The sequence below is a fragment of the Gallinula chloropus genome (genome assembly GCF_964237585.1).
Source record: "Gallinula chloropus genome assembly, chromosome: 5".
NCBI classification, from domain to species: Eukaryota; Metazoa; Chordata; class Aves; order Gruiformes; family Rallidae; genus Gallinula; species Gallinula chloropus.
This window is the reverse complement of record NC_140090.1, coordinates 10,561,438-10,618,108: the sequence shown is the minus strand read 5'-3', so window position 1 is coordinate 10,618,108 and position 56,671 is coordinate 10,561,438. Positions and strand designations below refer to the sequence as shown.

Genomic DNA, 56,671 nt, shown 5'->3' with positions numbered 1-56,671 from the left:
GGAAACTTTTTAATTTCTAAAAATAGAGGCTTAGAAACTGAGGGAAGATGTACATTTATGCAGCTTTGATTGTTTTTTTTTTTCCTTCAAAGACAATTAATTTGGTGACTTTATTCATTTTTACCTGTCAGAAAAAAAAAATCTTTTGAATTTCATTAAGTCTGAGTCAGGAAGCTCAGCACTAAAACCTTATTTTAAAATACACCAAGGAATTAAAGCTTTCTGCAGGGTGAGCACAAGTCTTTCTCCAAGGACACATCAATTGGAACCTGCTTTTCAAAAAAAAATTCAGTTTGGCAATTAACAGTGTAACATGAAGAAGAAAGACTGTCATGTATTTAAAGCAGAGAGGCAAGACTCAGCATATTTGAGTTCTGTTCCTACCATTCTATGACCTTAATCAAGGCATGCTCCAGTTTTCAAATGTCAATTTGGGCTGGGGCGGAGTTTTCTGTTGTTTTAAGAGGAACTAAGCACCTAAACCTTGTCAAGTTCAGTGAGAATCTCCCAGTGCTTTGTTCAACTGGAAGTGACCCACCTCCCACCCCCCACCCCCCACCCCCCAGGCAGAAGTAGGAAAAGGATGTGTCAGACCTTGGACCTTTGCCTCTTTGCCACCCATATTCTCAAATGATGGTGATTCCTCACCAACTCACAGAGCTACAGCACTGTCATCGTTCATATTAGTGTTTAGGCACCCACTTAATACCACAGTATTTATTAATAAATATTATCATGTTTACTCATTAATAAATATTATTAGGTTTATGATCATAAATTCAATATTACTAAATTTATTATTAGTTTTTTGACATAACAAAATATAAAAGGCATGTATAAAACCGGTAGCTTGAGAAGCTTAAAGGAGCACTTGCATTTTGACCTATTTTTTTTTCCTTACACTGCTCTGTAAATAGCAGACAAACTCTGCTTTTCCCTAGGGAAGAATTCAGTAGTCTTTAATATAGTCTTCCCTCTCCCTTCTGAATTCTGGAAGTTGCCCACCCATGAGAAACCCTCTAAAAGGCAACGCGTGTGCAGCGGGGAGCAGAGTACATTTCAGTTGGGGTTTTTTTAGGAGCCCAAAATAAAGGAAAGGAGGCGGCACTTATTTTGTTTCTACCTCCTTTTCTGTATAAATCCAGAAACCAAGAAAAATAGGAAGCACCAGTAGGCTATCTGTTCAAGAAAGAGTGGCTTTTGGGAATTGTTACAGCCTGTTCGTGTGTTCTACAAGGTCTTTAACAGGAAGTGGCTTCAGAAGTAACTGTAGCACAAGCAGAACCACCTCATTTGACAGCTCCTGCATGACAAACCAAAGCAGTTCAGGAATTTCTGCATCAGGCACTGGTTAGGTAGGCTTTTAAGCTGGCCACTTAGCCTAACTCTTAAAGTTAGACCTTGTATTTGGCTGAATTCATCTAGCCTGAGCTTAATAGCCTTGTTCCCTCAAACACAAACAACTGGCTTTTCTAGAGTTAAAAAAAAAAAAAAAAAGCCATAGTACTATTTGTGCCTGTATGTAGTTAAAGGAGCAGGCCAGAGGAAATGTGAAAGGCAAGCTGTGTGTCCAGTGTCAGCATTTCCACTGAGTATTCTATAACCATGCTAAATCTTGCAAGAAACAGATTTTATCAGTGAAGAATTCACGTCCGTAATTTATAGAGACCACTGCTTGAAAAATCTTTTATGTTCTCTGAGGAAGATATTTGCAACCAGGGAGTTCAAAACCCAGGTAAATCCAAGAGAAAGAATGGGGCATTAAGGTGTGGAAACACACAATTCATCTCCCTGAACAATGCCTTTTCCATGCTTGTGCAATCATGGAACAATGGGAGTTGGTAACTTGGAGCAGGCTGAGATTAACTTGACTTTCAGAGATAACTGATGTGTTTGCCCCCACCCGCTTGAGTTACTCCTTTAATGTGGAAGTTTAAGCTTTCATGCCTCCCGTGTCTCACCAGTCTGCACACTGAGCATCACCTGCACTTTGCCTGGAAACCTTTGGATACGAAACGTGTAACAAATCACAACTGCACAAGCAGCAATCATGGTTGGGACTAAAGCTGGGATGGAGAGCAAGAAGTAAATATAAACTGGTTTATTGTAAATGGCTTGTCACCACAGAAGTGGAGATAAATACCACTTAGTCCTCACTGCAGATTTAGGTCTCGCTGCCTGTTTAGGAGCAGAGCCAAACGTGCAGCTTCAAAAGTGCAGATACCCCCTGGAATTGAATGGAGCTATCAGAACTGGATCAGAAAACTAAATGCCTGCTTCAATCTCTGTCCTCCCACCCTTGCTTGGACTACCAAGGTCGCCTTGGTTAATACTGATAGGTGATAAAATGAATGATGCTTCAGAAATGCCTAGATGGATGCTCGATGTTTCAACAGTGAGTGCAATCAGGAAATGATAGCTGTTGACAGCTAGGAAATCTCCTTCCATCTTATTTTTTTTTTCTTTCCCAAATCAAATATTTCACCAGGACTTTAACTCGCTCAGACATTCAATGCAGAAAATTAACTGAGTCCATTGTCTGAGCATCGACTCATATCATCTGTAAATCGCTCCTCTTCATTTCAGCACCCCTGATTGAATTTGTGTTTTAATTATTTTCTTTTTAACAGCAGGCTTTCAATTCATCATCCCACATAATCCCAGCTCAATTGAGTCTGCGCTGCCCTATAGTGCTGGCAGATCAGAAATCAATCATAATGCCATCAGTCACATAGTCGTAGCGTGTGCTTGGCCCAGCGTTAAGTAACGCAGAGAAATGTGAGGACATGGTATCCCTGAAAATACCCGTGCACCTGATGCATGTAAACACAAAGAGATAGTCATGGAAAATATTGGTCAAAAGGAGGGAGTACATCATAGTCACCTGGCTCTTTTTCCAAAATCTTTTCTGCTCCCCAAATCTATTCACAGGAGAACACCGTTCAGCTCCCACCTGAACTCTGAAGAAGTCTTCACATCAGATTCGCCTCCAGTGCTGCAAACACACTTGGCTTGACGCATTCATTTAGTCTACATTTATACAGCAGCTTGAAGTGCTTTAAAACTTCAGCTGAAAACATCCAGAGAAAACCAAAAGTAATGGTTTGGTGAAAGAGATACCTGTCTGGGGCGGGGTGGGGGGGGGGAAGTCGGTGTCAGTCACGGTGGGTTTGTGTAGACACAAGACATTCAGATATCTGTACTGTGTTTGACTCAGCCCCACACGGCATTCCTGTAAAATTAGCATTATAAATCTCTGGATTAAAAGAAAAGAGGATGTTTAATGTCCCATGCTGAGATGCCTAATAGGCAGAAAAAGAAAAAAAAGACAAGACAATAATGTAATACTCTGCCTAACATAAATTATCAAATGACATAATGAGGCAGAATTTAGAGAACAATTCTCTGCCTTAAAACACAAGTTACAAGGAGAGCAGAAAACCATTCCACTCTTAACTTAGATTGGCTGTCTACTGAAGACATTTAAGTTGAATTAACTGCAGATGGGAAAGTAAGAGGGCCTTAAACCCCAGCATGAACATTTTAGAATTAAGCCTTTCAGAATTAAATGTAAAAGAAACTGGGGATATTTTTATCTCTGAGAGAGAGCATCCACGCAGGGATTTGGTGGGCTTTAACTAATGCAAGTTAATGTCACACCTTTACTTAATTCATCTTAACCTTTCCCCAGTGTCTCACCACAGCTGAGTTCTTTAGCTCCAAGTATTATGGTGGATCTAATTTGAAAGCTGGCGTTAGCTGAACCACTGGCTAAGGGCTTCTCTGTGTGGGGAGGTTACTCACAGCAGAGGAACCCGCTACGTCACATCTACTTCATGCCAATACTCTAAGTTTCCATCAAAGTGCTGCCGGCGGCATCACACCACCTAAGATGGGCTGAGAGGTTGTGCAAAGCCACCGCCGCAGTTTAAACCCAGATTCACACCTCTCCGTAAGCTTAACCTTAATTAAAAGCGAGACTCAAACTTAGAAAGAGCAGGTAGGAATAGCAAACTGTGATGCTGCAATAGTAGGGGGAGATAATAATTCATCAAAAGTTCAAACTACATAAAACTAAGCCTTTTGGAGCTGACGTGGATACTGCTGGAAACGACAAAGCCCAGGAGGATGTACATTCCCAGGGTGATGAGGATGGTGCTAAATGGGACGTTTCTGTGCATTATTTGAGCCAATAGGAAAGCCAATGGAGTAGATAAATCTGCATCTGTGGAAAGCAGTAAAAAGGAAAACCTCAAATTTCTGTTGGCAGGGAAGAAAGAGAAAATGAGAAAGGCACAAATGGGCCTTGAGGACTGAGTGGGGAGAGATTCCTGAAGTGAAGAAGGAAAAACAAGCTGTAAAAGCCTGGGGTTGGAATTCTGTAAGGTAATTGATCAGCACAAGAAAAAAAAAAAAGGAAGGGCTTAGGGTTTGGCAGCCTCATAATAAAAAGTATCATAAGGTTGTCCTCCCTTTACTGGTCTCCTCTAGTAGTACTCTCAAAAATTGGATCAGAATGAGAACAAGACAGGCGGTTAACCATTCTCCGTATCACACAGAGCTTATCCATGACTGTCAGAAGCTGCAACAACTGGGCTGCCAGCTAAACTGTGCAGCACGCATCTTGACCTGCAAATTGGCCAGAATGGTCTTTTAAAGCACTTGAAAGATGATGTTTTGGCAAATAAGGTTGTACATTAAAATCTTACTGATCTCAGAGTTATAGATTGTAGTGGTAAGGAATAAAGAATAACGAAATTTCACCTTGTCTTCCCTACTATATTTGACAATTTTTGGTATCGGAGTTTGTCCAGGAGACAGGAAGCAGAGAGGGGCGTTAAGTGGTCACTTTTCATCAGGTTAACAGCACAAACCTCAGTCTTCCATCCTAGATCCTCTTCGTGTTGTTTGCTACAGCACAGATTAGGAAAAGATGAAAGATAAATATACGGTAGATATTAATAATAAATTCATATCTGCGTTTTCGAAGTTAACCGGGTCCCAGAGATGATGAAAGGAAACTTCAGAGAACTCCAAAAATGTTTGATGAATGGACATCATACACAGCCAAGGATGTTCACTGCATCTGCATAAAGTTATGCATTTGGGAGAAAAGGCAAACGGCTCAGATAGAAAGGACAGATGACTAAGGTACAGCCTTGAGTCGGGGCTTCTTAGCAGGAAAAGCCAAGAAGTTAAAGCTGATGGTAAGGAATTTGCTCACATGTCTATTTTTTTCTCAGAAGATGAGAAACTGGATGAAATTTCTCTAAGGCTGATGCAAAGCTAATTTGTAAGCCTTCCCTGAAAGTAGTTATGACTGATTTTTCTTTCCAAGCATACAGAGGCATTGAGTGGAGTTGCTCAGGACTTGTACCAGGCTATTCAGTGCTTCAGCTGGAGGATGAAAACTGAATGGATTTTCAGAGTGCACCAAGCTGGAGATGGCTGCAAGAATGGCTGGGCTCCAGGTCCAGGTTCAACCTCCCCTTGATAATCCAGCAGTAAGCTGGAGGAGGTGGAGTTCACCTCAGTAAGGGCAGAGGAAGGGACCTGCACTGAATCTGTGGCTGAGCTCCAGGACAGCAGTGCTTCAGAAGGTGGTTTCATAGGGCAGTGCAGTTGTTCACAAGCTGGACATGAACTGATACCACATGGTCACAAAAGAAACAAGCATACAGCATGCTGCTGTGTGTGAACTGGTTTATACCTTGTAAAACACAAAGGCATAATTTCTGTTCAGTCTATTTGGCATCATCAAGATTTCAGTTAGAAATACCATGTCTGGTTTGGGAAAGACATGGCCCAGTCAGAGAGGACAGTGAGAATGATAGGAGATGTAGAAAACATGACCAAAAAAGCCTTAATGAACTACACTTGTTCCTGAGGTGAATGCCAAAAGGGAAACACGATGAGAGTCTTCAAATATGTAAGAGGCCATTGCACAGACAAGTGGAAAAAGCTGTTTTCCCTGCCCATGGGAGGTGTGAATTGCAGCAAGGAAGCTTTAGGTAAGGTATTTTTCAGCCTAATAGCAAAGGTTGCCAAACACTGGGATGGGCTGTTGGGCTGTGGGATCACCAGAGCTCTTTAGGAACAGATGGAACAAATACACAAGGAACGGTTTTAGGAGGTAACCTAGATCATTGCCTTTGCTCCCAGGTGCCACCCAGCTCAACAACTCCATTCTTTCAGTGCAGAGATAAAATGGGATGATGAGCTGTAAAAAGGTAGAGTATCTTGTCACAGATCTGTGGTGTAACCTCAGGCAGACTGCTGTGGTCCAGCCAATTCCAGCCATTGAAAAGAGACTGGGAACTTCAGAGGACTGAAAGAAGAGCAACAAGTAGGATCAAGGGCATAGCAATTCACAAAAGATTTAAAAGACTGGGATTATTATCTTCAGAGAAAAAAACAAGGGAGACAGAGTAAAAGTACATGAAGTAATGTCTGGTACAGGCTGATCAGGAACTTCTGTTCTTGTCTCATGCTGTAGAAAAAAAGGGACCTTCCCTGAACTATCAAAACTAAAAAAATAAAATAATCCCACACCAGACAACCAAACAAAAAAACCCCAAATTAACAGAAAATAACCAAAAAAAAGAAACAAAGGAAGTACACAAGAAGATGTTAAAACAGGGAACTTCTCTGCTATGGTATATCCAAAGCATCGATGCTAAAACCAGAACAATTCAGAAAGACTTTCCAACATAGATATGAGACACTTTAAAATCTGGTTGGTTTTTTTTTTAAAAAGTCCACTCCAACTTGCCTGACATCAGCCTGTTTCATCACTCCTTGCTCTCTCCCTTTACAGGGACCCTTTATGGCTGCACTCCAACCTTCCAGAGCTGTTCCTTGGCAAAAAACACACGGGTCACCTTGTGCCACCAGCCACAGTGCTCCCACCAGCACCAGGACTGAGACAAGAGCCACCAAACCCACCCCAGCTGGCAGCCCCTAAGCCACAGGGAAGTCACAGCACAAACCCAGGGAGCTGCTGGCAGCAGCAGAACAGGCATGCAATGAGGGAAAACAGCCAAAAAGCCTAAATTTCAGATATTGCTCCTTTAAAAGACAGGAGGAGGGCCAAAAAGGAGGACTTCTTGTTTTTAAGAGGACCCTGTTCCTCCCAGTAGTCTGTGGACTGGCTGGTTGTACTTGTTCATCACTGAGAGAACAGAGGACAGATCTGATCTGAGATATACAGTGTGGCCCGAGCCAAAACAACTGCTTTGCCCCGAAGCAGTAACCTGAACAGGCTTTGCAAAGTTCTGGCCTAAGTTATCGCCCTAAGAAAGCTGAGGGTATGTGTCAAGGCGGTGTACCTAGCTGTTTCTGTGCAGCCAGTTTACCCAATGATGAGCAAACAGTGACAAATTGATCTCCAACCCGGATGGCAGCGTCGATAGTACCTATAAACAGAAGGGCAAAGGTCTTCATTGCAAAGTCTTGCCCAAAGTTAACAAACCAATTTATTACTGAATAACTCCAACCATTAGGTTTTCAATTATTTATACATTTCAGCTAACACCTGTGAAGAACCGAATTTGAAGGGGGATCAGTTTAAGGACACATCTCAGAGATAACATAACAGAACTCCTTTGAAACACAAAACAAACTTCAAGAGACCGATTTCTGGGAAGGAATGTGGTGGTATGAGGAGGCAATAAGAAAAACGTGACCTTTTTAACGTTGAGAGAGGGAGAGAGGTCCCTCCGCAGCTTCTCTCCATGGGTTCACTTTAGTAAAGAAGAAAAGCTGCAAGTGAAATGGTCTCTCCACAGATGATCTCACTGGCAGTTGTTTTTTAACATTAAAGACAGTGAGTGATATCACAACACCAAACACTTCAGCCAACAGCACTGATGCTGTTTTCAAACTGTCCACAACTTCCAACTACCTTGATGGAAGAGCACCATCTCTCCTGGTCTCCTAGAGCTGAGAGGCTGTGAAGCATCAGGCCTGGCACAGCATTTGTGAAGTCTTGATGTCAGCCTCTAGAAGGCTTCAGCAAGGATTAACCCTGGAGAAGGACGTCACAACCCCACGGTTTGTGCCCAAGAAGACTCAGAAAGCCTCAGAGGTTGGTCAGGAGGCTGGTCAGTATAATGCCAGCTCAGAAAGCCTCCAGAATGCCAATTACTGGCTGCCTGGGAAATCCAGGGAGCCTGACCGAGCGGTCAGGACATCAGAATGGTTTGATTGTGAGCTGGGGATATCCCAGACAATAAAGGCTGTTTGGTAAGTGCTGCTTTCCATCTGCAAAGCAGATGAGGCTTCAATGCTGAGGACAATTTAAAAGTCAAATAAACGATTTAAAGTGGCTTGTAATAAATAAAACCACGTTTCTTTGCAAAGAGAACTGGCCTTATTCCCTGACTGGGTGTGCACACAGCAAACCAAAGAAGAAGATGAAGAAAATCCAGCCCCTGGGTGGCAGGAGGGACTCTGGCCCAGACTGAGAGGAGCTGCCATAAATGGGGGAAGAAAACATCATATCGGTGCTGCAAAGACAGGTGGAAAAGGAGCTGGTGAGGGGATGAAAGCACATAGCTGGAGAGGACAAATACCATCAAGAAACTGCCATGGGGAGCACGGGATTGTTTCCTAACCTGGTCCAAATCTGTGAGGAATGGCCTCGTCCCAAGACGAGAGGCAGCTTTCCTTTCCCCTTTCCCACAGCCTCTCTGGTGGGCTCACGAGCCTTGCAGGGCTGCTGGCAGTTCTGCAGCTGCTCCTACCTCCCACACTTAACTCTTGGGTTTCAGAGGCACAGAGAAAATAGACCCTGGTAGAACATCTAGCCAATGATCTCATCAAAATGGCATCAATCAATCAATCAATCAATCAATCGATAGGGGCAGTAGATTCACTCATTGAATGCAAAAGGGCAAACCCAACAGGGTAGCCCAAAATCCATACATCTCTGAGGGGGGAGAATAGCTTTATTAAGAAAATCTGCATGTTTTCAGAGATTCCTTATGGACACTGGTATGTGCAAGCTGTCAGGCTGAAACCAGTGGCAGCTCTTGGAATATGAAAGCACGATAAAAAGCTACATCTTCCTTTGAAAAATGTATATTTAGATGTAGATCAAGGATACTTTCCTTTTCCCAGCTTGGCCATTTTTCATCTACTCACTTAACATATTTAATTAAAGGTACAGTAGTCAAGACCACTCCTAATGGCATGCAAAGTGGCAGTGTTTTGCAGATAGGGTTCTGCTTGGGAAATGTGTCTGTTTGTAGTACAGCCCACTTAGGTACTAAAATGGCTGCTTTTTCCCCACAGTTTACAAAGAAGTTTACAAAGCTGGAGCTGTCAAAAAATAAAACATCCTGTGCTATAGCTGTGCATACTAATGAGCAGCCTTAACGCTGGTGAATTTTTCATGTAGAAATCAGTAAGTCAATGTCCTTAAAAAGGAAGAAAACCACATCTGTTCTTAGTGCCAAAGCAGAGAAATAAAATCATTTGTGGGGTGAAGAAACACAGAGGAGGTTCAAACTGGCATTTTTCTTTTAAGTAGGATGGGTTATCAAAGTGAATCCTGTCGGTGATACAAAAGTCAGCTGAGTCACGAATGAAAACCAGAGGAGTGGGGTGAGACGACGTTCAAAAACTGAATGTGAAAATAACAAATGGGCTGGGTTAAAACAGAAAGAGGATGCTGCTGTGTCTCCACCCCAGAGGTGCTGATCATAGGCCTATAAAACGGGCCATGCTGCAGCTTCAAGGTTTAGTCTGGTGAATGACAGTTTTCATACTACCTTGAGGCTGTGAGAAGGTGTCCTTTGAATCCAACACAGAAAAAGGCAAAGGCATAATAATTTCAGTTGGCCTTGTGGGAGCAGCATCCTGATGCTGATGACAAATACCAGCTGCTCACAGTTACACCAGACCCAGATTCCTACAGGTAGCAGCTCGGGGTTGTATGACCCTTTAAAAAAACCCACTGTGGACACCGCTCTCTATTGGGGACGGTTAATAGTCTCAACTTAACAAATCTTGTAATACATTGAGTCATTCCTAAGTGATGAGGGTGTCCTGCTGGAACTGAAGACCTGCTTGTGCTGGACATAACTGTCCAAAGAAAGAAGATGTCTGTCTGTCCTCAACTCTGTTACAACACGGAAAGGCACAGACACCACCAGCGGGCTAATGTTCTCCATCTCTTGTTACTGAACTTACACATCTACTTATTAGTCCCTGCAAGATGCCTGGGTTTTGTAGCTACAGCTAAATTAACAAAGGAAGGAACGTTAATCATCCACCGTAGCTGGGGACTCTGGGGTGGAGAGAGGGAGAGAGGGGAGCTCTGGGATCCTTCCCTGCAATGCACCTGACCCCCAACAACAGCTGCTGGTAAAAGCACCATGTCTCACGGGCAGGCTGTCCCTTCATGTCTGCACAGTGAGGGTCATGGCTTCAGTGTCCAAGAAAAAACTTTCTTGCATGGTTGAAGTTTTTTCAGCCCTACAGTAAAACCCATGGCAGCAAAACAGCAGCAGCACAGAGCACACACCTAAGAGAATTACCAGGATTTTCTGATTCATCTCAGATTAATTGTTCCTTTTCTCCTCTTAGTAGACCTTAAGTTTAAAGAAATTTGCATCGGAGCGTGAAAAAAAATCTCAATCACCTTCTAGAAAATGAGACACCGGCCATTAAGCATTGCACTTCATTTAATTGCCATCACGTTGTGAGGGAGAGCAGTCACCCTGGCACAAATTGCACTTTAATTGTTCACAAAATCCTCGAACTACACAACGTGCCCCCATCTGATCCCAGAGCCACCGGCTCAGCAGCTGCGGCTGGAAACGTGCTCACAAGCCCTGCTAGAGGAGTGGTACTGCTGGAGCCCCTACCAGACAATGTGGTGGCCTTTATCCCCTGCACACTGCTGATTGTGCTGTGCCTCGGTCTCCCCTGTCATCTCATCCTCCTGTGTCATCTCATCCCCCCCACTCCACCCAGAGCTCAACAGCAGTCCCACCGGATGGGAACTGGTCCCCCCCAGCACTGCACTTCCCTGGATGCCCCACGCTGAGAGGGAATCCCTTGTACAGATGGCTGCAGGTCCTGCCTGTCCCCAGCCTCACCCCCACCCTGAACACCTTAAAAGTCTTAGATCACTCTTTGAGCTGCTTCCTCTCATGGGGACATTTCAGGCCACATTACAGCCCGCCAGAAGCCACCAGTGACACAGATTTATTCTCTAGGGACTCCTGGGAAAGATGCTGCTCGCTGTCACACCAGTAAGCACACTAACCTGCAGCTGGGTTTTATGCTGGACACTTATAAGATTCTCCAGCCTCACAATTAGCAAAAAGTACAAAATAGTCAGGGTAGGGACAACGTAGAACAGGGACACACGGGCAGCAGCACCCCCTTTGTAGTGTGAAACAAAGGATTTCTGAAGCTGAGTGTGAGGAGGAGGCAGCTGCAGCCAGAAGCGCTACCCAGGGAAGCACAGTGTGGTTTTGTGAGGGACAAGAGGTAGGAAAAAAAGCAGGAGAACCGAGGGAGAGCAATGCAGAGGCCTGCTAGCAGGCACCTTTTTGGAGAAGCCTAACCTCCACCAAGCAGCTTCCCTTCAGCCCCAGCACGGTTCTCCCAGGCAGGGAGGGTGACAGTCCCCACTCCCCAGCAGAGAGACATGGAGTTCTGGTAGGGGGAAGAGAAGCCCCCCAGGGCCATGGCTGCACTGAACCACGTTCAGAGAGTCCTGTAGCAGGTGGGATGTCTTCCCCATCAGTTGCCACTGCTTGAGAGCACTGGTTAAACTATGGGAGGGCTCTGGGAGGAAGAGCTTACCGGTTGTTGGCATCTGCAGCATGGCAGCAGTCTTGGAGCAGGGCAATCCACATGGAGAGGAAATTTTGGGTGGTCTCAGCCCAAAAGAGCCGTACCCGCCATCGCAAGCTAGTTGCATGCCTCATTGCACAGCCTAAAGTAGCATCCCATGGCAGGTTTCTCCTCCAAATTCACAGCATCAGGCAGCAGGCACTAGGCTGGTGTGAAATGCAAGTTTAGGAGATGATGGTATGAAGAGGGAACTCACCTTAAGCTTATTTCCTTAAGCAGGGAGGCTGTGGCAGCCAGGGTGCCGGGCAGTTCATCTTTCCCTTTCCCCTTCCCCTCCTGTGGCTTTGGCAGCTGCCTGGCAGGGCCACACCTCCCCAGCCTCGAGGGATGCTCCGGGGCATCCCCTACTGAAAGATGCCCAGGGAGCAGCCACCACAATCATTGGGTACAGTCCTTACCCTGTGGAGAAAGACTGGCCCCCAGGGGTGGCAAATTTGTCTAAATCAGCTCCACTGGCAGTGCAAAGGGATGCAAACTCAGCCTCTCCTAACACTGTGTTCGAAGACACCACCAAGTCACAGTGCATCTCCTGTCAGCGCCAACCTGCACCCATGAGATACTCAGACACAACCAAAAGACTGTGGTGGCTGCCGGTGTCTGTCCGAGAGATGGGCAGAGGAGACAGACACAGCCCCAGCTGCACATAGGAGCAACATGGCTGCACAGCAACATGGGCAGAGCAGCCAGGATAGGATCACTCGTGCCCATCTGCCTCACCCCTGAGCACAGAGACACCCCGGAAGGCAGGGAGAGCCTTTGCGACAGCCCCTCCAGCAATGGCATTAAGTGAACTGGCAGCGACAGAACCCATCTCTCTCCTTTTCCTTTGGGTGTAGGCACCTAAAGTGGAGGATGGAGGTGGCTGATAAGCATGCCCTTGTCTTTCTGCAAGAATTTCTGATTCATCTGCCTTTAATCTGCATCTTGGCAGCCCAACCCAGCAGCACATCATAAATTATTTGCATGGAGCTACCCCATGAGTATGTACGTGGCTGTCGCTAGACGAGCTCCTTCTGAATCTCAGGATTTATGGCCACATCCCCACCAGCAGTGCCGTGCCCAGGATGACAGGGACTCCCCTAAGGCTCAGCTCCTTTGGTTGCTCTGAAAAATGGCAGAAATGGTAAGGATGAGGCAAAGAGCCTGTCACAAGGAACAAGGAGATATCAAATCTGTGGGAGACAGAGGGAAATAGACAACCTCTTTTCAGTGGTCTGCGGGGACAGGACAAGGGGCAATGGCCTCAAGTTGGAGCACAGGAAGTTCCACACCAATATGCAGAAGAACTTTTCCTTGGTGAGGGTGACAGAGCCCTGGGACAGGCTGCCCAGGGGGGTGTGGTGTCTCCTTCTCTGGAGATATTCAAGACCCATCTGGATGCCTCCCTGTGCTATATGTCCTAGGGGACCTGCTTTGGCAGGGGGGTTGGACTAAATGATCTCTCAAGGTCTCTTCCAACCCCTACAGTTCTGTGATCCTGTGAAATAATTGGAGTTAAAAAATTACAAAACCAAAGAAAATGAGGGGCTGATTGTTGCTGACTTCAAGCAAGACGGGGAAAGGAAGGAACATCGCTAACCAGGCTGGAAGAAGCCAGCCTGGAAGAGGGCTGCAGGAGACAGGAGCACCCTGAGTGCGCGCTCTCTGCCCTGGGGCGTTTTGTTTGTTTTTCTAAACAGAAGGTACAAGTCCAGGCTCCGCTCCTCAAGTTCCTGCTGGAGATGGTCCCCAGCCAAGCAGGAGATCCAAAACACCTCCCAGAGCAGCTGAAACAAAGCTTTGCATCTGGAAAGCAGCAGAAAAAGCTCGTGTCTGTCTGCTCCAAACATTGAGGAGGTTTGGGTGGGGGACTGGAAGCACAATGGCCAAGATCTGCCTCTTCTCTGACAGGTTAGCTGTAAGCAAAGAAGCTGTTTTTTTCCCATTTTAACTCTCTGTGCCCAGAAACAGAAATAGTTTCTCTCACAGACACCGTCCAGCAGGAAAAACCTGAGGGATTTTGTTTTCACAGTTGCAGCAAAGACAACGTACCAGCCTGTGAGGCAAGGCCACCAGCGCCTGTGCTTTGCACGGCTTTTCTTGGGGTTTAGATGACTTTTTCTCTTTTAACCTTACCTTTTTGATGGGTTTTGTTGTTGTTTGACATTTCTTTCACAAGCCAGCAACGTCCCTGTGAGTGCTGGTGTGTAGCAGGGGTGCCTTCACCTGCCCTGCATTCCCCACCACATCGGCCGCAATCCAACAGCTGCCAGGTACAGACTCTTGCCCTTTCCTGGCCTCTGTAGCACAGCAGACAGAGGGCTTCAGGTTTATTTCAGCTCCTGAAATGCAGGACGAGTAGCCTGGTTTCCAGTGAAAAGCTCAGAGCTAGCTGAGAGTTTGAAAGGAGACACCCAGAACCCACCATCCACGGTGCGAAAAGCAGGCCTGACATCTTTCCCCTCTTTTTTTTTTAATGGGGTGGGGGCTTTGTTTAGTCTAGTTTTGGATTTCTCCATCAAAGGCCACCGGATCAAGAGGTGCCTGTTTGGCCAAGGCACGCGGTGTGAGCTTGCTCCGTGCTCCCCCTCTCCATGCTGTGGGCTCACCCGCCGTGGGAGCAGGAGATGGGAGGTCGTGAGGCGGTGCTAAAAGGCTGAGTTTTGAGAGAGTTGTGCTTGCAAACACCTGGGAGGCAGAGGAGTGACATCGTGGCCAGGAATTACACGCTTGCAAGGAACAGCTGGGGAGCAGCAATTACCCAACAGCACTGCGGACACGATGGGGCAGGTGAGACCCGGTGAAGGTGTCAGTGTAGAGAGATCGCACAGCAAAGCCACGGGCGGGCTGTTGCTTTATCCCAGTGACCCTCCCACTCCCACAAGATGCTCGGGCCCAAGGAGCCACGTTGGCTTGGAGCCAGGCAAGAAACACCACCGGCAGTGCCGGGAGTCAACAAGCCAGCTGACGGCAGCGCTGCAGCTTGGCGCCGCTGGGAGCGGACGAGCGCAGGTACAGACAAGATTGATTTTTCCTGTTGGAACACATCTGCCTGCAGATCATCACCTGCTCTATGCACACCGACTCCAGATGCCACCAGTTACCTCCGCTCTGCCGGGCCGCAGCCATCCCGCTGGGAAAAGCACCCCAGACAGCAGGTGGGTCCTCTGAGATTGGGGTCCTGCGCTTCTGGCGCGTAAACCCTGGTGTCAGAGGGGCTTTGGTTTGGGTTTTTCTCTTTTTGAGGGAAAGAGAGAGAAAGAGATGTCAATGAGGCAATCCCTTCCTAGGGAACAGGAAAGCTGGTGCTTCCAGACCAAATCCGGGGTGTCTCTATAAAATTCCCAGTTTCTAATTTTTATAAACAAAAAGAGGCCAAAATGTTCAGTGGCAAATCCACAGCAATCCACTACGGCTTCTGTTCCATATTTAGGGTAGACTACACCTGAAATCTAATTATCTCCCTGCGACTCCCTGTACAGTCAAGGCAGACAGTGAGGGATCTCCAGGGAGCAATCCCTCCAACCTGCCTTTATCACCTACTTTGGGACATGACTGACTCCCTCTCACACCAGGCACCCAGGGATGCTGCACACAAGTAACTCCAGGTCCCATCTTCTGCAACACATGGGTCAGACTGCACCTTTATGCATGGCAGAACCTCTTGTTCTTCAAGCATCAGCCCCTTCAAACACTCGGAGGTGAAGTGACCTCCCTGGTGAATGTCACCCCAAGGGACGATCAGCGGTGGTGAGATCAGCCAGTGGGAAGAGGCAATTTCACGGTTTGTGTTTTATTTTCCTTTCCTCTCCCAGATCGTGGCAATCCAATCACGGCTGTCGAGTTCCCATACAGACACGTGACAGTTTGCTTTTCCATTCGCTGGATCCAGAAACATCCCTTGTTCAGAGACAGCTGCTGAGACATAAAGAGAGAGGCAAGAGAGGATGGGAAGGGGCACCCTCAACAAAGATGATGGGAACCAGAAAATGTGCCTTCTCACCCCACACAGGCCACTCTAACCTGAGCTGCCAAGTCCTGCTCTGTCTCTTAGAGCCAGGACACCTGCATTCTACGCCCTTCAGATGGGAAAAGTAAGCCCAGCTCGGCTCTCAGGCAGAGCCATCTCCTACCTGCAGCTCATTCCCATGAAAGCCAGGCCTGGAAACCCCATTTATAAACAACCTCTTCCACCAGCTGAGCCTGTGTTTGCCAAACCCCACCTTAGCCAAACCTCCAGCTGGGTTTGTAGAGCTCTGTGTTTTCCTTCCCTGTGCTTATCTCCAACCCTGCTCCTATTAACAACTACTTTCCCCTCTACATCCTTATCTGCCTTCCCAAAGTGGGATCTTGCAACACAGAGGTTATCAACCCGAAGCCACCTTCCCACACCTGGGCTCACCGCTCCCTTCATCTGAGACCAGACAAATCCTGCCAGCATCCCTAAACCAGTAATCTGCTGCCGGAAGCGTCTCCACAAAACCCAACTCTGATTCCTCTGTGTTTGCCAAAGACACATCTGCTACCACAGTGCAAGAAACACCCTGCTCCAGTGATGGAGCATAAGGGGGGAAGGAGAAGCTTCACCTGAACCAAGTCAAAATTCTCCAGGACCATCAGCCAAGGTCAACCACTGAAGTGTCTGCCCTGCTGCTCATGTGTTGGTTGGCAGTACAGCCCTGCTCCCTGGGGTTTTTCCAGTGGTTTTGGTTAATTCCAGCACAGGAAGTTCTATAGCAGACGTCAACGTGGGAGAAAGGAAGTGTTCCAAATTTTAAAGCAATGTGAAACTGAGCCACCACTCAATTGCCTTGTGATCACAGTCATTGTATTTGTTGGAAGGAAACAGCAAAAGGCCCAGCTAAGCACTATGTGTTTAGCATTTTAAAGCTAAAAATAGCAGTGACAACATCATCAGGGAGGGGTCTGAACAGTAAGTGAATGATTACCAGTGATTATTTCAGAGTATTTTAAGCAAACGCCCTGGAATTAGAAAAGGCAACACATGTTAAGGTCCCTGTCCTGGCTTAGGGGAGAAATAGAACCTGGAGGAGTATTATGGAGGGGGGAAGAAGGGTAAAGCCAGCCATGAAGAGGCATTAGGAGTTATGAAAGATCAATTAGCGGTAAGGAAGGGAGATGTACCTAGGGAATGTTTACCACTGAGAAGAATTTTAGATTTTGAAGGGAGGATTCCTCATCTCCTCCAGTAATTCAGCTTCGCAGACCAAGGGGTATTTCCTGGTCCACAAATGAAATGCTTTTGCCAGAGAAGATTCCTGGCGCTTTACATGGTTCAAAGGTTAATTCAGCATCTCAGTTCTGAGATGTTGGAGAGTTTGGTCAAACTGCAGCAACAGCGTAGAGCTATAACATAGTAACACATTAAACCACAAGTGGGTATTCTTTTCATCTCATTGAAGAGGATGCTAAAACCAAGTCGCACTCTGTGTGCACTCTTCATCAGTCATAGGTGTGTTGTCTCCATCATGAGGAGTCTCTGACTCTCCTGAGTCCCATCCAGGGTGCAGCATTAGAGACCAGCTTCTTACATTAACATCCATACCTGCAGATCCACACAGCTTCTTCTCAAGCTTATGTAAGTCCAAAATAAAAGATCTATGAGCCGTAGACACTGCTTTTCAACACACCTTGAACTTCAGGAGAAATTCCATGAGGGTGGAAGGATGCTAATATTTTCCCATGTGTAAAAACACATAACTGGGGAGAGAGGATTATTATAGGCTTGTCAGTCTGAAAGTAATCCCTGGGGAAATAATAACCGATAGAGAGTGAAAAGAGATTAACACCCATCAACATGTTCATGCAAAACATCTTGTCAAATTGAACCTTGTTTTAATAGATCCCTGTTGGGGTGATAGAGTGATAGCATTAGCACAGCACCGCGCTGTGCCACAGCCTTCTTCACTCGGGTCCAGCCAGCCCTGCTCTGAGGAGGCAAGCAGAGAGCCAGCCCAGCATTCCTGAAAATAAACTAAAATCTGGCCCAAGGCTTCAGAGCATGAGTGGAAGTGGGAACTCTTTGGGGTGGGGGGCCCCGCTGAGGCCTTCACACTGGCTCTGGGCTGGTTAGTGTCTCTATGAACAGCCAGGGCAGCGAGCACCTTACTGGTCCCATGGGCAATGAAGAGATGAAGGAGCAAGTAGGAAAAGGAGGCTGTGCTGCTGGGAAGTGGTGCTGAGAGTCACCCCATGGAGGCAAACAGGCAGCAGCTGGGTGCCAGACTTGACATGGTTCCATCCATCCAACCCCAGCGCAGTGGATGCTGCTCTGACAGACAGCAGGAGGACCAGACGTGGCTTGAAACCAGCAGTGACAGCCTTAGGGGCTGATAGGATCCACGTCGGAGGGCAGGGATCCTCACACAGGGGTGGGAACACTGCTGTGGGCATTGTAATGCCTGCTCCAGCTCAACAAATGCAGGAGGAGAGGGATGTGGGTCTCTGCTGCATGGCCCAACAAGGACTGTGCCACTGCATGGGGAATGAATTGGTGGCTTTTCCCTGTTGCCCCCTGAGCATCCAGCGGCTGCGGGGCTGTCAGAGCTGAGCAGACAGGGCTCTACCACCACTTGGCTCAGAAGGTAAAGCAGACTGGGAAGAGTCTGTGCTTTTAGCCCCTGGAACAACCACCACGGGATTCGGCCTCTCTGCCACCAGTTTAGAACCTGGGATCAGAGAGCACACGCTGCAGGAAAAGCCAATGCAAAGTGGCACCGGGCGAGGGTGACGTCCCCGTCTCTTACCCAGGAGCGCAGCGTGCTCAGCCACCGCTATTCCTGCCAGCCACGCAGCCAGAGCCGCTTCCAAGCCCTCACTAAAAGAAATCCCTAAGAGGACTGCTAGCTCAGGAACCCATCCTCGAGTCCAACTCAGGGCAGTGTTTGCCAGGCGTGGCAGGCGCCTGAGAAACCCTCACACGACGCACAGTGTTATTAACAGCAACCTGCACACGTGAGCTCACCACCACACCCTGCCCGGGACCCCGTCCCGGTATCCCCAGCCCTTTGCTCCTGAACAGCCGTTAGGCTGCGGTCGGTGCGGTGGTCCATGCGATGGTCATCACCCCTCCGAGCCGCCAGAGGGGAGGGGGTGGCACTTGCCCCCTTCCTGCCGCGGGTTTATTCCAGCCCCGGTGAGCCCAAGCTGGAGACCCACAAGAGGGCGGTCGGGGTTGTGTTTTCCCTTCACCTACGTCATTTTCCACTTTGGCATCCTGGGGAGCCCCGCCACAAAGTCTCTCTGCACCTCCCGCGGCCACTCACAGCTGCTTTCCGAAGAGAATGCAAGCGGTGTTACCCTGTGCCATGATACAGGTAACAGAGAAGGGTCGCTGCATGTGAAGCTGCTAGTTATTAACTGCAGTTCCTGGGATGGTTGTGACACAGGGGACAGACTGGTTTTGGAGCTGCATCTGCCAGCAGCCCCCCAGGCCACATGGCTGATGACGCTGGTGCTTGTAGGAGCAGGGGGGGTCCACAACGTATTTGCTGGGTTTTTAAACACTGAAGCCTCTTTCCCTACTTTTTTTTAGTCAGAAAATTCAAAGATTCAAAAATGGATATAAAATATTAGACAATTTAATCTTAAGAGAAATGTTACGCTATTATCAGTGTTAAATTCATCTTTAAGACCACAGCCACCAGCACAAGTTTCATCATTAAGAATATATAGCTGTGCCTTTGACAGCTCTTGAAATTTCCTATCTCCTCTTTCCACCTCCCTCACTTTTTTCCCTCCATACAAGGGCCACACAGCGCTGCTTCCCCTTCTCCTGCACAGCCCAGCCCGCAGGTACAGAAGCTTTCCATCTGTTCTCCTCTCCAGTTCCTCCACCCGTCCTGTCCCTGCTCTCCCTCCTGCCTGTTCACCTTCTGTTCTCCCTTCTCTCCTCACCCTCTTGTACATCTCTCTTCAAAACCCCATCTTCTCTCTCATCCATGCAGCTTTATCCCTCCCTTGTCTCTCCCAGCATGGTGCCATCTCCAAATACTCTGCACTTTCACTAGCTGGAGTCAGTTTCCTCCAAACCCACCCATGTTCCTTTCCAGTTTGGCTTTGGTTTGTGGCAGGTACCTTCCATAACCACGCAGAGCAAAAAGATTCTTTGGAAAGAAAACACAGCATTGGGAAGGCCAGACTACATGAACTATTCCAAAGCAACTGAAAGGGAGCAAACAGAGTTTCTTCTCTGCATTTGACCCCACTGAAGTGTAAAATCCTTATGGTAACACTGCATCATACCACAAGTCATCAGAAAATGGCAGCCAAAATCACAACCCTATGCTTAGGCAGGATCTCTGACTCTTCCAGACTGCCCGCACAGATGGGCACCCCTCACCTCAGTGGGTACACACACAAACCCTCCCTGTGTCAGCTCAGAGGACACTGAAGCCTCTGCCATTTAGAGGCACATTTTGCCATCGCAGCAAGCATCCTACCCTCCCCAGTGGCCACCCACAAGCTACTCTCCTGCAGGGCCAAGGTCTCTACAGAGGCCGGATCAGGAGCAAGCATCCTTTGCACGACATCCCTGCCCAGAAGGTCCCAAACCACAGAGCTTAGAGCAGACCTTAGCTGTGGCAGCACCAAAAAAAGTGACTGCCTTTGCTGGTGATACACAGGTGTGCCGTATTGGACCTGGCACCAAAGCCTGTGGTCCTGTGCCACTCGCTCTCATTCCACTTGCTTCTTTGGTACGAGGGTTTCCATCACCCAGCTGGCACCTCTCCACTGGGCTCTGGGGGCAGATAAAAAATGGAGGCACCCAGAATCTGCAGAACAGGGGGCAGAAGGAAACATCAGTTAGAGCCCTGCCTTGCCCTTGCATGACAGGAGGTGGGACTGAAGATGACCCCCTTCCCATACACACGAGAAAGTGTTTCTCATTTCTTCAATGAGACACACAAAGCTGCAGCTGCAGGCAGTCATACAGGGAAACAGGGTCTCCCTGAGGATGCACTGCTCACAGCCCAGCCAGCCTCTCTGGGACCTCAGCCATGCTCCCCGCTGGCTCTGCGGCAGGTTTGGCTTCAGCTGCCACTTTCCTCTGACTCACCTGCTCAGGGCGAGTTCCTCAGCAGGGACCTCAGCTCCAGGATTTGCTCTGTGCCTGCCAAGGTAGTCCCTGCACACAGCTGCTGGGTTCGCTCTGCTTTGGCTGACATACTAGGTACTGAAGTAATATGGTATTAAAAATAACAATAAAGAGCTCAGAAAAATCCTTTGCCCTCTCCGTTCAGCTGGCTGCCGTGCCCGAGCTGGGGTTCAGGAGCAGACAGCAACAGCAACTACAACACACCGACAAGCCACAGCCCTGCTGGTAATGGGGAAGGTCAGGGACAGCACGAGCCCAAAGCTGCCTGGCACAGCCACAACAGTTCCATCAGCACAGCAGATGAGCCATGTGGGTAAACTCTTTCATATACATGGGTCGAGATTAAGCCCAAAGAGCCTGCCTGCTATTATTCTCAAGGCTTTCCACCCATTTTTGATGTTTACTGGATAACCAAGGGAAGCTCCTCAAGGCAAAGTGCATCAAGCTACAGAAGTTAAAAGAGAAAAAAACCCACATGCTTCACGACTGTGCCTTTGTCACAGGCACTCTAACCACCACATGGAAACAGCTGTTAACTAGGTGATTTCCCCTAGTTAAAAAGCTAAAAGGGGGGAGAATCCTTTGCTGTTTGCTACAATCCACAAGTACACTGACAGCCCACAATGCTGTTCTGCAAACAGCAGGAGAAATAAAGCTACTGCAAATTAGCCTTACCCCACCTCACACCCAATTTCTGTCAAGTGCCACACCCCCTTTTCAAACTGATCTTCTCTTTCCCAGAGAAAGACACATGTAACATCCAGACAGCTAGTTCTGTCTGGGCAAACCCAAAGCAGGGATCAAAGCTGGCTTGTAACAAGCATCTAATTTTGGCCTTAGCACTGCATTCTTCACCCAGAAGGCAGATGAGCTAGCTGCGACCCATTTCCCACTTACATTACAAACCCAAGTTTGGAGGCCACTTGAGAGCCAAGAACCGATTTCAAGAAGCTGAACAGCAGCTGTCAGAATGGAGAAGACAGTGTCTTTCACAAAAACCAGAGTAACAAAAATATCAAAGAGCAAGTTTATTTAGCTTATTTGGCACAAAACTTACAAGAACTGTTTTGTTCCCTTCTTAAATTTAGTACTACTAGCGAGGAGGAAAAAAAGGCATACTAATACATTTAATAAGCTGTACAGCAAGTGAAATGTGGAAAGAGGCACCAGAAAAAGATCTACCAAAAATCAAAGTGCATGAAAAATACCTACTCTGAGCGCCTCACGGTATTGTATTAAGGCACCACTCCTTTAGAAGGTTTACTGAATACAGCAAGTGTGCAACTTCTAGGTTTGGAATGTAAGAGTCCTTCAGCCTGTATCAGAACTGGATACTGTAGCCTCTGAACGAACAAGGCTTCTCCTTGTAAATGTTAAAGGGAGAGACCTCTTGCTGCCCAACATCATCTCTCAGCCAGGAGCATCACTGACACACGTGCTTTGAGAAAGCCAACAGGTTATCAGAGCGACCGGCGCTTTACTTCAGAGTTTTAAGCTGTAGTGTACACCAGGCCTATGAATTCTTTACAATGGTTCTATAGAAAAGAAATGCTGCAGAGACAAAAGTAACATGGGACATATATGTAACAACGTTATAATTTACCAAAATAACTTTTAAGGACTTCCTGGTCTTTTTTTTAAAAAAAGAAAAAAAGTCTGATTAGTGTTACAACCCAGAATAATTAAATACACTTTTTAACAGAAGCTTCTTTTAGGACTAGCAATCAAGTCTGACAAATTCCACAAGACTTCAGGAACTTTATGCAGAAAAAGCCCAATGTTAGACAGTGCTAAGTGTTTTTCATAACTGGAAACATTTAATACAAGTACCTGTAACCACAACTCATGGTATACTGGTGTGTATATTTATACACACACACAAACACACTGAAACATCATTACAAGAGCCAAACAGACACCTTGGTTCACCGTGGATTCTGCATATCCCTGTTCTTAAGTACTACAGAAGTTGCACCGGCTTTTCAATTTCAGCATCTTCATTAGGAACTATTAAGAACCAAACTGCTTCAGTTACAAGAAGAGGTACCACAGGCCAGATTCACATGTAGTGTAAACAGGTTCCAAACAACCAAACAGAAGTTGCATCTGCTTCTTACCAGCTTTGACTTTGGTTTTGCTGTTCAGCTGGACCACCAGTCGCCGTTACTCGCAGGAAGAAGTTCGGTAAGAAATCAATGCCCGTATCAAAACTGTTAGTGGGAACCAGTCAACGCAGGATATTGTATGAAAACCTCGTACACCACCTCGACTGTAGAGTTCCAGACACCTCAGGAGCTTGAGGCTGCCTAACCTGAACTCTGGCAAAGCACGCTTCTCTATGGACATGCAAAGGCATTTAAATATGAACCGTAGGCGTTACAGTATTTCATTTTCTGTCTCTTATGGTGTGGAGCTCAAGAACACAACTGTGTGTCCCATTATAAAACCAAAGCACCCTTGAGCATTACAAATTCTAAGCAGCGAGGGCTGAAAAGAAGGGCATCTGGAAGTGATCTACACTTTACAGAGCGTGGTGTTTCACAAGTCTCGGAACAGTTCAGTTCATACTTTCTGGGATAACTTGTCCTGTACCTTTGCCCCAATACAGAGCTGTAGTTTTCAGTAACTCTTTTACCCCTGAATTATTTGCTACCACATATAAAACACGCCACAGAAGTGGCAGTCGGGGCTAAACAATTAACAGCATGTCCTTTTTGTCCTTTATTAACAATTACAATCAGCAGAAAGAAAAACTATTCACTCAACTCATTTATTTCATGATTTATATCTAAAGTCATGTAGCAACTTAAGATCGGTGTTATACACTTGTGCTTCCATTCTCTGGCACTTGGAGAAGAAATTCATTTCCAGATAATCACATCTTGCTGAAGCATTCCTTTGCATTTGTCCAAACTTGAATTCCCTTTAAAAAAAATGTTTAAAATAAGTAGGTGGAAATATACTTTGTTTGCAAACCTCATTAACACACTCTCCTCTATAGAAGAATCTACAAAAAGAGTCCCACAAAACTTCACACAAGGCAGAGACCACACTGGAACTGGACCACACTGCCTATTTTATATCTCTGTCTCAACATTAACACGTGACCAGAGTAGGATGGAATACATGGGAGGTTTTACACTAGTGACTTCCAACCTTCTGTGACTGCAATGTTAATAGGTATTGAAAGCTTGCATCTGATCCCCTGCTGACAGGACAGATACACTACCTTGGCCTTTCACAAGCTCCACGTACCTTTTTGCACATGCTGATCTGCATAACAGCATAGCTTATAAGCGCCTCCTTCAAGTCGTGATTCTTTTGTTCTTTAAAGCGTTCAATGTCAGCCCAGGCACTCTTCACAAAGTCTCTGGAATTAAAAGCAGTATTTCTGTTAGTAACCTATTTTACAGGTGCCATCAGCAACTCATCTGCCTTCCTCTGACCCCTCAGCAGAGCAGCTACACACGACAAAGCGCTCCATCTTTCAGTCAGTAAACCAAGCTCTGTAGTTATCGTGCATCCCACACTGTCCTCATTTTCTAACCGGCACTACTACCTAATTCTGCACCATCTTCTTAAGGGTTTTAATCCTGAAAAATTAGTTTGACAGGATTCACTGGGTTATTTGTTTTGGGGCTTTGGTTGGGTTCTCCCCCATCCCACCCTGGTAAGCATCACTGCTACAGAACCAGCATAATCTCAAATATACTTCTCTTCTCAGATTCTACTGGGGTAAGGAAGCATCTTTATGCTAACATTCAGCACATGAAACAGCACATTTCTTTGTCAATTATCAAGTCAGAATCTTGGTCTTTCCAGAGTGAAAACTCACTTGTCAGAAGGATCTGAGACACTTGAATATAACACACATTTACAATGCAAATTTCACTTGGACAATTCACTTCAGGAATTAATTCTGTTGGTTTGGTGATGTGTCTTCAGGTCTCCTTACTAAATTGGAAGTAGATTTCTGTAATTCACAGCTTGCATTTGTGCTGGACTCTACATGCAAGGCAAGCATTCATTTCAAAATTGCTTCCAGAGCTACAAGAGCAGATCTCCAGTACTTCTGTCAAAATGATTAAAAAATTGCATTTACTGAGGCGTCTTGTTGTTTTGAACTATTCATGAACTACTCTTATCTTTCCAGCTCTAGGCCTCACATACTAAGAGATACTACATCAACCCCTCGTGTTATACGATGAACATGTCCTGACACAATCACACTGCTTCAGGAATGTCAGCTCCTATTTCTCATGTTTGCATTCCTGAAGAGAATTTCATTAGGGCCCTGCAAAGCAGTTATTCAAACGCCAGAACTTCCAATCCCTTTCCAACAGGAGTCAGTCTCCCCCACGTAAGAAGAAGTTGCAGAATATGAGCTCAGGGCTCATACGAATAAACTAAACCAAATACCTTATTTGAAGCAAATCAGCTTTTGAATCTTAGGCAATTCAGCTGCAGACCTGCAAGCCCACCTGCTAAACATATTACTTGCTGAACATAAAAGCATGCACGTTAGCCATTACAGTGGGCTCAGTAACTGGGAAAGTCATCAAGTTCTACATAAGCCATACACTCAGACCAGAAGCTAACTGCATGTACTGTACTTTATTTCACAACTTGCAGCTGACAGGAGCTTTTATAGACAGCTCATAAACACCAAGAATATATTAAAAACACTTATAAAATGCAAACACCTTCAAGAGCATCCAGTCCAGGACTTTTGCTAAGACAAATCCTGTGTTTTCTTTGAAAAAGTTAAGCCCACTTACCTGCCCTCCAGATTTTTAGTCTTAAGCTGTTCTTCTCCTTCCTGTATCTGCTCTTCAAGAACTTTTATCTTTGCTTCCCTCTGCTCTGGGGTTTCCTGCCCAAAGAGCTTGCTGGTCATCCCTTTCAAGGAGAACGTTCTCACCGTCTACAATAAAACAAAGATACTCTAGGGTTGAGATTCTTGAGCACAGCCACAAGTCATCTCATGATCTTTACCAGCATTTGGGCTTATTCTTATTATTCAGCTGATAACTATTTTTTTGCTTTAACTTATATTTTGTGAATGAAATTCTCATGAATTATCAGTAGCTATGGTAGATACCGTGGCTCGTATTAGACTGAGCCAAGTGGAAGAAGGAATTTGATGTTTGTTCTCCTTAAGGCTGGTCTGTGGGTTGGACCACAAGCAACTTATTTCACTGATGGCAGGTAACCTTTCAGAGCACATTTCCTACTGCAGAAAGAAAGTCCTGTGTTCTGTATGAGAAAAAAAAGCCATAAAACAGCTCCGTATAGAACATTAACAGAGCCAACAACAACATTAAGAATTCTAAACACTCCAAAGTTACCGCTTTCAGATATTATTTTAACATTATCTTCCATGTAAAGGGGACTAACACCACTCGTCAGTAACATCCACCTTTGAAGGCAGAGGAAACCATTCAGGATTCCCAACGTTTTGATCCTTAGCAGACTTGTTTGTGTTATTCCCCTCAGGTTATATTTCCTCCCACCCTTTCCTCCCCTAGTATTCAATAAAAGAAGTTTGGTACAAACAGCTTCTGCCACCAAGAGCTAAGTTACTTTAAACCTCCGATGCCTAAAGCTCACATGGTACCACTTCTCATAAGCAGCAGCCAGCATGTTAGTGCCATTTAGATGTCATTCTAAGTAACTTGGCTCAAATAAAAAATAAATTAAAAGGAAAAAAAAAAAAGGCATCTTGGAGAAGAAAGTGGAAAAAGGCTCACTCCTGTTGCCAGCTCCTCACACTGCTGTTTCTTAGATGTTAGGTCCTGTGCAGCCATTTCCAAGTCATATTGCATTAGTTCGTGTTTCCGGCAAACTGCCCTGAAAAGTAAGTAATGAAAGATCTGTCATGTAATACTTTGTTTAGGTACACTTCCCTCCATTTAAGCTTTACAAATGGCATCATGCCTTTTTGGGGTTGTTTTTTTTTTGCAGGCAGCACATTCAGTTATCTAGTTTGACTTCAGCTACCTTATCGCAGACTGCATAACTCCGCAAAAGCTGTAGCTAAGCAAGCTTGGATCAAAGTATAGAGAAAGTTCTTAGTACAGCAGCGTTCTGCTCCTCTTTTTAGACTAAATCCAAGACACTCACAGCCATACAAGCCCTATCACCTAGTTAAGAAGCCACTGTAAAACAGTTTCATTCCAAATACATTACAGAAAAAAATCACAACTATGACAAAAGGTACTGGGAGACAGTACTCATCACAGCAGCAATCAAAATCCTCCACATTTTGATTTTTTAAGAAACAAAAAAGGAACTGTACTCCTAGATTCATACAGTGCCTTTCATCTGGAAAAGAGGAGAGTTCCCTCTGACCACCTGCAGCAAGTCCCAGTCCTGTGTGGGCTGACGATGCTACATCCGTACTGCCGGATGCACGTTTGTCTCCCAGGAGAGGCTCCAAGTGCTCTGGGTTCCCACACAGCAGCAGTAACACCAACCTGATTCTCCACAGCACCACTGGACCTCTCCAAGGGGCCCAGGGCCAGGCTGTGGTAAGCACAACAGCTTTAGGCACAATCTTACAGCATAAAAGCAATAATAAATAAAAGTAATAATAAATAATTTGCTTTTGTATCTGCACTTGTAAGGGAGGACTGCCCTATAAAGGCTAGTGTAAAAAACCACACCAAACAAAACAAAAATCAGTGTACAACAGCCTGCAGCTATGAAAGTTACATAGGACACTTTGAAACCTGGTGATGGCTGCACCAAGTTTCTTTGGCCTCTCTCATTTGAAAGGTGAAGCTTTCAGCACACTGGGGCAGAGTTAAGCCAGAAGCCAAGGAAACAGGGGAACCAGAGGAATTAGCAGTATTACCTTCCACAGTACCCAGATTTTAACATTTCTATCACTTCACTACTGATCAGCTCAGCCATAACTTTTATTGCCACCCCCATGGTAATCAAATATGAGTAATCAGAGGTGAAAACATGGAGATTCCACAGCACTGAAATTTCCACTTCTTGCAGAACAGAAGAGGATACCAAACTAAACTCAACACTGACACAATTTTAGAGGAAAAGACTACAGCTTCCTTTTAAGCTGTATATTCTGTACATACCGTAGTGCTTCTGCATAGAAGAGATATTCTTTCAGCTGATCTGCATAATGCTCTTCCTCTTCCAGTATGTCATCAATAGAAGCTGCATATCTGGTGAGAAACAGCCATCATTAAATACAAATTTAATTCATTTAGCCTTTAAGTACTATACACACAGTAACAAGGGAGGACAGCAGTTGACAGAGACACCAGTCACAAAGTAAACCAGTGAAAAGCACTTTATTCCTTTAGCTGTTACTACAGTTCATCTTTTGACAAGTACAAGATCTAACAGAAGTGTCCAGCTGAAGAGGACACAGTTTTTCCTTACAGGAAAGGAAAACAATTTATTCCTTTTCTTCAGCACTGTCAATAGGCAGCACCAAGACAATAGAAGATGTGGTGCAGAAGAAATCTTGCAAGGCTTAAGCATTAAGGCATAGGAACATGAACATCACACCTTCTGAAAAGCAAAGGGGCAGTATTTAAAGGCTGCTGTCATTGTTCAGCCCGAATACAGAGGTGCCCTTAACATCATGATGCTCAAGGAGCTGAAGGACTTAAAGTGTGTTGCTTTGTCTGCTGTATCAATTCAGAGCTTGAGTTCTGTCATTTAGGCTGATGCCTTCTAGAAGTGGCAAAAAGTGCTTTCTTTCCAGTTTATAACGCTTATTGGAGAGTGTTTAATAGGTTCTCACTAACAAAGATGACAGTGCTTGGACACATACAGCGAGGCAGGCCTAAAGCCAAGAGGTAACTGCACGTCTCACTTGGCACAGTGACCGAAATAGGATGCCACTCCAGCCAGCAACACAGGGCATGTGCTACTGGAGATCATCAGAATGAATCAGCTCCCGTCACAAATGCTCTCATCTGTCCTGCCGACTCAGTCTGGATTCTCAAGTATGTGGCAATCCTTTCACAGCTGCAGGCTTCCTGAAGCGAGCCCATGCCTGTCTAGTGATCAGCACAACATGACCCAAGTGTCAATTACCTCTGGGCTTTAAAGCTTTAGCAAAGTCTGAGGGTTTACCCCTTCTTCCTGTGCCTCTCTGGAAGAAGTGGCAAGTGTCTCAAGCAGAAAGAAAACTGGCAATGTGAGCTGAAAGGAAACTGGTAACGTCACTTGGGAGGGAACAAAAAAATGCATCCATGCAGGCTTTAAAAGAAACAGCAATGTCACTTAGACCCCTGGAAGTCTAAGGGAGGTATCCAAGGGAGACACTCCTGAAGGTTAGCATGATCATCATGTCTGCTCAGTAACACATGAGAAGTAAGGCTCCTTGAAGAGGGCACTGCTCCTTGCAGAGTAACTGGAAAAATGAGGTGGCTGAGGAAGAGTTGAGATGTGCCCATCTATTCAAGAATGAATTTTACTGGTATGGGAGCATGATCAGTTGCTCTGATGCCCCATGAAATCACAAATATGGCACATCCAGGAAAGGTCCTACCTTACCCACTACTAGGGATAAGTAAGCATAATATATGAAGCGACCAGCGACAGCAGATCAGTTTAAGTAGAAGAGATAAAAGAACAGGCAGAACAAGAATTCACATCATGCATCAAAGTCAGGAAGAAGTCCAAACTGTTGAAAAACACAGTTGTTTTGAAATAATCCTGCAGCCACACAGGTCATAAGTGGCTTACCCCTCTCTATTTTTAAGTTCTGAAGTGCAACAGTTTTAGTACAGTGGTTAGATTTTTCAGGGCAGCAGATGGACCACACTTTGGTTTCAAGTACATTCTTAGTTTAGAGCGGTGCTAGAGCTCAACTGTGGCAGAACAACCCCCCCCCACCCCTGCCAAACACCCCATCAAACAAAATCCCACCTTACCTACACAGGGTTTTCATAGTGATATTTAAGTTAGGGGGGTATGATGACACTATTCCCCCCAAAAAATAGTATGACAAATTTTCTGACTGCCTAAGCTGAAGTTTACATACTGGTTTTACTAAGCAGGTAGGCAAAATAGGGAAATTCCAAAGAAAAACTGCCATTCAGTTCTCAAGGTACACTAGTATGTTCCTACACTTCATGGGAATCATGAACTAAACTAAACTCGTGGTTTAGTTTAGACTGCTTCCACCTGTAATGACAGTCTAGTTGATACAGAGATAAAGGGTCACGCATTAAGGACATAAAGGACAGAAGTCAAAGGTCTGGCACTTATTTCTTTCATCTTTTAAATGACAGAATTACAGCCATTCACTGTTCTCAGCATACTGGTTGTTTTCCATCACTTCAGAAAGCCTCATCCTGCAACACTACACATGCCCAGAGGTGATCTGGGATGTCTTCTCCAAATATCAAGCAGGTTTTGATCATACTAAACAATAACAACTCAGAAGTTTAAATAAACACCTAGCAAAGACTACAGCATATGGGGTAGATAGAGAGTAATTAAATTAGCCTTGTAGTTTAACATCTATATTAAAAAACCTCCTTAAGTGGCTTTCTGTTGCCATAAACTCCTGTCTAATGTTATGGGAATGGTAACTGGACTGGTAAATTTTACGTTCAAGAGACCACAGACATGAACCTTACTGGTAGGAGACCACATGGGTCAATGAGCGAGTTCCTGAATCTCACAGCTGCTGCTTTGTGCTTGATGGTCACCAAGAGATTGTTGTTGTACAGGAGTGCCAGAGCAGAAGTGATGGCAGACAATCAAAGCTACAGCAGACTTCATGCAGTGATTAAAGTTATCCACAATCTCCCTGCCATTACTCTGGATTTTTAACCCTAACTGTGCTACAGACAGAAACACTAAACATCTCAGAGGTGTGGAGAGGGTTCAGCCTCCTGACTGAGAAGAAGCAAGACCCACTTCATTCTGTTGGTTACGCATTTCTAGGTGCTTGACATGTAGTGTGGTGTATATGAACCACTAAAAACCTACTTGTGCCTCTTCAGCTCCTTATACCATGCTGTCATAATCTCTTCAATTTCTGCATCTCATAGTAGGTGCTTAACATGGCATTTCACCTCTACTTCAATTACTCTCTTCTGAAAGCAGAATGCATTCTCCTTTTCTTTATTCTCATTAGAGCCCTCTGCCTAAAAGATATTATAGGGTTTTTTTGGGCACAAACTACCTTGTTAGCCAAAACAGAGTAAGGGTGAATAAGTTATTCAGAGGGGTTCAAATTCTTGAAGATCAGATAAAACCAGAGTTGTTCTGAAGAAGTTGAAGGCAGAGTTTGGCATGGCTTTTCAAGCCCTTCCACTTGACAAGGCCTAACACCATCTACAACCAGCAGTAGTAAATCTGCACTGTAAAGTAAACCTGATAGCTTCCACACAAGCTACACTTTACCAGTACCATTACTGTATGAATAAATGTCAAACAGATGCCATCCCTTTCTGGAGTTGTTACTTATCTGTACTGTGTGATTACAGATGAGGAATCAGAGCAATGAGAAATTACACTGTTCCACTTACTACATACAACCACCTGAAAAGCAGAAAGCATCACCCCAGGCTACCACTTCTGCCAGCGCTCCGAAGTGCCAGACTCTTATTTTGAAGGCTGTGCTCTGCATCCTCTGCCAACTGCCTCTAAAGATGCAAGGAGGGAGGATTCTCTATTTTATTACATCCAGTCAGTATTTGTTTCAAGAATCCATTAGAGTTTTGGTGCCGATTAATTAGATTTCTTAACTTGCTGTAATTAAGTCCAAATCTGCGTACCACCTCCTGCACGGTACGAAAGGCTGCTATCAAAACCAAATGGATCTCATCAGGTCTGCAGTACATTAGAGCTGTATTCCACCAGTTTCTGGCATAGTAGCTTAAAAGAAAGGCTGGAAGAATTCCAAACACTTCTACAATTTCAAAATAATAATAAAAAAAGAAACCCCTCTGGTTCTCCTGAGACCTTTTGAGCTACTTAATACAGTACATGGATGCTAAAATTGTGCCTGCATCCAGCTCACAGAAACACTGTATAGCCAAAAACAATGCACCCCCAGCTCTCTCAGCACACTAAAGTACGTACTTCGGAGTTGAGGGAAAAGAAAGGAAGGAGGGAGATTTCTACATCTGGCTTACATCAAGCTATCAGATATTCAGTCAGTACTTACACATCCATGTGGTGGCCAGCACTCTGCAACCCATCCCCCATCTCCTTCTCTATCGCACTCCACTCGCTGTAGGAAAAACAAACGAGAAGCAACATCGCACATGAAGGGTACAGGAAGTTAATAAGCTGCATCCTGTGTAGTTTCTTCCCAGGTGACACCTGAATAGAAACTGCCTCAAAGTCTGACTTGGCCACGCTGTTTTCTTCCCCTAAGCAGCAACACTGACAACGTGGCAGGGCCATTTACAACATGCTGTTGAACAATTGTCCCTGACACCTAAGCTCATCCTGACAAATGCGATTAGCTTGAGGTTGGTTTTAGGCAGTTCTGTTTAAATACCTCAAAATAAAATAAAATTAAAAAAACAGAAGATACTTGCACTTAAAGGAGAAAAAATAAAATAAGAAGTTTCTAAAGACACAACTTGGTCTAACACACTCATCAAGAAACCAAGCTTTCCAGGCTTGCAACACACCAGGTAGAAGCCTCTCATTCCAAAAACCAGAAGGTGGGATTTGACATTTGCAAGCATTTTACTGCTCCTGAAGCAGTTTGCTGGATATGTTATTTTCCATTTTCACAGTAGAGTGCTGTTTAGTTCTACTCTTTAAAAAAAAATAATCAGCTCACAGCCGTCTCATTACTGCAGCTACCTATTCACATTAGGGAAGTAATTTAGATCAAGAAGGAAACAGAACTACAATGGAGATAGCAAGAGACTTGTTCTAGACACCCGAGTATGTATGCTGGAACTTTAATTGTGTTCTCAGATTTGTGAAGCCTTGTGAGATTTCTTAGTTACAAGAATTACATCCACAACTCTTTTTACAACAAAAAAAGCAGGGGGTCCCCTTATATTTCACATAATTTATGTCTAATGCATCTATTCTGTCCTTCACTTTTTCATAAACATTCCACTCTGCTGATGTTGACATTTGTTTGTCTTTGTGTTATTACAGAACTACACCTAATTTCACTTTAAAACCCCCAATGAGAAAGACATCTGCAATCCATTAACCCAGAGAATTAAATTTAGCACTTGAACAGTATGTAGAAGCAGGAGGTTTCCCTTAACCAGAAGTTTAGATTCTTTAATTCTCCAGTGAGATGGAAAACTTGAGCACGCAATTCACTCATATAAATCAAAAAACAATTGGCAAATTCACTTTAAAAAGGTACTAAAATTGGATAGATAAAATTGTTGACTTTTAAACCCTTAAAAGGGTCTAGAAGCTTTTCAGAGACAACTCCGTGAAAATAAGTAGCGAGTTACTTTCTGAAGCAACAGAATGCCAACACAACAACAAAAGCCCCAAAGGTCTGGAATACAAAATACAAAAGCTAAAGTCTTCCACTAGAAACTAAGCTCAGCAGATCCAGAGATCACCATATCCAACAAAGAAATCTCACTAACACTGCAATGTGAAGATTTTCATGACAGACACTGAAGTGTTTTAGACATACTTTGCAAAAACATAACAACAAAACCAATAAATACTCTCTCTACATCTCTGTATGTATTTAAAAACAGGATGTACTCTTACCTGAATACTCTTCCATAGTTGCCATGGACTTTATAGACACCATATAGCCGGTCTGCTACCCTCTGAAACATTTGAGAGTTAGGTTTTGGTCATCAAGTGCAATTGATTTGTGTAAACCCAAATACAAACTTCAAGCTAAAACCTTCATGTTTTCACACCAGTAAACAGGTTTAGGCCTAAATCTAATCTCAGACACTACAGAAGGGGGAAAACAATAAAAGAAAACCCAAACCACACATTAAGTCTCTGAAGACTAAAGTCACAATTGAGGCTATATGTAAGAGTAACATCTCAAGTACTTCTTTGGAAGCACTCATGTACAGACTATGCCTAAAGAGGCCACAAACAATCAGGTTACCTTCAGTTTTTGATAACCAGATATAAGGCATAGACTCATTTACCTGAATAATGCCAAACCTATATACACACTGGCTTACTCAACATAAAGATGACAAGACAGAAGTCCACCCTGTCATCAAGACTGTAGGGAATGCTTCATCAAAACAAGCGACTTGATTTTTCCATCCAGCTCAGTGAAACGAAGGAATGGAAGTGAGCTATCCATTGCAGAGCTTCTTGCTAAAGTGAGAGAAGTCATTTCAGCTCTTTGGAGAGTCAGTACCTGCTGTGGTCAGTACTACAATGCTGGCAACAACCTCAGAAAAAAAAGGCTGCATGTACTCTCCGAAGTGACTTGTAATCCAGCTAACACCCTTGTAACTGCCATGTACCAATGAATGAGACTGAAGTTCAGTAAGAGTTACCATTATTGGTCTGTCAAAACAGTTAAAAGGAGACGTAAGGAAATTGCTCAACAGATCCTGCACACACACACAGCCCTGAGAAAAAGGCACAGTCAGTAGAACATCAGTGATTAATCCTCTCAAGAACCTCAGCTCAACAGGGCAATTACCGTCCTCTCTGCTGCACAGTTTCCATCAAAAAATAAAATCCTTGTTGAACATACTAAAAAGCAGTATCATGCTCCTCATTACTGGAATTGTAATTTCCTATTTCCTTTCTGTGCTTTAAAAGAAATGTTAAAAAAATCTTCTATTCTCAACCCACAGAGCCTCTTGCTGCATGACATAATTGTTCTCATCATTAGAAAGAGCATTATTCATTACAGATCGAAGAACAAGCCAAAAAAAAGAAAGAGCGTACTGGGAAGCATACAGGATTCATACTAGAAGCTCTGGAAAACAAAGTATTATATGTCTGACCAGAAAACTGTGTTTTGGGGCCCTTCCCAGCCCAGACACACAGCAAAAGCAACTTGTCTGCTGAGCAGAGAGAAGCAGACATCTCGATCCTCTTTAAAACACCTCCTTCTGATATGCAGCCATCAGGGGAGAGGGCAGATTAACAACATGCATGTGCTCACTCCTCCAAATCCAACCACTGTACTTGGAACTCTTTCCCCCCCAACAGATCTGGACGAAGTCAGCACCCCCCTCACCGTTGTCTGCCCCACAACTCCAGAGCCAGACTCTTTCAGGCCAAAACTGCCCTTATTCCACAACATACCCACCACCCGTTCTCCTGCCTAAACAAGAAATACTGCCTTATAAATAAATTATACTCTTTGTCACGACACACATGGGAAATACTTACAGCTCTGACTCGCAGAAGGTGTGATATGACAGACTGCAGTTCATCGCTGTAGTGTTTTAGCTCAGTAAATCTCCTGGGAGCAGGAAACAGATAGTAGTACATCATTAGCCATCATGAAAGCAACCTTTCACACAACGCAAGATACAGCCACGCCGCTGCAGCCAGCGAGACACAGCCTGGATTATGCTGATGTGGAAGTAGCTGAAGACTCCTAAAGAAGTGACTGCAGAGTTTAGTTTCCCTAAAGCCCAACACTTGCATGACTAGTTTGGGTTTGGTTTTTTTTTTAAAACACGCAAATATTGAAGGTTCTGATCAATTTAATAGAAAATTTTATGACATAAGAATGGTTAACTGAAGTTACTGTATCATTGTTTGGATTTTTTAAAATGGGATTTATAAGAGCAAGCACTGGTGAACAGGAAAGCTTCAAATAACTGCTGAAGCATACTATTTGATAAAAACATGTTCACATTTCTGTCCTGACAAAAGATCCTTTACTTTGAAGCTGCCAGCCAGCCAGTTTTGAGGATAGCCTTTCAGGAGTTCAAGGAAACATTCACAATTATCATAGTTCCTCTGAGGTTTAGCTGCATGGTAACTAACTATTGAGACCTGTACCTGCAGAGGAGTCTCACCTAGATTTTGGTGGCTAGAAGCCACCAAATCACTCCATCAAAAAAGTACCTGCCAGGTAACCCATCACACATGGCCACGTGCACCTTCTTGGCCTGGCACTACTGAAGGGAAGAGGCATTTCATCAGTCACCCCAGTTCAGCCTTGGTGGTACTTTCAGTTGACACACTTAGCTCATGCTCATGCCAAAGCTGAATCCATTGCCACGGCTCTGCTAGCGACAGGGAACCAGTTAAGCCACAGCAACAGCCACTTCTGTATCAGTAAACCCTCCCTGCTACACACAAGTCTAACTCATGACCTACTCTGATACACAAGAATGTATTTCATCCAGATGGCAAGGGAGAAACAGCTTTACCTAAATTACTAAATAATGATCTAAAAATAAACACAGAACAACACAACTAGAATTAAGGAACAGGAGACTATGCTTGAACATCAACCTGGAAGGCTAATCTTAAAAAAACCCCTCATCCCTCCTTCCACCACACACACACAGTCAGGCTTTGTGTTTTAGAATAGTTTGTACCCAAGAGGTCTTACTGAAATGAGTCAGGTCACTTGTTTTGGGTGACCAAGTATGGAATTCCAGGGCTTTTCATTTAACACTTCTTCCCCTGCCAGGAAGTCTTCCCCTAAAATATTCTCCTCCTTACATTCAGGAAGTCGGAGCTTTATTATCATTTCTAATAATTTTGATCTCCTAGGAGCATCTTTTATAAGATTATGATACACAGAGGGTTAAAGTACATAAAGAGATTTAAAAGCCAGCAGAGAAACTGCATGGGAAAAATAAATACAGTCACTGATCTGCACAGGGGGGTTTGGAGAGCAATCTTTTCAGTTTACACTTTATAAAATATGCAGCAGGGCTGCACGTTGGACAGCTGCAGACACGTACAGTGAAGATATTTGAAATAATTGAACTGAAACCAAACGATTAAAAAGCATCCCTTCAGCTCAGGAAAACTCCCCTTTCCACTCCAGAAATTTATAATGAAAAGTTTATTTATCCTATTTTGTGGCAAGAAAGCTTTTAGGAATGCTGTACTCTCTGAAGGCAAAAGTCAGGAGCCTAAGAGGACTTTCAGTATCCTGGACTTCATCAGTAATACATCTTCTCCCACCCCAATTCTTCCTCCATTAAATAAAGTAATACCAAAACAGATTACTACTTCAGAACCAAGCTGTCTTCTTTTCATTGTCCTTGAAAAGCATAAACCAAAGTGACATTATTTTTTTGTCCAGCCTTCTGTAAAGACTGAAAATTTTACAAGTACAATTTTTTCAGGAAAAAACTGTTTAAGAGACTGGCAGGGTTGCAGACTAAAGGTTTGTTTCTCCTGAATTTTATTAAGTCCTACTTATTGCTCATTTAAAAAAAAGTTACATAATTATAAAGTAATTGCCAAACTGAGTTTGGAGAGGCCCACAAAGGGATGTTTACCTTTCAGTGCATCATATGAGTAGAAGTGGAAACAAGGCAAGAGTTTTGGCATTCAATAATGGAGGCTTTTTTAACTAGCACTTTTCACTTGGTTTTACTGGTTCTGCAACATTGCCAGTCTAGATCTTTAATTGAGCTGTTAAGTAGAACTTCAGGCACAAATGAAGAACAGATCAGGTCATATTTCTGTAGGAATACAACAAGGTTTCTTCCCAAAAATCTATTTAATGGTAATGACAAAGAAGAAAATTTAATTTTCAGTAGACAGCATTTCAATGTAAGTTATTCACTTTGTGCATTACATTCCTCCCCAGCTCAGGGAGGGCAGTGCCTTTTTCCTGCTTTGGGAAGAAGTTTATTACAACAGAACCGTTCACTAAAGAACATGACACTTGTCCAACTAACCAGACCAAAAAAAAGAGGTTATTCTTTAAAAACAAGTACGTTTCTGCCTTAGGAAAGGATTTAGTGTTTTCTAAAGAAAACTTTCACTAAGGAGAAAGCTACTGTTTTGATTAAAGCACAGAAAAAGAACAAGAGGACGAACACCACGAGGCCGCAATAGAGAGGTCTGCACTTGTGTATGTGAATACTGTGTTTTTATCAGCCTTATAATTCCACCATTAAAGACATTAATTCCTTCCCACAGGAGAAGGTTGCTTCCACTTTATGCTTGAACTCCTAGAGCTCCATCATTTCAGCTGCTTAAAGCTCCTCACACTGCTCTAAGCTGAAGGGTGCAGCTCCACAGCACCTCAAGGCAACCTGAACTGGGAGCTGCAGCTGTTCTTTACCTGACCCATTCCTGACCCAGGAACCCGAAAGCCTACACTCCACACAGCAGCCAGATCTTTTGTTTCAGCTGAACTCACTTTACCACCCAGTGATACAATCACCAAAGGGGTAAGGTGTCAGATTCCAGGCAGCTCCAGTGTTAGGGTACTAGGCTGGGCAGGGCACTATTCCTCCTTAGAGCCACACAGGCTATATTAAAAAGCTCTCTCTGAATTAAAAACCACACCCAATAATACAAGTTATGCTCATCAGGTTTTTATTAATCAACTTGTATCCAAAAGTTCAATTTGGAAGCTCTGTAGCTGGCAGAATACAGTAGAAAGCATGTGCTCTATCTCTCAAGTGCTGCGAAGGCTCTGTTGAGTTAGATACTCAGCCACTGGTTCTGTTACAAGCCCTTCCTCATGCTCTCCTTGTACTCCTTTCCTGCTTTTCACCAAAGCTTTTCTCACAACAGCTTTGCTTTCCAAACATTAAGTTACCTCAAAAGAAAGCATCTCAGCCTTAACCAGACTTGCCCACCCATGCCTACAGGGAGACTGCTGGCAAAGTTTCCCTGCCAGGAAAGCAGGACAAGCCAACTCCTACTAGACACAAAACACAGGTGATGGAGGGTGACACACTCAAGCAAGGGGCCAATTCCACCTGTAGCTCCTGATAGAATCGCTGGGTTTTGATCTCATTTGTGAATGTTATCTTTTATACCAACTCTAGCTAAAAGCTTCTTTGCTGCCAAAGCAAACAATGGAAGAGGAGGGACTGCACCAATTCACAGTAAGCCATTAGAGAAGTTTTGAAATTTTACATTTTACCGTTTTACATCCTTAATACAACAGACATGGATGTTAAGGAAGTACAAAGGGAACAGACAACAGAAAGCAGGTCTCCCCAGACACCATCTCCCATTGCCACCATGGGACAGCAGGTAAATCCAGAAGGACACTTCATGCCATGGCAAACAGCAACGTCTCTTGACCCTACTACTGCTGCATGCTAACTTTTCTAACTAGTGAGAAGTAAATCTCTCATTTTACCTTTCTCATGTTACCCAGGGTGTGACAAGCCTCCCACTATGTACCCCGACAATTCTGATCAGTTTGCCAAATGCTCTAGTACCTGTCCTAGTTCTTCCTACACTGCAACAGAGCTGAACTGGCCTCTGGACTTCCAAAAGCATCTGTGAACATTGGCAGCTTCAAGAGAACTATGAACTGCAACACCAGTGTGTGTGCATCCAGAATTGTCCACTAGCAGATTTTTGGAAAGATCCACCATCAAAGTGCACTCTGTTCACACTTGGAAAGTTTTCTTTGCAAACAAATACTAAGAGGTTCATTTTCTGGGTCTGGGTTGGTTTGGGGTTTTTTTGGTCCCTTCTTTTTAATCTAGGGAAAAGGAAAAGACTGATTTTGCATAAAGCAATGACGATTTTCTGAATGTTTCCTTTATCAAACCTTTCACACTACCTCCTTCCTGGGCTTCTGTTAAGATCTGAAGTGCAGAAAGATCATTTTTCTTTTCTGAATTTATTCTAAGGAGATAGAATAGTCTGTCATCTGAAGTCACAGCTGCAACTGAAAAAGAGAAAGGGAGAGAAAAAGTATGTGGAATCTTACTTGTCTGGGTTTTTCACTCTGAATGTTGCATTAAGAGCTTTTAATCTGGAATCTGCCTGAAAAAGGAGGGGAAAAAAAGCTTTGTTAATGTAATGCAATTAAATTCCAGTGACAAAACAATCTCAGCCTTCCAGCAGCACCATTAGAAAAAACCCTGCCTTCCTGGCATATTTAAATCTTCACTGAAGAAGTTGACAGTAGCTGCCCTGCATATCACATTTTTAAATTAATAAGTAAAAAAAATAAGCTAACTTTTTGTGAACTAGGATGTAAATAGTATCCACTAAAATTAAGCTGGTATAATCAAAATCCCACAAAAACAGTCCCTTCTTAACATGTTACACAAACCATGGAGTTAAGATACACAACCCTACATTCTTTTTAGATGAAGCAATTAGGTAACACAAGACCATATGGACAAACTATTTTATATTTTTCAAACCAAATAAAACCAGTGGTAGAGTGACCTCTATATGCTCTTTATTACTAGGAACAGTTCCCCAGTGAAATCAAAATCTTATATATAGTGTTCTCTTATTTTATGACTGGCTTCACAGAAAATATGCAATCTGTGTATCAGAAGAGAGCCATTTTTAATGCAATGTTCTTTTCTGTAATAGAACATATATAAATCTCTACAGAAGAAAGTTCAGAACCTAATTAAAAAGGTAACTGGCTACTTTACTGTTTGAGACCTTGGTTTAGCAATGACTGCAACAGCAATATGAAGTCTCTCTAAGGAGATGATTTCTGTTGTTGTTTTTTTTTTGGGGGGGTTCTGTTTAATTGAACAGTAGACTATGCAATGGGTATTTACTCTTACTGAGACAGCAGTACAGATGAGATACCCCAGCCTCATCCAAAGAGGTCTGATGTCACCACAATTTTTCATTTCTATACGACATGTCTCATACAGCTCACCTGGGGCTCATCTATACTGCATGAAGTCTCCAGCCTGAGTGAAATGGCTGGAGTTTACTTTTGATCAAAACATCCCTCTTTTCAGTGAGTAAGCAATAAATAATAGATCTTGTGCTGTGTGTATATATATCCTATAATGTAGTCTTTTAGCTAACGGATTGTACCCCAACTGCTAGCAGTAAGCATACCAGCACTAACAAGTACTGCTGAAGTATGACATGGGAACATGTTGTGCAGTTACAGCCAACTCTGAGCTTGAAGAGCTATTCTGAGTTTGACAGTAAAGGAACACAGTGTTTCCCCAATCCAAGAACAGAGCCCTTCCTTTAGGGCCCTTTCAATAACTCTGATAAATGAAGACAGGTGCAGTTTGACACTGTCCCACCTCCTGCTGCATTGGGGCTGAGCAGAAGATGCCCCTATTTGAGTATCACTGCAGGTTCCTTTCACTTGGAACCACCTCTGTATCTGGAGGACACTTAAGACAGCATCAAAGTTGAGGGGAAGTCAGCTTCTTTCTTCATACTATGGTGACAGGTACTGATGGAAATCTTACTAACCCCACTGTCCTTACAGCCACCAAACAACCAACACAAACCAGAGATAAGTGAATGAAGCCTGTAAGACTATGATGATACTGGAAGAAAACAGGATCATTGTCGTCACCACACACAGTGCTCCTCCTAAGAGGATCTTGCAAATGGGAGACAGCAGCAGCATGGGGAAGCATGTCCCAAGAGAGCACAAGGAACACAATCCAACTCCCAACCCAGGCTTTATATTTATCAGGGTGCTCCATGGGCTTGTATGGTCTTGGACCTCCATTACACATGCCAGTCCGATGCCCACCTGTCCTCCTCCTTGGAAAGGTTCACTTCCTGCATTGTAGTTACAGGCAACCTTCTGCCTTTTATTAGAGACACATGGTGTTCTGAAGGATGAGATCAGTAGGTACACAAGCACTGTCCAGAAGGAACCAAGACCCTGCCAGTGCTCAACTGCATAAGTAGGGTTGTTTCCTTCTCACCATTAAGCCCACGTTAACTCCCACACTCCACTTTGGAGCATTTTCAGCACTCAGAGTTACACTGTTAGAGAAATGTCTGTCCAGTCTTAAAGCTGATTTAAAACTAAACACACATATGCATTTTAGATATTAATTCCCCATCAAATAAGTTATAGTCAAGGAGTTTTCAGACAGTTAATTTCTACCATAATCCTATAATCATTTAAGTAAACTAAAGAGGCAGGGGGTGTGTTTTCTCCTTCCTAAAGGAAGGGTTAAAACCTCAAGTGACAAATCCCTTAAAGAATAAAGTTAAGTGCTGGGGTCGGGAAGAGGAAAGGCATGATTTAATGATACAGCTGGCAGAGTAAACAGGTCTCCAACATCAACTATAACATGCTACACTGCATTAGTGCCTAATTTAAGGTTTAGTTAGCCTGGTTCAAATCATTTGGGACAAGAGACATCTTGCTTTAACGCATCAGCAGCGGAGACAGCAGCAGCACATAAACTTGTGGTCTGATTCTAGTCTAAGACATGTCATGAATAGGTGTTTGTATTCCAGTGCAGTGCTAAATAACTTCCAGTCTTGAGGGGTTTATACTTCAGCTGTTGAATAAAGGAAAAATTCCCCAGGATTTGTGAAAAGTTGTTTTTCTTTCTTACGGAAACAGGAACTATAAAAGTGAAACCACACACACAATCAAATCTGTAAGGAAAACAGGACTTGCTCATCTCATTTAACCTATGATATAGTTTCAGGGAGGCAAATATTCTCAGCATTCTGCTGTGAGATTTCTTTCATACACTCAGCACTGTGCACTCCTGAACATACCCTGCCAGTACAAACTTTCTGCACTCCTACAGTACGCAGAAATAAAGATGTGTTGACTAGGAAGCACAACTTCAGAGCTTTAAATTTTTTGCACTAAAAGTACTAGCAGAATGCAAGCCCTACCAGGATGGAAGGGAGCATCTGTCAATTTAACATAAAGCACCAGTATCAGAGGCCCTTGGACACTGACAGTAAGAGCACCAGTGATTTTCTCTAGCTCACTCTTTTCTTCATAACCCACCTGGTTTTCAGTTGGTCGTGTTACAATGAAACAAAAGCTGGGTATTTGTCCCAATATAGTAATACATGGCTGGGCTGAGCCTGAAACAACCAGTTTCTCACAGGGACTTGTCCTGCACAGACACATGACCTTTGATCACTTATTCTGCCAAGTCTTTTACCAGTTTATCTAGCCAACAATTTGATGTTAATGGCAATAGTAACACTTCAAGACACTGTTAAATGGTTACAAGACACCAAATCTATCTGTCTCAGTCCCTTTCAGCAACTCATCTATGTAGAGAAGTCCTACAATTCAGCCCTACACCTTGCACCTCTTGCCAGGCTAGGTGTGACACCTATCTTTAAAATGATGCTCAACTAAACTGCCAACATCCAAAAGCTCTTCTATGGGGTCAGGTCTGTTAGTTTTAAAGCTTGTAGGGAACACAGTTCTACATCACTAGCAGAACTACAAGGTTACACATCAAACACAAGCACAATGTTAAAAAGCCTGCTACAGAGCTTAACAACTGAAGTCTTTCCTCTTACATGTTAACACCAGCACTGTTCTTTGTGGTGGCATTAACATGCTACATGTACATAAAGCTGTGACTTTCTTCTAAAAATAAGCAGCTTTTCATAGATAGCCCAAAACATGTTTGGAGTATTTCTGTGACACAGCAGTCACGAGACAAACAATTGCAGTAAGTACCTTTAACTGAAATCCAGTCTCATTCACCATTTCTTTCCATCCACCTTCCTAAAGAAATACAGGAAAAGAACATTCAGTTAGAGTGACTTAAGAGTGCCAAAGCTTCTGCTGTCCCTGTAAAAGAAAAGCTTCTCCAGTATGCCCAGGTTTGGCCTCACCTACCCTCCCCAGGTCTTTTCAAGAATCTGGGTTAAAAATTACGTATCAGTGTATTGTGTTTATATATTAACTTCCCCAGAAAAACCCTCTCCTTTTCACTACTCAATTACCTCATTCTATCAACTGGGGGCAGGAGCCCATGAACAGCAGCTCAGCTCTTTAGAAAGGAAGGTAGTTATCTATAGCTTATCAGATTATCAGCAGCTCTGAGAAACTTCAAAGCTTGAGACATGAGAGCACACAGAGAACATAGAGGTGACAACTGTTTACAGTGACCATGCAGTCACCTTGCTCATGTGCAGTAGTTGTATAGGAACTGAAAGCAGTGGACAACCACTGTTTTATTGGCATAACACGCTGCTATGATAAGTGTATCTGCTCAGCCCACTACTCAGGAATGTGTCATCGAAGCACAGAAAAAAAGAAACATCTGACATTTCCTGAAGTTGAAAACTGCAGAGCACCATGTTTCAGCTAACAACTGGATCATGACTTCTGCTGCAACATGTCGTACTGGTTTTGGGCCACAGCACATAAGAACAGATCAGGATTCAAACCACAAAGCTAAAGAAGTCATGGATATCCAAAAAGCAAATTGGAAGCCAGCACTGTCTCTGCAGCCAGCACTGTAGCATGCTAACACTTTCAGATTTAGTCCTAGGGAAGCTTTCCCAACCAGCACATTTTAAGTTCCCAATATGCTGTTCCAAAGAGGTAGAAAGTCTCTCTTAGGAGCCTTAAAACTAGACTGGAAAAAAGGGTTATAAAGGTATATTAAAAGGCCAATTGTACAACTGCAATGGGCTGTTAACAAGCTTTTAGATGGACAAGACTTTTCCACAAGTTTATTCATGTTATCTATCCCTCCCCAAGACACAGAACAAGCCATAGAGGAACAGCAGGGAAAAAGAGCAAAAGGACTTTATCTTAAATAAATAACGGCTTAGAGAATGTATTTAGAAAGCACATCACTTTACCTGTGTTAAAAATGAATAGAAGATTTTGTCTTGGCAAAGAACAGGATGTGAAGCCACACGTAACAAGAAGTTTTCCAAACCGATTCTTCTTCTCTCCACAAAATCTGGATCCATATTATCTGCTGATAGCTTATGCCACACAAAGTCAGCCTATTTAAACAGAAGAGTGTTAACAGCAATAAAAACCAAATGATACAGAATCACAAGGTTGGAAAAGACCTTTGAAGATCATCAAGTCCAACCATTCCCATCCTATGCTAAACCATATCCCTAAGTACCTCATCTACCCCTTTTTTGAACACATCCAGGGAAGGTGACTCAACCCCCTCCCTGGGCAGCCTGTTCCAGGCCACGACAACTCTTTCAATAAAAAAAAAATTTTCTTATGTCCAATCTGTCCCTGCCCTGGCACAGCTTCATGCCATTTCCCCTTGTTCTATCTCCTGTCACCTGGCTGAAGAGACCATCGCCCACCTCTCTACAACCTCCCTTCAGGTAGCTGTAGGCGGTGATAAGGTCTCCCCTCAGCCTCCTCTTCTCCAGGCTAAACAGCCCCAGCTCCCTCAGCTGCTCCTCATAGGATTTGCCCTCCAGCCCCTTACAAAGCAAACTGCAGCCTCAGCTTCCTTACCCTTTTTTCTGGCAAAGGTGGGACAACAATATGTGGGTAGGTAACTGACAGGTAATTCCTCAGCAACTCGAACTCACTGTAACGTCGCCACAGGGAGTCCACTGGGGCACACTGCCCCTCGCTCTGCGACTCCACAGCTCTGAAAGGCAGAACAGCAAATCTGAGCATCACTAAGCTATCACCTTCTCCCTCCTACCACCAGGTGCAATTACAGCAAGGGCCAAAAAAACAGTTACCCAGTTAGGATTACTGAGTAACTTGCCCATGATCTGAGCCAACCTTAATTTCATGTCTTCATTGAAAAATATTTATGCACTTCTGCCTGACAGCACTGAATTGTTCTGCACGTGCCAGGAACATGGGAAAGTCACTGCACTTTCATCACACCACAAACAGATAGGTCATAGCTAAGTAAACAGTAACACAAGTGACTTCACAACACTACAGAATTTGACATATTCCCTTAGAGCAGTGTTAGGCTACAATCCAACAGGACTTCATGAGCAGCTGAAGGTTAAAGTATTACAAGAAGGAATTTACCATTCAATGGGAAAACCTTCCCTTCAGAGGATAAAAATGGTCTTGCCTGCAACACCTAGAATAACTACAAATACTGAGAATTTTTAAGTAATGCTTTTTAGAAAAACACAGTGAGTTTCAAAGCACTTTTTTTTGTTCAAACATCTTTTTAATATTTAAGGACTAAGGATATGTAGTTTAACAAACCAACTAAAGATAGTGTAAGCAGGTACAAAATTGATGCATCTGAAAAATTCACTGAAAACTTCAAGCCAACATCACCTAGCAAGGGCTTAAAGGATTTTATGTTACTATAAAAGGAGAAATCGTGAAATATTATAGGATTGAAAAGTAACATAAAAACTTGGAAAAAAGATATCATCCTTCATGCAAGACATTTAAAGCAACAGAAATACTTTGCAACACCATAAAATAAGCATCAGGTCAGTAACACTTCTTGGCAGTTAGCATATGCCAGAGCAGGGAGAGACTTCAGACAAGGCACTTAACACAAACCAGTGATGTCTGTGTCTACCTTGGTGCTTACATTAAGTGACTAATTAACGTGCAAAGCACTGGCATAAACCCACACGAAACAATATTAACCATGTTATGAGATTATCAAAGAATAGCTGAGGTTGGAACGTACTCCACGTGTCTGTAGTCCAACTCCCTTGCTCAAAGCAGGTTGCTCAGAGCCAGGTCCTGCTGGATTTTGAATATCTCCAAGGATAGAGGCACTGAGTAACCCACTCCAATGTTTGGCCACCCTCACAGTAAAGAGGTTTTCTTACTTTTAAACAGAACTTCCTAAATTTGAATGTGCGGCCGCTGTCTCGTGTCCTCTCCCTGTGCATCACAGAAAGAGTTGACCCCATCTTCTTTATCTCCCCCACCAGCTACTGACACACATTGCTAAGATCCCCTGAGCTGTCTTCCAGGACAACCCCACCTCTCAGCCTCTCCCTGCACATCACACTCTCCAAGCCATGAATGACTGATCTTCATGGACCTTCACTAGACTCACTTCGGTGTGTCCACATCCTTCTTGTGCTGGGAAGCCCAGAACTACATATGGTACTACATCACTTCTTACTGCAGAATTCATAAGTACTTTCTGGACTAAAGTTTTTTTTTTAAAAAATTTAAATAGCCCACAAATTACTGATTTTTTTAAAAGCTATTCTTAAGCTACAAGGTTGGATTTTTAATCACCTTACTGAAAAACAAACAATCCTGATCTGGAGCAGCCCCAAATATTTGATACACTTAAACAAAACACAAGAAGCTTTTGTCATTCATTTCTGAACTCAAATTAGAGAGGAGCAGCCTTGCCATATCCTCTTGTTTAAAAAAAAAAAAAAGCATGAGTACATCTTGAGGTTGAAGTAATGCAATACAGAATTATGCAAAAGGATTTTTTTTAAAGGGGGTAAGGCAGAGCACTTTCTGCATATCTATCCTTGCCTCATATAAAGAACGCTTGTTCCAGGTAACTGAATTTGTAGGAATGCTAAAATAAAGGAAGAGAAAAGGTTGTATTAATAAGCATTTAACACAAAATGCTGCAGATTAAAACTATTTGAGACTGACTTAAAAAGAAAAAATACAAGCAGACTGCTGAGAGCCACTCAACCTCACTGCAAACATCCCACAGAATCTTCCCCATTAGAGTATTTCACGTCAATGAAGTTGCAACTGTAAGCAGATCAGATCTCTGATGAGGGAAGTTCTCCATAATATAATGAATGCTCTATCAGAGAGGAGAGGAAGTGAAAAGAAAGTAAAAAACCAAAACCTGCAGGAGGCATTTTGTGCATTGCTATTCATGTCTGTCACCACTATGTGTAACCATTTCCTGGGCACAGCAAACACCACCCTGGGATTGGCACAGGAGTTGTGTTTGACCAGCTCTTCCTTCCAGTTTTGATTTTCCTATAAACAGGAGCATTTCCTTATTCAGGTTGTTTTTAAATTTCACAGAAGTTTCAGACTAGCTGCATCACCTCATAACTAGATGCAGGCCAGGGGTACACACAGGACTGACAGTTTATGGCAGCCTAACACGTTTCAGACACACAGCAGAGTTACAGAGGCTTAAGGAGTTACCACCAAAGCTAAACCGCAAGAAGAACAGTTTGCTTTATTTTTTTAAAAATATCATTCTTATTTTTCTTGTCAATATGAGCCCCTAAGGGAAACTACTGCTGGCCACAATTATTTTTCATCTCCACTTCAGTGGTTCTGTGGGCTTGTACTGACACGGGCAACTTCGTATTTGAAATTTTCCACCTCCTGAATATGAAATATTTAGAAAAATTCATTTGGCTGTTCCATTTCAACAGTGTGTACTTCTAAGTGTTGCCTTCTGTCTCTAACCCAATCCCCCAACGCAGTGCAAGTCTGATCTGACAGGTTATTCGGAAAGCAATAAATATAAGATCAATAACATCAGCTTAAAGAATGATGAACAGGTGGTTTCTGGTCCAGACATTCCTACCCTAGTTTTTAAGTGCAGTTTTGTAGAATTACAACTTCACATGATGTTAGAAAAGAACTATCCCAAATTTTGGTAGTATGCACTTATAAGTGTCCTCAATAAAGCAAATTCACACCAAATACAATTACAGTAATATAAAATTAGTACAGAGTCAAGTTGCTTGTCATCCACAGTTGATCTGCCTTAACTCATCCCTGCTCTGCTTGTCACTGCCCCACATCCCCATTTTTGCCAAGTCAGCTTTATCAAGTTGATCTATATTTTTCTTTAAACTCCCAATTCTTGCAGACAGGGAAATCACATTACCATGTAATAAGTTTCAACATTTTTAGTTATTTTCTTGCACTTGTGGTATTAAACAGTTCTCTGCTACAAACTAACAGGAGAAAAAAAAAAAAAGACAGCAAATACACCAATAGGGTCATCACACATTTTAGTAGTGTAACAGTCCATTTATCATTTGTAAGGGTTCAGGTCAACACACCATCCGCAGGCTGTCATTCTAAGAGAGCACAGCTTTCTGACAAGAGAACATTCCAGGGTAAATTATACTCTTGATGCTTCACAACTGTTTTGCGGAATTAATTCTAAACTAGAAGCAGCAAAGACCCTGTGGAGCCTTAACTGTGCAAAGAAATTCTCAACACGCCTGCTATATCAGCTTTGCATGTGTAAGGATGAACAAGAACATACATCAGTTATTTACAAAACCTGAAAAAACCCCAATAATCAGAATAACATCTCTGTTTACACACAACTATCAAGCAGAAAATTCAATGGGAACCAAAACTTTCTGAAAGTCATCTAGGAGCACAGCACTTCTGCAGGAGGAACCACAGCTTTAGAGAGCAGCTTAGTCCTACATCGGAACAAACCACTAGCACCCCACAACAGAGATGCAGGCACCCTGTCACTGGAAGTTTCCTGTCCATGAGGCGCCTCAAGGAAGAAGGAACTAGGCTGCCAAACAAGATCACACCACTCACCACATCTTCCTTGCCCGCATGAAAGAAACTAAGGAAGTTTAAACTGACAGTAAGCCTTAGATCTTGTATTCTGACAAAGCAGATCTGTGGAGAACAGGCTAGGCTACCCTGAAGTCTACGTTAATCAAGTTCTACAACCTTTATGAGGGAGATGCAAGCCTCACATTGTGCCCTGAATGAAAAAAAATAATTAAGCTGCTACTACAGAACCTTGAAGGTCAAAACTACCTAAATAGTTTGTTCTTTTCTACACAGACAGCATCTGATACAACCAGCTGAACATAGCCTGTGCTAAGCAGCCTGAAGTTATTTCTCAGACCATACTTCCTTTATTCTAACGTGCATTTGTTCTCACAGTCTTAGAAGTGTGAATGCTTCCTTTTTTGGTTGTAGCTGTTGCTTTTATCTTTATATAACACAGTTCTTGTTTTGGGTGAAAAGCAATAAGGAAACAACAGGTAAAGCAAGGAAGTGTGGCAGCAAAACAGAGAAGACACTTGTCCGGAGAAATGTCTGGACGTTGTTCTTCACCCAAGTTCCCACTGCAAAAAGCTGCACCCTAACAGCTGCACATCAGCAAGCATCTGTCACCACACTGCCCCATCCTGCAGGACAGATGTCCCTGCTGCCTCTCCCACCAGAAGCACCCGCTCTAGTCATATGGGCTTCTCCAACAGGCTGTGAAACTTCAGCACAGTCACTTCTAGGGGAAGTGACCGGGAAGGGAAGACAACAATTCAGGGGGGCAGCACCTAACCAAGCAGCAATGCTTTAAGTTAACCCACCTGAATAAATTTAAGACACATTTTAAAATTATTAATACAAGCTTAAGATTCCCCCTTCCACCCAGGGTTTGATAAAGTAAAAGCAGCCAGAACCTGCGCTCTAGAGAGCGCAAAGCTCTGGTGGGAAAGTGCTGTACAGCCCCCAATTATGAGCCTGCATCCACACCACCGCCTCTTAAATGAGGTCATGTGTGTTTGAAACTGCATGGATGGATTGGGGACAGGCAAGCAAGATGAGAGAAATCTTTTTTTTGTTTGTTTTAAGTCACACCAAAAATGTCTCCACCTGGTTACATATGAGACCATAAAATATCACCAATTACAAGAGCATTTCTCCCCAGGAACCCCGATCCAGAAAGGAAGTAGAAATCCACAAAGGTACTCGTTACACTTAATACCTTCATTACCATCTAATTTTTGAGACCACATTATGAACTCCATCATTAAATGCAGGTACTGCAAACCAGTTTCAATTAAGATTATAATCATTTGTTGACATTCAGTCAAACTTCTCAATTTGTTTTGGTTTTAAAAACACAATATAATACTTGTACAGTCTTCAGGCAGGAAAACCATATGTTTCCCCTCTCAGTACAGTTTTAACAATGCACGTTATTCATTGAATGAACCAACCTGCCTGAAAGAGTTTGAAGACAAAATTGAAACCTTCGGTTTTTAACCTTCATAACTGATGTTATCCTAAGCAATTAGAAGATTACGTTACTCCAAAAGTGAAGTTCATTTGCCTTAATTCAAACTGCCAATGTGAAAACTTTAGTCCAGCTAATTAACCTCTTCCCATTTAAAACTAATTCTCTTCAATGAGCCATTAAACAATTCTGAATGCAGTAAGAATGACTGCAATATATTTAATCAGACAAGAAGGAAATACATGGGTTTATTTTCTTGTAAAAGCAATCACCTCTTCAGTCGCAGAAGCAGTGCCTCTGCTTTCAGCCTTTGACCTTCCAGTGCATGAGAAGTGACATTTCCACGCCCCTACAGCAGGCAAGGTTCACTCTCTGTGTTGAGGAGCACTGGGCAACTTTTGCCATCAGCTATTTAGAAACAGTTTCTGTATTTAGGTCTCTCAAAAGATCTAAAAGCAATAATTACAAATCAACTGTGTACCTTGAAAACCACCAAAAGTTACCTGGCAAGCCATATGACAAAAAGCAGATCTCTTGTCAGAAGAATTTCACAGCTAGTTGTTTATCTGTTTTTTTTTTTTAAATATACAGGCACCTAAACAGTTTACTGTATTTACCCAGTATCTACTAGGCAAATTAATGATCTATAGTATTAATTAAGTAAAAATCAGTAAAGCAGTAAAGTTAAGTTTGATGACCCTGTCTTCTTTCATCTTCTGACTCTTCCTTGTCGGAAGCTCATGAGGAATTCAGACTTTCTTCCTTTTTTCCCCCCTAACACTTCCTTTGGAGGGAGCAGAGAAGTCTTCCTGACTCTCAATAACCAAAATCTGCAATTTACCATTTTATCAGAAGACAACGTACCTCTGGGGCACTCATTCTGCATCTCTCCCTGGGAGACACGCGCCTGGGCTCCTCGCCTTGGCCCAACGTGGGACAGGAGCCTTGGGGAAAGGAACTCAAAAAACAGAACAAAGAAAAAACTCCTGAAATCCCACAGTGCAGCACTGCTGCCTCTGAACTGTGACCTGGCTGGCTACTGCTGATTTCCAAGCGCATTTCTCCCACAGAAACTTTCTTTAGAAGTCCTTGCACTTCATATGGGCACTCCAAGGTCTTAAGGGAGAAGTGGGTATCACTCATGTCATAATTTAAGTACATCAGAAAACTTTCCAAATACTGAAAGCAGAAATAAGATTAGTGGCTTCCTCATCCATACTGGGGGAGTAACAAGGAGCTATAGTGAATCACCCTGTCAAATTACTTCAAAAGGAAATACAGACTGGTAGAGCCAGAACTAGGGTTTCTGCTATTAAGTAGTCAGCTACCAGGCTGCACAAAGTTGTGCCACTTTTTCCTAAAGCCACATTAAAAAACAAACATGCAAAACAAAACCTAAACAAAAAACCCCCCAAAACCAAAAAACCCACACTCTAGTCACTCTTGTAGGTGGGCCAGGAAGACTAGGCTAGAGATCTGAAAGTCTGCAACGATAGAAGCAAAGTTAACTAAGTGAAAGTGTCCTAATACTACAAAAGAAATTGTTTACTATGAAGGAGAACAGGAAAAAAGGCATCCTTCTATGTACTATAATTAGAAGTTCATCACTTAGAGGTCCTGTGCATTCTGATTAACTGCCACCTCTGTCATGAAAAGCAAAGGGTGTAAGGCCAGGGCTCAAATTCTGGGTTTTACACTGTCTCAGTTCTTGTAGAGTCAGGCAGACTCTCGTCTGCATGATCAGACACAGCTGCCTGAATTTCTAGCAAGCAAGTCTGAATTTAAGTGAGGTCCTGGATATTTGCAATTTCCCTTACAGAAAGCAAGTGATACGCTGAGCCCCTGCATCTCAAGGAGGACTATTTTGTTACACATCTTAATTATATGGATTTGTTCTTGCCTTAATGCCACTTCCCACAATGAGTTGGAGGTACTCCTCTGTTCTCACAGGGAGAATACAAAAAACAAGTTATTTTTTAATAACTCTTTAGTTTAAAAGGAAGCTGAGAAATAAACTGACTTCAAGGCTAATTGAACGGAAAGAGCTCACCACAAAAGCCTACTTAGCTAATGCAGGAAGGTGTAAACCAAGAATAAAGGGCATGCTTTCAGAAAGCTCGACCCTTGGAATTTGCACAGGCTCTGCAGTCCACAGCAGCGGAGTTTGTTTTGTCTCTAAGAAACAGATCTGTGTCAAGATATAACATCAGTTTTCAAAAAAAACCAAAACAAGAGTCACATGAAAATGTAAGAATAGTGATAAATCTGTTAAATGTGAAAAGGAAAAAAAAAAAAAGGAAGCAACACCACCACTTGCATTTTGGAAACAGTTTCATTGGCACTGGTGAAACTAAGGTGTTAAAAGTTGAGGCACTCAGCTCCTGCTCTGTAACAAATACACAGTGGCTGTAATTGCATCCATCTCCTGTCCCTTACTCACCCAGATGCAGGCAATTCTTCAATTCAAATTGAAATTAAATCCTAGATAGCAGTAGCGGCGGAACTCCAGTTCACATGAACGTAATGCAACGATTATTAAGTGGTCTTCCTTTTATATTACTACAAACTGAGTTTTATTCTTCAGCTACAAAATATCCTATTACCCACAGACAAATTGCTGTGAAGCCCACCTACAGCTACAAGCTCAGCAGGAAGCACATTTAATAGCCAGCAATTATATTTATGCAAGAAATTTTGCCTTCTCAGCAAACAGAATAGAGAACCTATTTTATTAGTGATGTGACAAACCCACATTTTCACTAGTTCTGTGACAAACATGTAATTGGTCTTGGTATTTGCTGACCACAGAATAAAATAAATGTTAATGAAAGAAAGCCATCTGGGCAGCAAAATACAATTTTGCTACTACGAAAGAACTACTGGGAAAGACCAGCAGGAGTGAATCTAAAGTAACATAAGGATGACTGGGAAAGGAGATGCAGTCAGCATGTTCTGGGGCTCCATAAAGTTGCTCCCAGAGTACACTTCATATCACAGTCAGACACCAACAATTTTGATTTTCTTCTGTTTTCCTTCAGAAGTATCATTAAAAGAAAACCAATATTATTTATATGAGACTATGTGATCTTTAATATCAATAGACTACAAAAGTTTGGGAGATCTGAGCAACTGCCAAAAAGCTACAGTATTTGAAAAGCATAATGTACGTCTATTTTAGATTTTATTCTTAAAAGTTTAGCCAAATATAGTAAACGTATCCCAGCAGGTCTGCAGTTAGTGTGACCAGTGTGTCCCTTCATCAGTTAAGCAAGCCAAGAAGCTTTTTAACTCATAACTAGAAGGCTTACGTGATAGTATTACAACTTGAACTCTTCAGAGCCTTTGAAAAATGCAACTGCTTTCTTTCAGAAGGTTTTATCTGTAGAGCAGATCACTCCTGAGGTTAAGGCCCAAGGTTAAAACTGTTAATATAAAAAAAAGAAAGACACAAAACTCCTAATAAAACCTAATTCTGAAATTCTTGCTTCAGCTGAGGAACACAATCCTGCATACCAGGAGACTCTGTGACTCTTTGGGAAGTAACTGTAAGTTAGAAGAGATTTTTTAAATCTTTGTTTACTACTTAATAATTAAAATTCCAAGTTGTCTTTGTGCTACCAAGCATGTTTGCTATATTTGTATTATTAACCTTGCTAATGACAGAAGAGCAAAAGCCGTGAGTTTTCCAGTAAGAAGAGTTCATGCTAGTATGAAGGACGGAAATAGTTCATTAACTCTAACTCTTAGAGCATCTACAAGGAGTAGGTGGCAATCAGATGAAGCAAAACACTTCAAATACTAGTGGACCACATACTTCTAACCACATGACGTAAGTCAGGAGACTTTGTTATTCTCCTGTTATCTCAAACAAGCCTAGCCAATATTTTAGACCACAAAGCACAACCTCTCTGACATACAACCTCATAGGAACATACAGAAAATCATCCAACCCACGTCTAAGAAATAACTGAGCTGTTGTTGACACCATGTTAAAGCAACATCTTTCAAGCACACATTTTTTAACCTAACTCCAGATGAAGAATTACAGTATGCAGTTGCAAAACAGCAGCATTAGTCCTGAACTGGAGCTCAGACACAAAGCTATCAACTTACTCTGGAAGGTCTTTTCCTGTGAAAATCACCTAACAAGTCACAGAACAACTAAACCTGCTCATCCGGAGTATTTTTAGGCATGGAAGGAGAGATAATCTATTTAGAATGGCACATCCACATAGCCCAAGAGTGAGCTCTCATCACCCACCTTGTCTCAATGAGGTAAGCGGTGTATGTTTCTTGCATGTTCATGGCATTCCTCCCAGTACGTTTTTCAGCTTCTGAAACAGTGATTTCCATTTTTTTTGCCAAACAGTCGTCCATCTTTTTAGAGGAGGGGGAAAATAAATAAATAAATAAATGGATGTAACGTTAGCCATGCAAAGCTAAGGCTCCTAACCCTGCCTCCCCTTCTCCCACACTACACTTGTTCAAATAAGACAGGTCTCTATAGGATAAAGGCTTTGGCAGGGTTTCATTTTATACCCACGTCCTGCATCACATTTGTAAATGAAGGCAAAAATCCTGCTTTAGAGGGGGAAAAAAATGAAGTTAACAGATAACTTCAGATACTAAATGCCATCAGGAGCTGGGAAGATACAGAAGAGAGAAATATTTTTCCTTACAGGTAACAAAGTAACCTTTTTAAAAACAAACAAACAAACCCCGGCAGCTCCTACCCAAACACTTGTCAACTACTGGTGAATTCCTCCTCAGGACACCTGGGATACACATAGCCACCTCTCCCCTTTCGCAGGAAACACGATATATCCGGACTGAGATGTTTTTCTTTTAATCTCTCAGAGGAGGATCGTTATCTTTTACACATTGGCAGGCAGAAGCCAGCCAGGACCACACACCCACCCGGGAAAGGCAGAGCTCTAGGAACATCCAGCTGAAATCAGCAAGGAGGGGCATTTATTTGTGAAACCGGCGGGGGGCAACAAATGGAGACAAAACCGTATAATAATAATAATAGTAATAACAACAATAGGCGCGAGTGATGCGAGCAGACGGCTCACAAAGCCCTCCAACAGCGGCCAGAGACTGGAAGGAGAACCCGACTGCGCGGGGAGACGGGCGGTACAGCTGAGCTCAGCTCCGGGCTCTCCCGGGCAGGAGCTCTGCCTCGGGCGGGCAGAGGGAAGGCTCGTCCCACCTGTGGCCCCTTCCCGCAACCGCCCGGCCCCGGGCTCCCTACGCCGGCTGAGCCCCGCGCTCTTTTCCCCGACCGCCCGCCTCGGGCCAGCGGCGCAGCGGCTGGGCAGCGTGCATCAGGAAAGCCCGGTGCTCGGCCCTAGCGAAGTAGGCCGTGCCGAGGCCAGCGACCCGCGGAGGGTGAAACACCGCCCTGCTGCCGCTGCCGCCACCACCCCCTGCACCCTCACCATGGCCGCCGCGGCTACGGGCTGCTCCAGAGTCGGAAGGCCACTGCCGGGCACCACGCCGTCCTCCTCCGAGCGGCTATCGCTCGGCTCAGCCTCGGCGCTCTCCATGGGGATAAGGGGTTCGGCCGCCTCCCTCCGCGCAGGCGCTGAGGCCGGCTCTGGCGGGCAAACTCATCGCAGGTCCTAGAGAGAGCGGCCGCGGCGGGGGCGTGTGTGTGCGCCCAGGGGCCGGCGCTGCCCACTGCCGACGCCGGGCCGCTGGGTGAGGCGAGGCGTAGCCCGATGGCCCTCGGCCTTCCCCGGCCCTCCGCTGCCGCCCGCCTCGGCTGATGCTTATCTAGTGACTCGATCGAATCCCTTTCTGGGCGGTTGGCGTGCTGGTCGCTTTTCTGCCCGAAGCTGTCTCGCTGGGTCCCCGGCGGCGAGCTCCCTTGGCGAACGCGGGGGAAGGACACCCCTCGTCGTTGCCGTGCTCTGCTCTCCCGAAGCCAGGCAGTGAGAGCCGCCTGCCCAGGAGAGGGACAGACCGTCCCCTGGGCGCT

The 56,671-nt window shown here is 43.8% G+C and overlaps 1 protein-coding gene across 1 annotated transcript; it reads right to left on the bottom strand.

Moving 5' to 3' along the window:
* Window positions 1-21,989: 21,989 nt before the first annotated feature.
* SNX4 (sorting nexin 4) lies at window positions 21,990-56,277 on the bottom strand. The gene is made up of 14 exons (XM_084265082.1): window positions 56,130-56,277; window positions 54,950-55,065; window positions 45,249-45,387; window positions 44,618-44,767; window positions 43,482-43,529; window positions 39,786-39,841; window positions 35,291-35,363; window positions 33,677-33,738; window positions 32,133-32,198; window positions 28,069-28,158; window positions 26,719-26,818; window positions 25,747-25,892; window positions 24,224-24,338; window positions 21,990-23,891 (listed from the first exon to the last, which is right to left on the bottom strand). The coding sequence occupies exons 1-14, from the start codon at window positions 56,235-56,237 to the stop codon at window positions 23,844-23,846; spliced, it is 1,317 nt and encodes a 438-aa protein (XP_084121208.1). The 5' UTR covers window positions 56,238-56,277; the 3' UTR covers window positions 21,990-23,843.
* Between the last annotated feature and the right edge of the window lie 394 nt (window positions 56,278-56,671).

What these genes read in the sequence shown, in the direction of transcription:
- SNX4 (XM_084265082.1), bottom strand. Translation starts at nt 56,237, where the DNA reads ATGGAGAGCGCCGAGGCTGAGCCGAGCGATAGCCGCTCGGAGGAGGAC. An exon ending in AACTATGGAAGAGTATTCAG is followed by an intron (nt 32,199 to 33,676) that starts GTAAGAGTACAT and finishes TTTTTCCTACAG; the next exon opens with CGAGTGGAGTGCGATAGAGA. An exon ending in TTCTATGCAGAAGCACTACG is followed by an intron (nt 26,819 to 28,068) that starts GTATGTACAGAA and finishes CTTACTTTTCAG; the next exon opens with GGCAGTTTGCCGGAAACACG.